Source organism: Rhea pennata, chromosome 1 (genome assembly GCF_028389875.1).
Source record: "Rhea pennata isolate bPtePen1 chromosome 1, bPtePen1.pri, whole genome shotgun sequence".
Taxonomy (NCBI): domain Eukaryota; kingdom Metazoa; phylum Chordata; class Aves; order Rheiformes; family Rheidae; genus Rhea; species Rhea pennata.
The window spans coordinates 106,207,314-106,279,402 of NC_084663.1; the positions used below are offsets into that span (position 1 = coordinate 106,207,314).

Here is a 72,089-nt window from a genome sequence, read left to right on the forward strand (position 1 = left end):
TTATAATTAAGGAACATTTGGCACAATCTGATCAGTCTGTACATTTAATATTTTCTTTATGTTCATTAAAGAAAAGCTGTTTCTTGTCCTTCATTTTAGTCCTTTTGCATTGCTCATTGGTGTTCTCTCCTGTATTTGCTTCAAAAGATGCACTGTTTACATTTTCACTCCTGAAATCCTGAGGTTTGGTCTAATTCGTCTTTAGAAACCCTTTAGAAGTAAGGCACTGTGCATTTATGCATGTTACTAAGTGTTTAGCACTGAATAAAAGTACATAGTTTAGTATCAGACTGCATGGTGAAGTGAAGTCGGCTTTAGACCAACTAAAATAATCACATACAGATTTTTGACTTGCCGAATTTGGCCTGATGTGGCTAATCTTTGCTGTTACTTTCCTATGTTCAATAGAATTCCCAAAACTCCTATTAGAGGTGCATTGAAAAACTTGTATGGTTTAAGTAAAACTGTGTATTATCAGTACATAAGTAACACATGATTATTACACACAGTACATGTCTAAAAATCAGTACACAAGAGTGCAGTGGTAATACGCGTTTTGTATGCACATCTGACAGAAAAGTGATGTATTTCTTCAAGTCTTCCCTTACAACTACATGTAGTCATTTTGTCAGTTTCCTCATGACACTCACTACTTGTATGTCCACGAAATTGTTGTTATCATTGGATAAGTACGTAAAATATCCTATCAATGACTGGTTAGAATGGAGCAAGCAGATTATTCAAGTAAAAGGTATCTTCTTCTTTTAAAAGTACCTTCACAAATTTTCTATCTAATAGTCTGTTGTATTCACTCTATTCTTCATTTTCTCCCTCTGCTCTCTGTTCGTGATCACTAACTCCTGCTGAGTGCTATTTTACTGAAGCCTCACTTTGAGAGATTACCATAAAAACCTTTCATCTTCTGCCGGTGTTGATCTTTTAAATTCATAAATCTAAGACAACTGTCATCTTCAGCAGGGCTGTCTATCTCTTTCAAGTGAACCTTACTCACTGGTTAGAGGAATGTTGATGTCAACATAGTTAATATCAGGTAAGATGCGGCATCAAGGTGCTTGATTCTAAGGAACTTGAATTGCATGCCTGTCATAAGGTTGTTTTTCTTTGTCAATAGTTTCCTAAAACAGCAGTACTCTTTCATAATATTTTGTTTATTCTGATTATATACCATATAGTCTGATGTTTTGCTTTGACTGAATTGAGACGGTAACACTTTGAAAATCACGTTTTCAGAAGCAGCTTAGAGCACATCTACAGAACATACAAAAGAACTGTAAAATAAGTTGTGGCCTAGTTCTAACAGTATGATGCATATGTACGTATGCCTATATCCTTAGATACACATAATATTTGTACTCTCAGTACACAGTAGTATGCTGCAGGACTTATTTGGGCCTAAGAAGCACAGCAACAACCTCAGCATGGTGTTGCACCTAACTCGGTGAGCCCTGCCTCTCAGCAGGGCTTCCTGCTTCCAGCCCATGACATATCTTGGCCACTGGCAATTTTAGGATCATGCTCTACTGTGTAGTTGTACAAATGCACAATCTGTGCACTATGACATGGTCATGTATTTTGGGTTTTTGGTTCCTTCATCTAAACTAATAGGCTGCTTCTGAAAGTGTGCTACGTTGTGGAAGTCATGATCGGGAGATGGGCTGCAATCACTATATCAGTAACTAAATAAGGACAGGAAAGGAAAGGCCAGCAGGGTAATCTCTCTTGCAGGCAAATACAGTACAGTGTAGGCAAAATGCAATTTTTTTTTAAGGTTGTACTAATGTAGAGAAAAGCTGTTTTACCCTCTTATTTTAAGACCACTCATTTCCAAATTGTAATCATTCCTGCACAAGGTCATGAGGACAAGTTGTATTGCGAGCATTGAGACCAGTCAGAGAGTAAACTTGCTGGAGTTATCAGAAGCTGAGGACGTACCATAATCATCCTGCCATGAATGAAAGAGCCCTTTGAAGCCAATAAGACATCTCTTTTTATTTTGGTGGTCCGTTTTATTAAGTGCTGTTTCCATCACTCTTTCTATTAAAAGTGCTCAAGATCTAAGCATTTTGAAGACTTATATTTCCAAAACTTCTGTCAAAATTTCATGTTACAAATATTATTTTGCCACACTTCAGGAAAGAAAATTGCGAAAGCTGTGAAAGTTTTCAAAGTTGAGCTTAGTACTTAAACTGCTACTGGGTGCAAATGTAGCTGGCTCAGTTCAGAAAAAGGGGAGAGGAATGATGCTCTACTTCCTTTGGAATGTTGGACAGGACATAAACAGGTTGTACATAGAATAACTGACGCTAGAAGGGACCTTTAGAGGTCACCTGGGCCAATTCAACACTCAGAGTCAGTCTAGATGGCTGACCATGACCATCCATATCCTTATATGTCCACTTTAACTTTTCAAACCTGATTTCCTTTTTAGGAGACTGGAACAGTACTCATACTTCTCAACAGGACTTCTCTCACTGCAGTTTACAACTTCTTGAGTACATACCACAACATATAGTGATCTGGGAATTGTAAGCTCTGCACTAGTTTGTCTGGTGTTCATATATTCACTGTAGGGTGTACAACAGGCTTATTGCTTACATCTCAGAAGGTTTGTTTGAGAGCAAAGAAACTGAGATGGTGACTCTGAATCCTATTATTACTTCATATCTGTATATGGATGGTGGGATTCTCTTTAAGACCTTTATACCCTTGGGTTTTTTCTTCTTATATGATTTATATGGAACACTAATCTGTGATTCCACCCTGCTTTAATGAATGTATACTGATTGCAGAAAGCTATTTCTGGCACCCAGGTGTTCATTTCCTAGCACAGGAAAAATACTGTTTTATGACAGGTAACAATCCTTTCTTTATGAACTCCCTTTAACTATGACTTTCTTATGTATATATGTTTTACATAGAAGATGTGATTAGTAGCAGTGTTGAACTCTTCTGAAACTTTGAACTGTATGGACTTCTTTAAACCTTATTAATCCTTTAAACAAGGAGCATCTCTCATATGAGGAAAGACTGAGAGAATGGGACTGTTCAGCCTGGAGAAGAGAAGGTTGAGGGGCAAAATCTTATCAATGTGTATAAGTATCTGAAGGGAGGACATAAAGAAGATGGGCCAGACTCTTCATAGTGCAGTGCAGCAATAGGACTAGAGGCAACAGACACAAACTGAAGCACAGGAAGTTCCATGTGAACATGGGAAAAAACTTCTTTACTGTGAGGCTGACAGAGCACTGGAACAGGTTACCCAGAGAGGTTGTGGAGTCTTCTTCTCTGGAGCTATTTAAAACCTGCAGGAGCACAATCCTGTCCAATGTGCTCTAGGTGACCCTGCTTGAGCAGGGGGGCTGGACTAAATGACCTCCAGAGGTCCCTTGCAATTTCCACCATTCCATAATTCTGTAAAATGTCTCATTCTTTACCTTCTCCTCTTACTCTCCAATTTTCAAAGCTGCAGTGTGGCATTATGTGTGTTAGATATCAATTCATTATATTAGTGTGGAATCAAATACAGATTATTTATACGAGAAGGTCATTCAGTCTATGAAGTTTTACTTTTGCAGTGTGAAGTTCAACATATTGAAGCAACTGTTTAAGCTATCCAATGGTGTAGTGCATTTAACTTGATACACTATTTGTCTTGTTCTTAATGAATCTTTGATCAGTTTATACCTAGTTCACAAGTTGGTTATGTTTTACTGTCCACAGGAGGAGGTAGAAGGGAAAGGAGTAAAGGCTCAATTTAAAAAGGTCAAAATAGTAAACAAATTTTAGAAGGGTCAATGTACTTCAGAATGCAAAATAATGTCAGATCATGGAAAGATTACCTTGATCTGAATTCTCTGCCTCATGTAAAGGTGTCAGTGCTTTTTATATTTTTCTGATGCTAACAAAGAAAGACAAGAACTGACTTGTGAGACTGGGCTCTGCTGTTATAGACTCCTTCCCTTTCCAGCAGAGTATTTCAGTGTGTCATAGTGTATAAATACCCTTTAGAGAGCAATAGCACACAGTTGTGCTGCTTACTATGCACAGCAGAACCAGTTAAATGATGAGTTTATTTAGTGGCTTTGATTTGGTAAGATGTATTTGGGTTTTTTTTCACTTATGCAGTGCACATGTACTGTCCCCATGAAAGGCATAGCTTTAATATCAGCAAATCAGAAATTGCTTGTAGTGTGAAGTAAAGATTTTTGCTTTTAGCTGCCATTTTGAGGCCCAATGGAACAATCTTATTAAAGGCAAATGACAGACTAAGCATTTACATTATTTGACCTTGAAAGACAAATGTGTGTGTATAAGGATGTGTGGGTTTTGTGAATGACTTGACTTGTTTACTTTTTAATAAAAAGTTTTCTCAAAGAGCTCCCAAATCTGTGCATCTAGCTAGCACCATAATCACAAGCATTGTTGAAATGTGTTTGGTTAGCAAACAAATCCCATGCTGATTATGAGGCAAGGTCAATTAAAATAAACAAATATTTTTACTTTCTAGGGAAGCTTTTGCTTCAGTAATGGAAAAAAAAAACTTGCTTTACTCTAAAGTATAAATAAATTCAGACTACTGACACTTTTCATTTGAGAGCAAGTAATTCGTGAAATCAGGTAGAAATGTGTGGGTTATGTGTAATTCTTATATTATTGCTGCTCTATAACTAGTGTTAGTAGTCCCATTAGCTTAATTACTCTTTATTTTGGATTATCTACTTATTTATAGAAGTCACCATTAGTGTAAAGCAGGCCTAAAGTAAAGAACTCAAACAAGAATTAAGCACCATAAAAGAGAAAATTGTAATTGACTCCTTTTGTATACACACACACGCACGCTTTTTGCAATGGGCACTTGACAGCTTAACCCACAGTGCTTGCTTCTGCAATGTGCTGCCCTAAGTACACTTCTTTTCTGTGCAACCCCATGGTTTAGGTTGGGATGTCATGCTTTATCTTGAGGTTCATCATGCCAAAAGAGTTCCTCTTGCAGGACTCTGTAAGGCCATTAAGAAATGTACTCAAGTTAGATAATATTGCTGAATTGTTTCCATGAAAGACATGGAACTGGGGAATCGTACCAATGATGTGATTTCAAAAAAGCAGAAGTCTCTCCATGTGGGAGAGACTGCAGGTTTAAGGCACAAATGATCATATCTTTACAATAATCTGTCTTCTTTCTGTTTCTTCCTATGCATGTATGTTTAACTATTACTATTTTTAATTGGACTGTAAGCTTGTCTGTGTGGTGACCTAACATGTTTATGTTGTATGCAGTGCAGTGGGTATCTCATCGCTGTTGGAGTATCAATAGTGGTAACATTAAGAGTTTCTTTCTGCCACTATGTCTAATAGCCAGCTTATTAACAGCACTGTTTCTATCTCCTTTTTTTTTTTTTGTAAAGGTAGAAGTAATTGATTTATTACCAAAGTATACCAGCAGATTGTAACAAGAGGGTGATAACAGTGGGAGAGTGTTTGAGGAAAGATTTCTTCTCTGGTAGTATGGGTGCAAAGAGTAGCCTTGCTCAGGGACTCATTTTGTGGCTCATCAGCTTGTAGAGTAGAGCAGGGGGTGGCCAAGTGTGTGTGCTGCTCACCTAGCAGGGGGATGGTATCTGCAACTTCTGCAGTGGAGGTGGAACAAGAATAGATAACTTTGTTAACAGTGCAAATGCGTTACTTGGAAAAAATCTTTCATCTGTGAAAAGGAAAGCAATTTTTTTGTCTTTTGTAACTTGGGAGCAGCTACTTGGCATTTGATAAGAGGAATGCATGTGCTAGTTAGTGGAAAGAAGTACAGAGAAAAAGCCAGGCCATCAGTATATAATACAGTATGTTTGTATGTTTTGCAACATGATGATACTTTTGATTCTGTGAAGAAATAGCTGCTAGTAATCCTATCAATAGGTTTTTCTTTAAGTCTAGCTTGCTGATTTATTGTATCTATCTCCTATTGTCCTGTCTGTCTTTTGTTACTCTTCCTCTGCAAAGTAGTGCTCTGTATCATAACCTAATCTAAGGAACAGAGGAGTTCATTTAAGTTTCCAGTCCTGGAAGCAGGCACCTTTGCTTTGGGTCAGTGCTTACTTGAAAATAGAAGTCCAAATAATGTTAAGAGGACAGAAGCTGCTCATGTATCTTGTGGAATATAAACTGGAACTCAGGTCCAGAAAAGCTGTAAGAATATAATATCATCTTGGACTCAGCCTTAAGAATTTCAAATGTACCCAACTGTTTGAAAAATGAAGCTCTGAGAGAGCAACCTGGCTTCCAAAATCTTGCCTTCCTCTCTGAGACTATCATAATGATCACATGCACATGATGTGAGATGTCCTGTGTATACACACTGAGACCACTATTTCAGTTCTCGTAGGGCTTACTGGCTGGTGCTGACTTTAGTTATTCTGTAGCTGATCTGGGCCTGCCTCCTGCAAAAGAATAAATAAAAGGCTGGCTACCTATAGCCACACATTTTTGTAAACATGCCAAAGAGCAGAGCCAATTATACTCTTCTGAGTTCCATGTAGCTACGCTTAAATATCTGTTGGTACCCAAGCAAGCTAGCTGACAGTCCTTAGCTAGGCCTATGTAGTCCTTGGTATTACAGTCAATTCTGTGGCTGCAGAATGATTTATCCACTGATCATACATCTTTTCTTATTGCAGACTTGCGAACTGTTGAATAAACTGGTAATCTTCTATAGGAAGGGAAAAGGAAGGGGTCACAGAATTGATCTGATAGGAATGGATATATATGTTGTCTGTGGTGTGTATGTGTTGCTATAAAATAAAATCACACATCATAAGGAAAACTGAGGAGGTTGGGGGGAATAAAACCAATCTTTAGATTTTTCTCTCCTTACAAATTAAGGTTGAATCTATACATAAAGTTTCACTGGAAACTCATGATTCTTTGAGAGCTAGTGGCCAAGATGTTGCTCTTCACTTTCCTCTCTATCATGGATCTCATACTTTCTCTTTCTGTCTTTGGTGTGTTTTCCTACATTTCTTTTTTCTCTCTTGTCCCTACAAAATAATTTTTTACTGTCTGTCTTAGCTGTATTTTAAAAGCTCTCCTGTCAGTAAATATTGCGTGCCACTCAAAATAATTAGAAAAAGTTTGTTGCCTGTAATAGATATACATCTCTTATCAACATAAATACATAATATGAAATTCTAATTAACCATATAATCTGAATAACTGCTATGAACCCTTTGTTCCAAGCCCATCCTTTCTGCTACCACTCAGTGTGTTGATGAGTTTAGATCATTGGTCGTTTTCAGAGCAAAAAAAACAGACTTGGGATGGATGCTCCAGTGCTTTATATCTTAGAGTTTCTTATAGCAAAGCTAATTGTAGTAGACAATTCTGCCCTGAAAATGCTTAACAGCTATTTTGCACAAGATCATATAGGTAGAAAAGGTAACCAAGAAACATGTCATCTGTCTTGAAACTTCATGCAGAGCTATGGCAATGTGCATATCTAGTTAATGAGGCAAAATATGTGGTTCATAGAATAATGCTCTATTTGAACATTGCATTTGTACAGGTAATGTAATGTAAAGTTTCCCTGTATTCTGCAGCTTTATCAAGATGAAAATGAAAAGTCTTTAGTGCCGTTTTCTAATAGATGTTTTTAAAGCACAAGATATGAACAGAATCATCTTGAGAAGTTCCTGTTCTAGTTCACAGATCAGTTTGATAACCAGCTGACCTCATAATTGTAACTGATGTCCATGACAAGACTTTGACAGGACACTTTACTATCTGAGGTCTCAGAATTTGACTCAAGTTTATTTTTGTAGAGTGTTTTTATGTACTGTAAAGTTTCCACAAGTGCTTTTTTCAAGATGGTCACTGAAATGAAAATTGGATGCCACAAAGTCACTTCTATTTGTGCTTCTGTAGTTACTGCTGTCATTTGATGCTGGTGGACTTCTGTACAATTAGCAGAACATTCAGTATTTTTACTGAATTTGAGGCTAAACTACAAAGGAAGAAAAGTCAATGGATAGATGCTTTTTTGAAAAGCATATTATATGAATTATACAAATCTTCTGCCAGAAATCATATACCAGTCTAATATTATTGATTGGCAGGAGTCAATTACAGCTAGTTAATAGAAAGCAATCTAACAGAGCAGAGTGGAAAGCAGTGTCACATCCCTTCAGGAGAGCAGACTTCAGCCTGTTCAGGGACTTGCTTGGAGTAATCGCGTGGGATATGATCCTGGAGGGAAGCGGGATCCAGGAGTGTCAGCTAATATTCAAAGAGTCCCTTCTGCAGTAACATGCGATGCAGGAGAACATAGTGAGGCCATTTGAGCATTCGGGGATAGGTAAGAGAGCTTAGAAGAGTTAAAAGCTCATCTGGAATTGAAACTGGCAAGGCATATGAAGGTCAAAAATAAAGGCTTCTACAAATACATAAGCAGCAAAAGGAAGGCTATGGAAAATGTAGGTCTGCTGCTTACTGGGGCAGGTAACCTGATGAGAAAAGACACAGAAAAGGCAGAGGTAGTGAATGCTGCATTCACTTCATGTCTCTCAGGAATTCCAGGTCCTGGAGACCAGAAGGGAAGTCTAGGGCAATGAAGACTCCTTGGTGGAGGATGGTCAGGTTAGGGAAATCTTAAAGGAACTGGACATATGCAAGTCCATGGGACCTGCATCCATAAGTGCTGAGGGAGCTGGCTGATGTCATTGCAGCTAACAGCACAGCAAACAGATGCAGCAGTGTCTGGGCTCTGCTTAGAAGTTTTGAGGACGTTGTTGGAAGTTTTAGTGGCTTTCTGGGGATGCTCGAGAAAGTAGAGAGTGATTACTGTTAACAGAAAAGGGGAGCTAGTCAAGGGGGCATTGACTTCACCTGGGAGAAGCTCTAACTAGGTGCAGTTGCTGCTAACAAGCTTGCTTGGTTGTACGTGGTCTGAGGGAGTTGGGGCCTTTGATCCAAGTGGCCCTTGATAAGGGTGGGTCAAGCACTCTGTGAGTCAGTGTTAGGGAGAGGCCTATATAAGAGCCAGCCCAGAGCATGTCTAATGGAGACAATGAACAGATGCAGCAGTCTGTACAGAAGGGCATAAGAAGGTACTTTTATTTTTTTCCAGCCCTAGTAGTGTACACTACATCAGCTATGGCATGCCGTGGAGCGTATTCCCCAGTAGCTGTTGGAATCGCTGCATCAGCTATGTCAGAAGCTTTCATGCAGACAGACCCTCTGGCAACAGGTGCAGCTCTACAAGTTACAGGCTGCAGGGAGTGCTTGGGGCTTCTCCATGAGGCCTGGACTGACAGTCAGCTTTCCTGTAGAAAGTGCACTGTTGACAAATTGTGTCATCACATAAAGGAGTTGCAGGAGGAAGTCAGTAGGCTGCGTCTACCTGTCTACCTCTCACTCATCTGAGAAGATGAGTGAGAGGTAGACAGAGTATTCTTGGAGAGCATACAGCTCCAGGAGTCCCAACCACCCACAACAGAGGAGTTGCTGGAGGGTTCTGTGGCGTGTGAAATGGTACATCATAACACTGCAGAAGGCTGGAAACTAGTCACTTCTTATGGGAGGAGAAAGGCTCTTACTCCTCCTGGAGACTTGCAATTGAAGAACAGGTTTAGCGCCCACTAGGCTGAGGAGGAGCTGGGCATGGCTTCAAGAGAAGCAACTGGGCTGACAGACCCTGTGCCTTGCAGGAACACCCACTTCCGTGTGGGCACTAATGATACCAAGGGCAAATTGGACACCATCAAACAGGATTTCGGAGCTCTGGGGAGAGTGGTCAAGGATCTAGGAGCCCAGGTGATTTTCCCCTCAATCCTGCCAATGAGGGGAAAGGACAGGAAGGAGGAGTAGGCAGATTTTCCAAGTTAACAACTAGCTGCGCAGCTGTTGTTGGCAACAGGGTTTTGGTTTCTGTGAACACGGGACCCTGTTTGAAGATCGACAACTAACGGGCAGATATGCAATCCACCTCACTAAGTGGGGCATGTGTGTCTTTGCCCACAGGTTGGCCAGCCTGATAAGGAGGGTTTTAAACTAGAAAAGATGAGGGCAGGGGAGTTATAGAAACAGAGTAATCTGCAAAATGTTGCTCAAGTTGGGAAGCCTCCAGCAGAGATGCAAGCAGCCAGGGAAGTGCATATGGGACATGGCTATGGAGGATCCTTTTGCACCCCTTCTAGGAAACCTGCATGCTCGATTACCTCTCTGAAATGCCTGTACAGCAATGAACGCAGTATAGGGAATAAACAGAAAGAATTAGAGATTTCTATGTGGTCACAGGGCCACAATCTCATTGCAATTACAGAGACATGATGGGACAGCTTGCATGACTGGAATGCTGTTATGGATGGCTATGTGATTTCTAGGAAAGATGGGCCAGGATGGTGAGGTGGAGTTGCTCTTTATGTGAGGGAGTAACTGGAATGTATTGAACTCTGCCTAGGGATGGATGAAGAGTGAGTCAAGAGCTTATGGGTAAGGGCAGGCTAACATGGGTGACACAGTTATGGGTGTCTACTATAGGCTACCTGGCCAAGGAGAGGAAGTCAATGAGACCTTCTACAGACAGCTGAAAGTAGCTACACGATCACAGGTCCTGGTTCTCGTGGGGATTTCAACCACCCTGATATCTGCTGGAAAAACAACACAATTAAGCACAAACAGTCCAGGAGGCTCCTGCAGAGCACTGATGATAACTTTTTGACATGGATGGTGGAGGAGCCAACAAAGAGAGGTGTGCTGCTGGACCTTGTACTAATGAACAAAGAAGGACTGGTTGGAAATGTGAAAGTTGGGGGCAGACCTGGCTGCAGTAAGCATGCAGTGATGTAGTTCAGGATCCTACATGGAGGAAGCAGGGCAATGACACAACCCCAGACTTAAGGAGAACAAATTTGGCCTCTTCAGGGACCTACTTGGAGGAATCCCATGGATTAGGGCCCTAGAAGGAAGGGGAGTCCAAGAGAGCCGATTAATACTCGAGAATTGCTTCCTCTGGGCTCGAGAGTGGTGCATCTCAGTGAGTAAGAAGTTGGGAAAAAGGGCAGGAGACCTGCATGGATGAGCAAGGAGCTCCTAGCAAAACACCAACAGGAGAAGGAAGTACACAAAACGTGGTGGAAGAACGGGCTGGCCTCTTGGGAGGAATATAGAAATGTTGTCAGAGTATGCAGGGATGCAATAAGGAAGGCCAAGGGCAACTTGGAATTAAATCTGGCAAGGGCTGTCAAGAATAACAAAAAGGTCATCTTCAAATACATCAGCAGCAAATGGAAGACTAGGGAAAATGTGGGCCCACTGTTGAATGGGGTGGGTGCTCTACTGATGAAGGGTACAGTGAAGACAGAGTTACTGAATGTCTTTTTCACTTCAGTCTTTACTGCTAAGGGTAGCCCTCAGGAATCCCAGAGCCTGGAGACAAGAGATAGTCTGGAGAAAGGAAGGTTTCCCCTTGCTTGAGGAGGATGGTGCTAGAGATCATTTAGGCAAAAATGACACCCACAAATCCATATGCCCCAATGAGATACACCCATGAGTACTGAGGGAGCTGGTGGATGTTATTGCTAGGTCGCTCTCCATTACCTTTGGGAGGTCATGGAGAACAGGAGAATGCCTGAGGACTGGAAGAAAGCTGATGTCACCCCAGTCTTCAAAAAGGACAAGAAGCAGGACCCAGGAAATTACAGACCTGTCAGCCTCACCTCCATTCCTGGAAGCAGTGGAATAGCTCATCCTGGATGAGTGGACAGTGAGGTGGATTGAGAACTGGATGAATGGCAGAGCTCAGAGGGTTGTGAGCAGTGGCACCGAGTATAATTGGAGGCCTATAGTTAGCAGTGTCCACCAGTGCTCAGTGCTGGGTTCAGTCTTGTTCAACTTGTTCATCCTTGATGAAGGGAAAGAGTGCCTCCTCAGCAAGTTTTCTGATGACACAAAACTGGGAGGAGTGGTTGATACATCAGAAGGCTGTGCTGCCATTCAGAGAGACCTGGGCAGGCTGGAGAGTTGGGCAGAGAGGAACCTCATCAAGTTCAACAAAGACAAGTGCAGGATCTCGCCCCTAGGGAGGAATAACCCCATGCACCAGTACAGGTTATTGGTTGACCTGCTGGAAAGCAGCTCTGCAGAGAAGGACATGGGAGTGCTGGTGGACAACAAGTTAACCCATGAGCCGGCAACGTGCTCTTGCAGCCAAGAAGGCCAATGTTATCCCGAAGAGTGTTGTCAGCAGGTCAAGTCAGTCCTGGCAAGGCCACATCTGGAGTTCTGGGCTCCCTGGTGTGAGAGATGTAGGGTTATTGGAGTGTGTCCAGTAGAGGGCTTCTAAGATGATTAAGGGACTGGAGCATTTCTCTTATGAGAAAAGGCTGAGAGAGATGGAACTCTTCAACCTGGAAAAGAGAAGGGTTGATATAAATTTATCAATGTTTATAAATATTTGATTGGACGATATGGAGAGAAGACAGTTCCAGGCTCTTTTCAGAAGTGTGATACCAAGATAAGAGGCAATGAGCACAAATTATAACACAGGAAGTTCCATATGAACACAAGAAAACACTGTGAAAGTGATTTAATTTTGGAACAGGTTACTCAAAGAGACTGTGGAGTCTCCATCCTTGAAACAGTCAAGACTTGACTGCATATGGTTTTGGGCAAGTTGTTGTACATGACCCTGCTTGAGCATGGGAGTTGGACTAGATATCTTCAGAGGTCACTTCCAGCCTCCAGCATTCTGTGATTATATGTGAATTTCAGGCCATAAATCTATGGTGTTCTCCTTCTGACACCTATCCAATCCCTTCAGTAACTGCATTAAAGAGCTTGTGTATTTCAAAGAGCTTATATGAAGATATCTGCAAAGGAAACAAATTTTTAACGTTGTAATTTCTAAAGACCAAGGTAGCAGTGGCATTGACTTTGTCTTACGCTTGAAAGAATGAAGGATATATGAAGAGATAAGAGTTGTTCATCTAGAGAATGCACAAATGTGAAATGTTGCAATGTAGATCAATGGCAGCATCTTTAAGGAAATTGAGGCTACAGAAGATCATTACAATTATTGTGGTATCACTTGGGGGCTTTTTACCCCCTCCCTTTTCCCCCCACTACTGTGACATAAATAAATTGTTGATCATCCAGATCCTGAAAGTGAAATAAAGTACTTTATTCCAGGAAGCATAGCATAAAGAAAAATTCTTCTCCGTCCTTTCTCCGCTTGACCATCCAAGGTGATGATAATGACAGATATCAAGTGAGATTCATTAATAAAGTCACATGGGAGCCAATGGATTAAAATAATAATAATAATCACAAACTGAAGGGTTAGTCTGGAGGAGCATTTGACATCCTGAGGCTGTAGACTACACTTCCAGAAACTGTGCTGTTTGTCCTGTGTGTTACTTCCATTTTAGAGAGAGAATGGAAAATAGTGACATGGGTTCCTGCACTGTGCTCTCTGTGGTGTTTTTGTTTTGTTTTATTTTGAAGAAGGCATACCTGAGCAGCAGAGTCTGGCCTGGCTGGGTTTTTTTTTTTTTTTTTTTTTTTTGGTGGTGGTTTTTTTTTTTTTTTTTGTTTGTTTGTTTGTTTTTTTGATCGGGTAAAGGAGAATATTGTTATCCTGAGAAAAGGATGGGTCAAGATCAGGGACTGGGAAACTCCTGAAAAAAACAGGGAGTAGAAACACTACTAAGCTTCAGAGAAGCTGAAAATGAAGAAAGGAAGAGAGCCAAAAAACGATGTAATTAGTAATCTTTAGTGACTTTTTGGATTACTACATTGAGAACAAGGCTGGAAGAAAGGACACTATGGAAGTAGACAAAGAGGAGACTTATTTAAAAGAACACAAGTAAGAGTTTATATATTGTGAAGATCTAAGGTTTTGAGCTTTTTGATTTTTATCTTTTTCAACATTCAGCTTTCTAATGTGTGTTCAAATAAAACTGAACACTAACTTCATATTATTCCTATTTTGGATGGAGTTCATCTCAAGGAAAAGGTAGACAGCACTATTTCACAGCTCTGGCATGCTTGGGCCCCCATCACTGATAGGGATGATACATGAATCCTTTACAAACATTCTTATTTCAGAATAAACATAACTAGCAGACAAAATATCTGCTGTAGATGAGAATATTTTAAGTTGCAATGGTTTCAGTCTGTTGATGAATTCATAGTTAGAACACAGAGCTTTCTGTCTTTATGTAGGAAAAGGCTGATACCTGGAGAGACAAGGAGAAAATGCAGATATAGGACACAGATTTTAATTTTCTTATTAAATAAGAGCAAAAGTCACACTTTCTCCTGTTGAGGGAGGGACATGCCAGTAGTTCTCATTTCAACACAACAACAATGTCATCAAATCGGATAAAATTATCAAAATCCCAACACTTTCCTATAAATATGCTCAGCCAGCTCCCATCCTTTGCCAAAAGCCCCAAACTTCATCCTCTTTAAATATCCAAAGCTCCCCTGCGTATTGCAGCACCTGCTATGGTGCCTTTGTTGTTCTAGCCCATCTTCACTCTGCACCCTGAAAATGCACATGAAACGTTCCTCCTTTCTTCCCAAGTTAAAGCAGTCATCTTTGCTGTGCATATTTAGTGCATAATCTGAATCAAAATATTTTTGTATCTTAATCTCTTTTATTAATTTGGGCATAACTTGAGCAGCTTTATGTTGTTGTAACTTTTTTCCAGTTTATTTCTGAAACGAACCTGGAAGTTGTCAAAACACAAAATTTTCACGTGCAGCTTCTCATCTTCTTTTTATTTACTGGTTAATGGTTCTTTCTGCCAAAATTCTGAATTAGTCCTATTGCTATCACTAAAGCTGTTGCTTGTCATTGGAGCTGCTGGTGTACTTCAGCTAAAACTAGAAATCAGTTGTCTTCTCTCCCTCAGCAAAATAAATTTGCTTACAAAATTAAGTATACTAAATATTTTATATAGTTCACAGTAATTATTTTTGTTATTGTTAGAAACCTTCAAGAAAACTTTAGTTAGGTTGTTTTCTGAGGGTGTTATTTCTCAGATCTTTTGGCAAGTGTAAGATTATAGTGGTGCAAAGGGGCCACTGATTGTGTCATGCAGTCTAGAAATACAAAATAAGTGTCTAATCTTGTCCCAATGAGATTTTAAGTTAGATTAGTGAGGTATGGTAGAGGTATGTTATGTAAGAGCAAAGTGAACAATAAATTTCAGTTTCTGACTGTATCTAATTCTTTTGGGGTTTTTTTTTTTTTATGTAGTTTCATGTTAGGAAGGTATAGATTAATTGAAAGATGGAGGGAGTGCATGTTAGAAGAGAGAATGCTAGTGACATCAGGTTTACTTTCTACAGTCAGATTTACTTTCCCAAGGACTTTCATAATGTTTGTATTCTAGAGATGCATGAAACAACATATGCGGTACATTTCTGGAAAACATATTTCCTACAAAAAATAGAAAAAGTATCACTTCAGTCTAAGAGCCACATGATTTACAATTCAGGCCAAGTATCAAGGACTAAAATAGGACTTCCTTGTTTCTCCACTTAGAACAAAATAGGCATTTTTTTAAAAAATGTTGTCCATTGATATTCAATTTGAGATTGCAAGCCCTACTTTGTCTCCTATATTTTCAGTTAAAACTTGCTGTTTCAGCCTGATATAGCAACTAGTTTTCTCTCTAACTGCTGCCAACCTTACTTCTTGCTAAGTCTTGCTCTGCAGCATCTGTTAAAACCAGTGTCAGTTCCAGTTCACTAGATCTACTCTCTGAGTGAAAAGGGGTTGAATCCACAGGAATAAAAATGAACTCCTCCTTCACAGAGAGCAAAACACTTCAAAGTGATGTTTTGATGATGGAGGGGGAAGCAGACTTTGGGGCAGTCTTAGCCCCTATCATGTGGGGTTTGGAACATGAAAACCAGGAACGTGAAACCTCAAGCTACATGTCAGAGACTGTTCAGAAGTGAAATGTTCTCAAAGGCTTATTTTGCTTATCAGGAGGTAGATTTTTTTTTTCCTCCTGCACTTTCTCTGTGTTTTTTTTCCCCCCACCTTCCCTCTGAAGGCAGAATACTTACATTTAAAATTATGATTCTTCTAGCTCAGAATTATACTCTATCAAATACTTATGTTAAATCTCATGCACAGTGTACATATTGCAAGTACTGTGAAAGTTAGTTTAGAATTATTCAGATGGCTTTCAAATTGGGGCTGCCAGGTTCTGGGTGCCTATATATTCTGAAAGAGGATGCCCAAGTTAAATATCAGTAGTGCACAGTCCAGCTACAGACCTAAATCACAAAGCTAGTGCACTAGTAAATTTTCAAACTTGGTATCTGAAACTTCCCCTGCAAAATTCAGGCAAATGTTTTCTATGTGTACAAACTAATTGTTTGTATTTACAAAATAGGTTATTATTTGTGTAGTTGTCTATTTTTTGCATGTCTATTTGGCATTGTTTATGCCAAATTTTACAGACATGTTCTGTAAGATCAGCTCCAGGCTGATCTGTATTTTCAAAATTCAGAATCTGTGTTTACTGCAAGGCTCCAACTAATGTTTTAAAAAGGTCCATAATAAGGAACACATTCTGCTTAAGAAATCTAAAATTATGGCCTAAAAACATAAGATGAATTACACATGAGAAGATACAAAAATGTAAGGATGTTCAAAATCTGATAGGCTTGTGGAATATATTGTCAACAGGAAAGAGATATTGTCTGAAATGCTGTTCTTTCTCACCAAGCGCAAATACACCCAACCATTTTATGAGGGTTTGTGTTCATTAGCTAGAAGTGTAGCATTCATTACTTTCTAAGCATATTAACAATGCAGATGTAGGAAGCAGGTTTATGTCTGAACATGACCCAGATGAATGAATGGACTCCAATAAAAGAAACAGCATGTGAAACCTACAGGCAAACAAATGTTCGTGTAAGAGTAAAGGTTGCATCAGTTCAGCAGCCACATAGGCAGAAAAGTAAGTCCATTTTCCGGAGCTGCTCAGGATTTTCAGTTTTGCTTGTGTCTGTTAGATGCTTGAATTCTTTCTAAGCACAGAGATTCTTAGATTGGGTAGTACACAGTTTGCACAAACTGTGCCCATCCCTAGTTCCTGCTTGGATTGGAGACAAAATGTTTTAGTAGTTTGGTTTGTTTTCTTAAAATCTTTTGCTGAAGACCATTATTCTTCTAACACTATGTAAAAGTATGAAAATAGTTACTAGGTGATTGCTGCTAGCAATATAGGCATGTCAATATGACTAGACTGGCTCTTCACCAGTCTATATCCTTGTGGAAATACACAAGTGTGTACAAAACGACTTGTTCCACGTTCCCACCTTCTGGAGGAATTTATCACTGTCCTGAAGATTGCTCTTCAATTTCCTAACCTTGAAAAGGTAATATTATTGGGCAGTTCCTTTTTCTTTTCTTATACCTCAACCTCGATTTGAAAACATGGTATGAAAATACAGCGCATAAAGGGAAGCTGAGGAAAACATGGTGTGGGGGAGCATTTCAATTAATTGACTGTGTTTCACTCTCCGTAAGATATTTAGATTGCAAAATAAGACTGACTATGCCCACAGAGCTGCAGGCACAAGATAAACACAAATGTCAGTCCCTTTAAGAACAGTCTTTCTCTGGAACATAGTTTGTAACTTAGTTTGTAACTTAAATGATCTTTATAGATATGCATTTATTTGTGTAATGCATATGGATAGATAACTTTACAGACAAGAAAATGGTTGTGTCTTATAAAGATAATAACACCAGAGACATGAATCTGGTGAATTAACTCCTTCCTTCTCTTTGTAAAATCTTATGCAAACCAACTCATCTCTCCATAAGTCTTTCTTTCCATCTGTGAAGTTGTATTCGCACTCATTTTTAAGCAATTTTAATCTGTGCTTAAGAGTTGCTATCTGGAAGCAATGTTATTAATTAAATCAGTGCAAGTTTTTTCTGGGCATAATGGCAGCCATATAGGCATAACTGGCTTATCAGGTATTTTTGGCTACATGGAAAACAGACAAAATAGTTTCTTTGAGTTTTGGCAGTTACTTCATAGCATCAGCAAAACTGTGGAAAGCTCAGGCTTTCCAAGGAGTAATCCAGATGGGAATGTAAATAAAGCAAATGACCACTGAGTGTATTTTCCTTCATCCTCTACTTTAACATATGAGACAAATTACTCTCCCTTGCAAATCATACTATTATGAAGGAGGAAGTAGAAGGATTTGCCCCCCCCAGCCCCCCCCCCCCCACAACTGCTGCTAGAAGCATTTCCAAAGATACTGTAAGACAAATAAGAGCACACACAAGAGGGTGTCTATAATCATGAATATTAAAGTAAGTGCTAATAATACTATTATGGCAATTAAAGTCCAGAAATCACATTTTTCTAAGAGGAATCAGACTGGATGACTATTGAATGACCTGTAGAAGAGTAGTAGCATTAATAATTTAAATATCCCAAAGTACTTTATTATTGTAAATGGTTTGCTGATATTGCTGTTTTCAAGCTTTAAAATAGCTTTTCAGTGTGTAACACTTCCTTTTTTAATGTCTATCTCTACTGACACTGTCTCATCACACTGCTTGCTCAAATCCATGTGCTTCTTGAAAGTAATTTTAAATGCCAGTAATGAAGCACCGGAGAGGTCCCCTGTCTTAGCACACACGCATGTATTTTTCAAGCCTGAAATCTTTTGTGTTTTCAAACTTAGTATTTATTTATCAAGGAGAATGACTTCCTGTATCTAATATTAGGTTCTTTCTCCTTATCTTTGTAAAATCTTTGGGTTCCTTCTTGAAGAAATTGATGCTGTTTTCTATGCATTATCGTACCTTAGACAAGAGATGTGAATCAGAGAAGCTTTTATTCTCATTATACTATAGAGAAAAGGACGATGAAATAACAAATCCCTTAGTGAAGCAGACTGGAAGATTTTCATCTCATCTTGAGATGTGTCAGAGTGCCCTGTAATTGGCAAACAGCTGGACTGTAAGGATCCTTTGGTGTAATTTGATCTTGAATACTTAAGGGTATTCGTAAGGGATGGTGAGTTCTGAGGGTATCGGTCCTGAGATCTGTAGGATGGAGCCATGTCCCACAGAAGCAATACCGATATTAAAACTAATGGCAAGAACATTTTCTGAGGTTTAGTATCCTTGTAAAATAGGTTTGTTTGTTTTTTCATTTAATTTAAGTGAAAATTGAGTCAAAAACGGTATTATGCTCTGTTGCATGAAAAGGACTTTTTCCCCCCTTTACCAGATGTAGCTGCTAACAAAAGTATCATCAGTAATATTTGTTATCTTGAGATGGAGTACTGTGCAATGGCAATAGCCCATAATCAGCTATAGATGAGTAAATTAGAGCAGATTAGGATTCAAAATAGGAAATATTCTCAAAAGCCAGTACACTAATTAGTGGAATGCAATAGATTGGCTCTGTAGAAATGTGGGGTTTTCCACACTTCAGAAAAGGGCTCAGTGTTTTTCAGGTCATGCACTTAACACTTCTTAACACTGCTGAAAAAGGCTCTTGGAATTTCCTCTAGTATCAGTCTTATTCTGAAAGGTGGTTCTTCTATTGGTTTCTGTTAGTTTTACTAGCATGTTTTACTTAAGGAAGTTGGATAATATGGGAACATATATTTTGATTCAAATTCCTAGTTAAAAAAAAAGAGCGAGAACATTGCTCAACAGGATATTGCAAAGATTGTGTGATGCTACAATGTTTTATAGTACAGACCATGGCAAGACTTCTGTAAGTAGCAAGTGAGAGAGGTACTAGAGAGAAAAACAACATACAATTACAGAGAAAGGTTGTTATATAAAATAATTTGCTTTAGCTATGCTTTCTCTTCTTTTTTATTTACTTTTGCAAATAGTTTATCGCCCACAGCTGAATGCTTGTATGGAGAAATGCTATTTGATCTCTCTTCCCTCTGCCCCCCACCCCCCCAAAAAAAAAAGAGTTTGCAAAGAAGATGTTTCCTAAATACTTCACTATGATTACACTTTTTTAACTTCTACCAACATAAATTTATTTTTTAAAAGGTTATCTGCATCTTATATCACACTCCCACTTAAATATGTATATATTGCATGCAGTGCAGTAGTATCTGAGGGCCACCATGATGGAGAGGGGTTCCATTGTAGTAGATGAAGTGGTCATTATTAGAGTTTAAGCAGTAATGGGATGTTTACCCACATATGGAGATTTCATCAATTCAGTCCATGCAGGGAGAAAGGCTCCTTGGAGGAGTGTGAGTGCAAATTGTAGTCCTCTTAGAGGAAGGGCTTGGGGGGTTTGTGGGGTTTTGGTGTTTAGAGATTTTGTTTTTTCTGGGAGCACACAGCTCCCGAGGAGGAAGTGCCAGCTGGATATACTGGAAGCAGAATTTATACTAGTGCTGGTAATCACATGAGAGAATAGTGATTGCAGTTAAGAAAATCTTACTGCAATTCTGCAAAGACCTCCCAATACATCATGGGAAAAATGAGCTCAAGTGGTCTGGGAAACCATTTAACAAACAAAACTGGAAAAGCTAAGGCCTGACTATGTCCTCAGCCACCCACTGTAACCTCTAAGCCTGCTTTTCATCTTCGTATTTATCTTTCCTCTATACATTAGCCATACTTGCAAGTATCTCTGTTCTTACATGAAATTAGCATCTGTAAAATAAATATACATTATAGCAATAATTATGAATTGAGTGTGCCCTGCAATATATTCTCTAAAGCTCATGACTATAGGCTGACTTAATGCTTTGGTTCAAATCTACTCAAGTTTCTCAATAATCTTCAAATGCAGACTCATCCAAATGCACATTTTGTAGTTTGGGGGGAGGTTGGCAGAGCCATAAGTGACAGTGGCAAGACACAGAACTAAGAAAGGCAATCAGCTATCTCTCTGTATAAAGATGAGGGGAGGCCTTTGTCCATAAATGCAATGTGCATCTAGGCTCCAAAATACCTCTCAGCTAGAGCTTTTTGACAAGGACAGGTGTTGCTGAGGTGGAATGTGACAGTAGTTCCTGTGAACCACCTATATATGCAGATAGACCACATCCAATGACTTCATACAGTATAAGGTCCAATTTAGCTTTTTTTGGTAATTAATCAGATAAATGGCCACTGACTTTAAAAGTTATTTGCTTGAGTAAGGAAGGCATTAGTATTTCATTCAGAATTTATTCATATTTTATGGAGCACTTAAGAATCCTTGAGAAGGAATTGTATTATGCACATATAATATTGGTTATATATAAGACTGCTTGATTCAACAGTGAACAAATAAAAAAGGCAATTTTATCCCTTATTGCCTTTCTTTTTCCATTTTCACTTTGTTGTCTGGAATAAAATTAATAATAATACTATTTCTAGCATGTCTGAATGTCTGTTGAAATAATAAACCAAGCTTCCAAGACACAAGCGTGATTTCAAAATTACAGAAACATTAATGAGCTTCATTTTTCTCAGCTTTGTCTTGTTTCTCACTTTGATAGCATATCAAACCATTCTTAATAAATCAGATATCCAAGCTAAATTGTATACTGCATGTAGAACAGTTTATACCACACAGGCACGTAAATGAGTTTGGCAACTACTTTGAAATGTAAAGAGATTCATAAATGAAATATTCACCCAAAAAAGTCTGAAGTTCAAAACACACCCAATTAGAATTCAGAAAGCAGATGGGCTTTTAAATGCAATCTTAAACTTGGAAGGAGAATCTGTCAGGAGATAATTGATTCCTCCAAACAGAAACAATCATTGAAAACGTTCTGCTGCCAGAGGATCCCAGGGGCTCTAGAAACAGTAATAATACTATGCTTTTCCTTATAATATTTCTGATAGACTTCTACAAGCTTTTGTGCTGAGCGGATATGTCCTCTCCTGTTATGCTATACTATGACCCCACTTCTGTCCCATTTCTCTCCTGGACAATGAGGGCAGCCCTGCTCTCAATTTTCCTTCCTCTGCAGTGGGGTCTGGGGTGATTCATGGGGCTGCAACTGGACCAATGGATGAGTGTGATGGGGGACCTCGTACTTTGCAGGGCTGGGAAGGATCAGCAGTGGAGGTGACCAAAACCTGGCCCTTATTCAACTTTCTCCTGCTTCTCAACTTCCTTCTTTGCTTTTCCTCTAAATCTTCCTGCCTTGTGGTGCAAGTGGCCTAGCCCAAGCCTGGGCTGCCTACTTCCCCCCCCACACATCTTTATCAGAGCAGCAAAAATCAATTTTGCTTGTACAATTGAGAAGCCCTGTGTTGCTCTGCATGCCATCAATCACTTTGAGGTGTGAATAAGCATTGCTGTCTTTATTCTATATATAAAATTCTTATGAAAGTAATTCCAAATAAATTAATACATCTGGACTTCATGTCTTTTCCTCAGGCTTGGGCACATACTGGACAGAACTCTGGCTGCTTTAGGGTTATAATTCTTATTTTCCTGTTATTTCTAAGACTGTAATGATGGGAACAGCTATTTCCAACATGTTCAAGTTAGAGATGTAATAGAAAGGTCACATGGTTAAAAGACTGTTGTTGCTATGCTTACCCAAAGGGACAAAATTAATCAAGCTCCCCCAAAACAGAGTTTCTGATATGTGTTTTTTGATTTTTAGTTTTCTATTTTTCTTTCTCTCTACCTGTGCAAAGGATATGCTTAGACAAACTTAGAAGGAGTCTATTGCATAATTATTCTGGCCCATATGTAAATAAGTCAGATGTTATCTCTTGCTGATGCTCAGCAATTTCACTGCTTTTTATTTTGGTTCTGCCCTCTTTTTTATAATTTTTTTTTCATTTAAAGTACTTTTTAATAAAAGTATGTTTGCCCTGTAAAAGGGGATGATTTATTGTAGGAATGTGTGTGTGCACATATCTAATCTCTATTCTTCTCAGTAAGCTGTTTTTGGTTAATTTATTTAGTTTATTTAATTTATTTAGAGTTCTGCTGAAGGTTTTGTACAATCATATGATTTTATCTAGTTGCACAAGAGCATTGTTCTCCTTTGAAAAGGCATGCAGCCTGTATTTATTTTTTCCTTAACGTTTCCTGCAAGGAAAAATGAGATAGGAATATTTTTAATCTAATTTTTTTCTGAATGGGTAGCAATACAAACAATTCACTCCTATCCAGGAGTGATAGGAAGGATTACCATGGTATGATAGCAAAGGGTGAAAAAATTTCTCAGAATGACACAATAGTCAAAGTGGAAGTTGCTGCTATTTTAAAACAAGTTAATCCACGAGCAGGAGAACTAAAGAAACCTTTTATTTTGTGGATTCTTGTCCTGTGTGATTTCTCTGACAACAGTAATCTCAGCCTCCACCTGCATCTCCTGTGCCATTGTCTTTCTAATCCCTGACTTCTGCATCCCCAAATCTTCCGAATATCTCATGCTCCCTCCTGTGTTTTCTAACTACAGATTGGACAAGAAACAGCGTGCATTGCAGATGGCACTGAACTGTACATTTGCTGAGTGGCAGCTGATAGACCTAACAAAGCAGACTGATACTACAGCCTTCTGTCCTAATTTCTATGTCTACCTTACTGACTGCCAGAGATCTCCACTGTCCTGCCTATTTAGCTGATATTGACAGATAGTCTATCCCTCCCATAGCAAAGTTATGCCACTTTACACATTTCACTGATTACTTAAAGAGTGAAACATAGGCTATGTAAATAGTTTTGTTTTTAATTGTCAGATATTCTAATTCAGTTGTTTTGATAGTCTTTCACTATACAGTCCCATGATCCATAAAAACTCAAGTTTCCCTGACTTGTCACCCCCAGTCCTGCCAGTCTTTCTTGGGAGAACAAGTCCTTGAAGCCATCTTTGTCTTTGCTTTCAGTTAGACTCATTATGAGCATAAATGAACACACTTGTAGATTCATAGGGACTTTTAATTAACTCTTACTTAATGGAGAAATCAAATATTATGGTGATTTAGATACATAGGCCTTGGTCTTGGTCCCATAGAAATTTGGTTGTGGCATTTCAGTAGTAAGGAACTAAACTCTTAAGTGCTAATAGAATGGGACGGTAGGGAGAGAGAGTTGCCAAAAGTGAGAGAGGTAATCAGTAGAACTGCTGCTAATTTGAGCCCCAGAGACCCTCATGCTTTGAGATACAGTAAAGATGAAAAGCCTATTCCTCTCCTTCTTCTAGAGCATCGTCACAGTTAACTTCCTGTATGTTGTCTCTCTCCTCAGTTCATCATACTGTCCTTTTGCTCTTAGCAGTTTTTCTGAGCAGCCTTATTATTGGGTTAATTTGAATATTGATAATTAGACTGTTTCTGTATTCCTTTTCCCCAACAAGAAAGAGAAATATTGCTTCCAGCTCAACTGATTCAGTGAATAGATTCTGGATGATGTATAATGTCTTCTTTAAGAGATAAAGTGCTAAAGTAATAGTTATAAATAGATGGATAAAATCATATTGGTGAATCTCAGAAGCAATGCAATTGACAAGCAATTTAAGCTAGTGTGAAAGGATGCAGAAATAACAAGATTTGCATGAAAAATATTGAGATCATGAGAACATCAAATTTAAATGAAAAACTCATGAGCCTCATGATTAAATCATGAGAGCTGACATTACTGTTATAACATTCAATATCCTTAGCTTTTGAAAATAGTTTCATAATGAGGGTGGAGTGTATCTATCTTTACAGAAAATAAACATTGTTTGTATGTAGCTAGCTCATTATTATGAGAATCAGGAATACAAGACTCTCAAATCTTAATACAGGTCAGAAGATCTCAGATGCCTCCAGCATCTGTCTCAACCATAGTTGAGCCTCTGTTGTCAGGAAGATAACCCCAAGCAAAGACAGAAACTGACCCTGTTTTCAAATCAGTCGGACAGTCAATCAGTCAATCAGTGATTAAACAATACCACAAGAAATGTAGAAAGAATTTCAAACAGGTAGTGGCCTATCTATTTATTCCATCTTATCAGTGACAATCATTTATCTTAGGACAGAATAAAGAGTCACCCATATCAGCAGCAGTGGCAGCAGGTCTAAAGAAAGGTCATCGCAAAGAGACTCTCTTGCATCCATCAGGCTTTACTCTTGTATGACTTAAAACCACCATGCCATCTTTCTCTCGTTTTCTGTTTTTATTGTGCTTTATGATGCACTTTGTGGTCAAAAAAAAAAAAAGATTTATTTCTTATCAAAGAAAGAATATAGAGTTTCCACCTCTGTCTGTGCTTTCATAGTATACTAGATCAGTGTAAATCTGGGTTGTACTTCCATTGATTCTACATCTATTGCATGAATAAGAAGGTTGTTGCAATCGAAGGTGCTTCAGGAACACGCATTTTTTTGCCCTCAACTGAAGGGAAAAAAAAAACAACCTTTGGCCCAGAAAATCATTCTTTTTGTTTTAGGTGCTCACTATGATTTTGTTTCACACTTTATATTTTGAATAGTTTAAACTCATAAGATGCCATAGGGCATTTTGGGGTTTTTTAGTGTTTTTTGTTGCAGGTGGTATGTGTATGTGATTTTTGTTTTGTTTTTTAAGATATCCTCATAACAACGAAAGGCAGCATTTGTATAGGGGACTTATTTTTTAAGTTGGAAAAAAAAGAGAATAATCTAGTTAGATTCCTACTGTCTGGAAGTTGCACTCTCCTGAACAAGAAATATACCATTGGGAAAGATCCATTGACTGCTCCCCTAAAGAAGCAATTGAACCTTTCTACATTTTAACTTTACAAGTTATGCATTTAGAAGAGCTTCACACAAACTTATTTCTGATTAAAAGCAGTTATTTGGATGGGACCCTTGTTGCTGTGCTATCATCCCTGGCAGAGGATGTCATTTTGCTCTGTCTGTTTTACCTTGGCAGTGTCTCTGAGTTGACGTTCTGTTGCAATCAGACTTTATCACTCATCATGCAGTCACAGCAGCATTTCACATAGCATCTTGTGGCTGACACCTGATCATGTTGTAAGCATTTCTTCATGCAACATCCCATAGCTGGCACTCTGTCACGGGAGAGCTTTTGCCTTGCAAAAGCAAAAATGCCATTAGCTATCCCAAAGGCTGCAGAATTTGGACCCACTTACTCTAGGTATTGTGCAGCATCTTCATGTTGTAAAACACTCACGCATCCCTGTTACAGGTTTATTAAAAAAAATAGCCATGGTTCCCTCCTAAGAAATATGATTATATTCTAGATACCCATTTTATCTTTCTGAATTTTTATTGTAGAACTAAATTAATGTCAGTACTGTGTTTGGTGTCAGCAGGCCTTGTTTGTTTGTTTGTTTAATGTAGGCTTAAAATGTTTTGACAATGATGTGTCCAGCATTACAAGGATTATGCTAATAAAGCTGCAGCAGAGTAACAGTAAAATAAAATGTGTACAAGGAAAACTGTGTACTGATGAGCAATTTTATACTGTCCAACATGCCTCTCTCAATTAGCAGTAAAATTGAGATTATTTTACCTGGAAAAGGAATCTCTTTACAAACTGTACATTTTACTAGTCTTGCCATTATTATGAAGTTACATGTGATGAAAATATCACAGTCAGAGTAGATAATGTGAAACCTGGAAATTTCTTCTTGACAGAGATCTTTTCCTCCTGTTGGCCACAAGGAAGGTGAAAGAAACAAATTAGTCCTGTTTTCTGCCCTCTGCTTCCTTCACCCATAGCTAGGGCACGTATCTAACCAAACTACCCCTTCTTCAAGACACTATCCTTCTCCTGCCACCTGCCACCGCAGCTCGGACAGGAGGATGTTTCATTGATCATAGGAGCAAAGGAGGGTCCACCTCTAGCAGACCCTCACTTGCCAAAAAGAAAGTCTGTCAAAAGATCTCTGACTGTTTGATCAGCTCAGCTCAGACTATGTGAAGTAACAGCATTTATTTTCTGGGTAATCTGCCAAGTCCACAAGGTATTAGGAGTCTGGAATGACTGAGCTCTGAAAAAGCTAAGAAATTTCCCAGCTGGTTTTAAATATCTTAGGAGGAGTTAATATTTAATGTAACTTAACCAGAGGACTAAGTTCTTCCACACAGTCAGAGTATCAAGAGTGCCTTCCCACAGCCCAGGAAGAGCCACAGAGGCAGCAAGCTGGATGTCCAGGATGTCAGGTGCCCACAGTGCACAAGGAAGGAGTTATCCATTTATGGAGAGCTCAGACTAGAGAGGAAAACTACCTAGCAGCTCTCTTATTCCTGAAATATGTTGTAAACATACCACAGAATAAAGTGTGTGCTTGTTTCCTATAGGAAATTCTGATGTTTGCTGAGGAAGAGCTAAAGCAGAAACTAATCTTTAGTCAAAAACTCAATTGTTGGTCAAAAATAGGCTTCAGCTGAAGCTTTCAGCATGAGTTACTCGTTACAGGTAGGTAAACAATTGTACTCTGTAAAACAAACTCAGTTAAAAAAACCTATTGGGTACTTTGCCAAATTTTCATGTATTCAGAGCTATAGTAATGATTTTCTAGTTTGTTCATTATGTAAAAGAACATTGTTCTTGTTTCTGTTCTCTTCTTTATAATTTAAAATGCATATTCTTTACACAAGTGCTTGGAGGCTAGGCCTTTCTTAAATATGGAACTAGAGTGAGACAGAAGTATAACAGCCTTAAGGTAAAGACTGGTTTATCTTCAGTCTTTTGGTGCCTTACAGAACTGAGTATATTTAACAAATTATAATTTTAGGGAAAATCCTGTTTTGGAGAAGAGAAACTTACCTCTGAATTTTGACCATGTTAAGTTAAAAAATGCAAGAGAAAAAGACTTGTAGAAAATTTAGATTATCTTGGTTTAGGGGTTTTCTTTAAAGCAAACTATTTTTGAAAAGGTGTGGGGGAGATTAGTTTTTTTGTTTGTTTTTTCTTACTGATTTTACACAACATTTCTCATATTAAAATGACCTCTAAAGAAAAGCCTATAATTTTCATAGTTACTTAATCCTTTGTTCTTTCTTAAGCACAGGTCAAACTCATAATTACTCTTCATTTTGTCAGGAAAGAGGTGTCTTTTATAAAACTTCTCACTATAAGCAAATTTTCTCCTCATCTTCTCCCTTGAATCTTCAGTTCAGGGAACAAACTGAAAAATATTGTCTGGTTCTTTTTATACCACTCTCATTGCTATACTATCTGATTGTTGTACTTCACATATTAAGCAATATAACTAAATATCTGTCACATGCTGTTTGTTCTCTTATCATCTCCTCAGAGAAAGAAGTACGGGCAGTGAAGTGTTTTGTTGTGATAGGGATTTAGGTTTTTGAATTAAATATGTTGTTATGTATTTATGTTAGTATGCAAGATCATAAAAATGTACTTTGCACTTCAAGTGGAAAGTAGTCTGTACTTCATACAGTAGTCTGTTCTCATCTCAGATGGTCTAAAAACAATTCTCTCTTGAAGATAGGTCAGGTTTGCTCATCCTGCAGAGAAACAGGGCCCAACTGCCTGCCATGGTTTACCTCCTGGAACTGGAAGTAGTTTTGCCATCTATTAAGCTATTAAAGGGTCAAAGTCTTTATATTTATCTTCATTTGAGTTATCTCTCATGTGGAGAGTGGAAGAGAGATTTTAGTATATGAATTAATTGGTTTTTTTTTCTTTTTCTTCCCTTTCTCCCTCCTACCCCAGCCCCCATAAGTGGGATCAAGGTTACTAGCTAGAAGAAAATTGTAGTTAATGAGGATGTTGCTATAGGAGACTTGGATTTCAGTGAGGAATCCTAACTTATTCCTAAATTACAGGATAAACTGAGTAATTATGACACGCCTAACATCCATCATATGAGCATATGTCTTGCTATAGACTGTTCAATGCTCTATCTTCCACCTGCCAATACATCATCTTTGTCTGCTGAGATTCAATTTTAGTTATCTACTGACCACCTGTAAACGGACTCTTCCACCTTCTCTACCATCCGTGTGTCCTTGTGAGAGGAAAGATCATGTATGAGGGACAATATACCAGCCCCTTGCATATTGTGAATATTATATAGCCTCTGACCATTTTGCATCGTGATTGTCTGCAGCTGTCAAAAAAACAATGGCAAATTAGGATTATTCCTGAACTTTTCAATGACAAAGAGCAATTCTGTGAGGGGTTTAGTGGCAGAGATTCAGTTTATCGTTCAATATGCTTCACCTGTGTTCTGTTAGAAGGACTCAAACCATGTTATTGTATTAATCTCAATATTTTCTGTTTTTTGCCCAGTACAGCAATATTGTAATTGGGAGGCTTGAGTGTTGAGACTCCAGAAGTATCAAAAAATGACTGGATGTCTTCCAAAACTGTGACTAGTACAAATACTGAGCTGAAAAGGTTGTACTTCCAGGGCTCAGTAAAATTACTTTCCTTTAAGTTTGTTGCTTGGAATATACCAGCTTAATTCTGTAAAGCATATTAGGCAAGATTCACCAAAATATGCTGAGCTGAATATCTTGATTGCTTATGCAGATACTAGAAAGAAGTAGGCTGTGGATAGTCTGTTTTGTTTTAGATGCCTTTCCTAGGCATGTGAATTCCTTTCCTAAGGATAAACAGTTCCTATGAACTTTGTCTATATAGAAAGATTTTGTTGATCTTTGGTTTTTTTGTTTGTTTGGTTGGTTGGTTTGGTTGGTTTTTTTTAGTTTGTTTGTTCTTAGCGTATTTTGCTTGTGGCATAGGTTGTCATTACACTTGTACTAGTCATCGTATGACATGTTGCCACTTGGTTTCAATTTCTACCATTCAGACAATTTCAGCCAAAGCGTAGCAGGAAAAAGAAAAAACTGCAAACCAACTGTCCAAACTCCTATCTATGCCCTTTAAAAAGAAAAATACTTTCTCTAGCAACAATTTTTCTGTCTTTTAAAGCTTTATGGCAAATTGAGCTGCAATCAGAATGGACCTAAACCTTGGGAACTCAATTTTATTGCAATATTTTTCTTGCTGCATTGGTAGACATTTTGATGCTTTACATTAATCTATTTTCCTAATCTTGGTTCACAGGAGAAATGCACCATTTCTTTAAATTGAAAGTCAAGGATGTATCTTTCCACTGCTCCATGAAAATGAGGTGCCATACGGTGATTCAAATGGTGAATACAAAATTATATAAATGCAATAACTGCAAATGAAACAACTACTGTAAGATAGGCAGAAATTTAAGAATCAGGAAAAATTGTCATTTAATAGAATATAGGAATTCTAAAGAGTAGATATTTGCATGGACATAAATATATTTTTCCTTTCAAAATGACAAGCACATAGTGATACAGCTTGTGTCACAAGTACAGCTTTAAGAAAATGGCAAAAACAGGTATCATGTAAATGTAATACACATTTCATTTTAGGTATATATTTGTGATGTCATACTGTCAAGAAACATATAGTGAGCATTTAATTTTGCAGTGGGTTATCATGGACATTTCACTGTCACAACATCTTATTGTCCCTATTATGACAAGTAACAATGTGTAGTTGAAAGAGAAAATCTGGTTTGTGTTAAAAGTGACCTTGACATTTTCCTAACTCAGTCATGAACCTCTCTGAGCAGCTGCAATGGTGTCAGGTTTGGTGATGAAGACAGACATTAGAGAAACTAGGACAGAAAGGGTAAATAATCTCTCCAAAAAGAATATCTTGAAACATTTAATAGAAACTTACATTCTCAGTCTAATTAGAAATAGATTTTTAAGGATAGTTCATGCTCCAATATGTACACGTAAGTGGGAGGTGGATGCCTATGACAGCTATTTGGAGTTAATCTTAAGTCATATGCTTGTTAGAGTTGATGGAAGTTTTGGCAATGATTTCGACAGAGCTGGCATTTTACCCTGTCTGCCTCCAGTGTCCTCTTCTGGTTACACATGACAGTCAAAAGGAGCCCAAAAGAATTATAATTAAAAGTTAGAAATGAAATTAATTCAAAACACTTGTAGATAATACTGCATGATAAAGTAACATAAACAAAATGTTTTACGAGCTTTTTTTTTTTTAACAATTCAAGAGCTTTAAATTAAATAGAAACATAGTAATAAAACAATCAGCTATTCAAAATTTGACTTCTGAAATACTGTTTTTTCTAAAAATGGAAAATAGGATGTTGGTACCAAAATTCCATTTAGACAGGAAGAAATATTATCTCCAGCTATGCTTACAGTGAAGAAAGTACACTATCCTAGTCACGCTTTTCTAAGCTCATTTAAAAAAAAAAAAAAAAAAAGATGAAAAAAGAAGATTTAGAATGGGCTTCCAAGTATCACTCATAGAGAAGTTCAAAGTTTACTTTTTGGAATTCTTGGATATTTATCGTATGAACAAGTAGAAAAGAAACTAACCAAAGTAAAAATTTTAAGACAGAGAGACAGAGAGCCAAATACTTGACAGTTATCACAGCAGTAAATGGTGCTGCTAATATCTTAAAAGGGATTTCCTGATAGAAGTAGAAATACAATTCCAAATTTATTCTGCAACATGTGTGTAACATGAATACTCACCAAAATCTAAAATGGTAGCCTTAAGTCTTTTTCAGATTAAATAGTTACAGCTATCTTTCAATTTGGTTGTTTTTTAAATTATTCTGATAATATGGACAACTATAAATAACTGAAAAGAATAGGATGCAAATATCTGGACCTCTAGCTCTCAGGGAAAGGAAACTCCTACTGCCTAATTAGCTCATGAAAATATAAGTTTGTAAAGAAACTTTCCAAAATAAATAAAACTATATATCACAGCTAGAGAAATTAAAATTGTGTACATTTATTAGAGATCTAACTATTTAGAGTGTGTGTGCTAAAAGAATACTCTGTCCTATGCAAACAGCCTTCATGCAGTCCATGTGACCATTCTGCTGTTGTAGCTTTGCGACTCAAAAAATGTAGGAAGTGCAAGGTATATCGTCCATGAGACCTATTGACATAAATAGAAGTGAGAAGCTTCAAACTTAAGTACAGTTTGAAAAGAATTTCTCTGTGACTGTTGAAAAATAGATGCTAAATGATATCCTAGGGAGCTCAATCTGGTTCTTGGTATGATTTGCTGGTTGGCAGGAGGAATTATTTTCATGTTTAAAAAAACATCTCAGAAATCAATAATAATATATCAAACGTATTGACGCTTGAGTGATAGGTTATCACTCATTAAGCTGACCTGGAGTGACTATTGCAGGTCAGTTAAGCAGGAAATATTTTGGAGGGGAAGAAAAGGTACTGAACTGCAGTGATAATACAGAAAAATAAAAGAAAAGAAATATGTAAAAAAAAAAAAAATCTCATAGGTAAATCATGAAGCATATTACCTTGAAGAATATTTTGTAGTTCTTTCCTTTAAACTTCATATTTTTGTTTTGCTTGGTTACTACCTGGAGTTAATTCAAGTAGTTGTGTGTGGTAACTCTATGCAGAAATTTTGTCCTTTGAAGGCTTCTCGGGGAAGGTACCATGTCTTCCTCTTGCTGCGGGTGTTTAAATCCACTACAGAGGATATTCCCCAAATGCCTTTTGCTCTTTACTGAGATGGAAGAGAGGTAAATTGGGAAGCTGATGAATCAGTCAGTGCAAACTAGAGTGGGAAGAAATAAATATCAACAGCTGCTCTTTGCCTCCTTCTTTTTTAGCACATTCCTGTCAGGGAAAGACATCCCTACGCCAGGTTGGTATGTACACAAAGTGTGTGCAGCAGTATCCACAGCCTAGAGAGGGTGATGCAGATTGCCAATAAAATGAATTATCAGGCCAGTGCATTGAGAAGGTGCTAGTGCAAACATATTCTTCCAGTCACTGGGTCTGCCTGCACATCTGCACTGCGCAGCCACAGTGTAACTGCATTGTGCAGCATGTGGGCAGTCACTCTCATTGCTCCCATCGGAATACAGATCTGCTCCCAGGTTGGCAATGTCTATGTTGTGTCAGAGTGGTAAATCTGCAATCATTCAATTTGTTGCAAGTGAAACATGAGTCCCAGAACATGTTTGATAGTGAGACTGTCCAAGCTCTCTGGATGGATGGCATCACATGATGCAATGAGATGTGCTTCTGCCTTCACAGCCTTCAGTATAAAGAATATTCAAAATAATGTTGTATAAATTCATAACGAACATAGCTAGAACAATCAACACCTCCATCCCCCCAAATCCACTGGGGTAAAATCTCCATGAGGAAAAGAACCATGAGTGACAAACAGCAATGATGTATGTGATGTGTTTCATTATGTATGATAGGACATGAAGACTGCAGCGTCTCTAAGGTGAACAGCTCTCCCTACAGTAATATTAACATTGCCAAGGTAGTAGAAATCCTGTAGCCAATGTGGTGCTGTTCTTTTTTGCTACATACACTTTGGAGAGTGGAGAAAATGAGAGAGAAATAAAATGATTCTCCTGGAATGATCAGCAGCTAGTGGAAGCAACATCTGATGGTGTGCATGTCACTGGCCCTTGTGCAATTTCTTCAGACTTTTCTAGAGATCTTGTTATCTCTCTGATACGGGGTTTGACTAAATTAATAAGGCTGAATAAATCCTCATAGGTTATGTAACAGTCAAATTATTTCAAATCTACAGTAATATTATAAAGACTGTTGTTTGATTTGCCAGAACTCTCTGAAGCAGCATTAGTAACACTTGAGATTTTTCAAATCTAAAAATACTTTTCAGTTTTTTTTCTTTGTAACCTCACCAGTCACAGCAAGTGACTGCATGAAGAGCCCTCATGATCATTTGAGGGATTGACTAGTTTTAGTTCCCTTTGTTCAGAAGCTTTGAAGTAATCTGAATGTACTCTAAGGGTTCTAAAAATCAGGAAGCAAAATTGCCTCCAGTTTTAATCTAATTTTTTAAATCTTTTTAATCTAATTGATTGTTGAGGACAGTAATAAAGCAATGGGGAGGAAGATGTTAAACCTGTGATTTTTTAAATATATGTGGTTGGAAATACCATTGATACATGGTTCTGGATTTATTTATCAAGGTGAGATGATTCCTATCACAGTTTATTGTGTGTATAGTAAAGATGTGCTGTAGCTCATTGTTTCATGTAGATTTCTATGAAAGATAGTTAGTATTGATATTATAAATGTTCTTTGATGAGTCCACATTTCAGTATCCATGAAACAAACTTGGGACATGAGGGCGCATGGTAGCATTTACACTCTAAATTCTAATGCTACAAGATGGAATACATGTCAGTATGTTTGGAGTGTTGCAAGGTGGATAACTTCTAGCCTGCAGTGAGGTGCTATGCTGCTGTGGGCTACATGTTCAGAGATCAGGATCAGATTAGTTAGACCTCCTGGGATTTCACCAGAGGTCTCACAAAGTCTCTCTCAAAAGCCAAACACAGGCTTCTTAGTCTTTTCTGTTATCTACAAAACGTGATAATATTAACCAATCTTTTTCATGGTTGTATAGCACTTTGAAATCATTGCTTTGAATGAAAGTTCCTGCATATTTACAAAATACTGATTTGTTCCCAGAAAGTGGGCTATGGGGCACCTTAGTGAAAATTTAATGATCGCCAGAGAAGTATCAGAATAAGGAAAAGTATATCTGGTTTGAGGACACTAACTGCTATTTTAATCAGACTAATGACCTATAGAGAACATCAGTTAGGTTCTTTTTCTACTTGCTTTGCAACAAATATTTTTTGGTGACATATGTTAAGTTTTTCTGGGATTTTTGTTGTTGTAGTTCTAAAAATTAGAAGAGAATATTTAGTAGTAGAAGTTGCTATCAAACTATCATCACTAAGCTCTTTCAGAAACAATTTATGATCTATTTTATAGATCTTACCATGTTCATGAGTCTAAGCTTCATTCTTGATACAGTTGATCAAGCGAAGCATTGTAAAGGGAGTAAGAAGGCAGAAGAAGGAGTCATTTTTAGAAGAACGGATTCTTTAAGAAAGTGAGAAAATGAGGAGAAAGAAACAGAATGATATTACACTAGCATTAGTAGACCCAACTGATCAATAACCTTGTTATTAGGGAAGACTAAAGCTTCCCACTTCTGGAGATTTTTTGTGCAAACATCATTTTAAGGAGAGTAAGGGTAAAAGATGAAGCTTGAGTTTTATGTGAAGGACACAGTGGTGAATTCAGTGGCTGGAGCAAGATTTAAAGCAGTTCATTCCTCAGAAAACACTCGTGGCTGGCAGCATTAATTGCTGCTTAATAAGGGGAGGAAGAGGGAGTCCTTCTGCTTTTCAGTTTAGAAAAGGCTTTCTACTACGTGGTATTATTTGTGTCTGTACAGATACGATTCTCTCAGCTGAAGTTCTTATTTTATTTAAAAACTGAAATTACTACAAGTAGATGAAGCAATATTTCGAGTGAATAATACCTGTTAGGGTGTGTATGGGAAAATGTGGAAGAATGTCAACAAGATAGGCAGTGGAAGCTAGCCAGACCATTCCATGGGAAAAGGAGCATCAACAGGGCTTGTTGATTCACAGACATGTGGCTGAACCTGTTCCAGTGTGGTGCTACACCTGGACTTTGAATTGAGACTAGTGATGAGCTCAATATGCTTGCTGCGTATGTATACAACACATCAAAACCTCATATAGTACCTCCTCCAGCATTCCTCCCCATGGACCAACGCTCAGTGGTGCCAGGGACTTTCCCACTCCATTATCACCTGAGTTAAGAAATCACATGGGAGCCCTCACTCAGACACAGAGGTAATAAACACTCAGTACTGACCATAGCGTGCCTTGTGTCTGTGTATCTGTCCCTGCTGGGATTCCAGATGTTGCCCCCACCTTACCCTTACAGAGCATCTTAGGTAGGAACCATTCAAAAATCTCTACAAATGCCATGCTTTCTGTTGAAAAGAACTAGTAGGACTTGCTGGCCCATCAGGCAAAGCACTGGCTAATATCAGGTGTGGTCTCTTTTGAAGTCTGCAAAAATAAAAAAGGGCGGAGAAGAAATTGGAGAGAAAATGTGTTGCAGTTGTTTAACAGCCACTGGTAAATTATGCCTTTTATCTGTAAACTCTCTAAATCTCCTTTCAGCATCTCACAAAGAACAATAATTATTTATTGATCTAAATGTTAACAATGTATCACTTGTTCTTCAATAAGGTCTAATATGTAATTCAAGGGCAATAACTGCTTTGGATAGACAACAGATTTGATGAGTGTGCAGCTTTTTTTCCTTTTTCTATAATATGAACATATAGTCTAAGCATCTTATATTATTACCTTGATATAGTCTGTATGTATGTATATCTATGTGGGAAAGTATCCTTTTTTTACTTCCTAAGAGCCTTTTTTCTTAACAATGTTTAATACTTCCTCGTAAATACTGCTCAAAAGCATAGCAAAATACAGAATTCTGTTTCAAATCATTCTTTTTACTTTCCCATAATATCTGTGCAAGTGCTTTGCCAGCCATTCAGATATTATATGCAAATATAAAAAGTAAGATGGTGTGAGCTAAAATATGCTGTAGTATGAATACTAATGGATAAATTTCCTATACACTACCAACATTTTGTGTCAACTAGATGACATTTTATCATTTACAGAGACACAAAATATGTCTCTTTAGATAGCAACCAGTCAAAATTAAAAGAGAAGTCAACTGTAAGAGATGTTTGTTTATTTTCTTATTTAGTGTTTTTTAAAAAAAGTTTATTTTGTTTCACTTCAACAAAGAAGGGATAAGTTTAGAACGAAAGTAATTACTGCCTAGCAGAACAGCAGGCAGATAAGCATCATGATGATGTTGGATAATGACACTGGCAGCAGCAGGCCATAACACAGTTATAACATAAAGCTATCTTTCGTGCAGAATGAGTACACAAAAGTTTCCAAGCGTAGGGCTTCATCCAGCTTGGTAGATTTGGACAACTGATAAACCCTTGGATATCTCAGTGACAATTAGTTACTTATCTTTCAAACCGGGAAATGGAAGTTGAAAGTTAAGTGACAACATACAGCCAACATACCTGTCCTCTGGGACAGGTCTCAGGTCCAAGCTAGGCAGAAATGACAGAAAATCATTGAGAACAGAAGACATTAAAAGGCCAGAAATAAATAGTGATCATGCTCTGTCTGACTATTTTATCAGTTGATTTTTTTCTTTCCTTTTGGGAATAAAACTACATTTTCCCTTCTCTGAAGCTGTTTGTGTTGCATTAAGGATTTACCTACCATCTAAATATATCATCTTACTTAGATAAGATTTATACTGAAGAAGGGTCATGTTATTAGAGGAAACTTTGATTCCAGCAAACTTTTAATGGACATAATGGTGCTAATGTAAGAAATAGGACAGATAGGGGAACATGTGATTGCATGACTTGGACACACTACTGTGATTGCTGGAAATGCTTTCTTATGCTTCCTGTAAGTGAAATTCTGACTTTGAATGAGTCAAAGGTAAAACTCTCCTTGACTTCACTGGGATCTGAGGACATTATCCTATAAAATTTCTAACCTACTAAGCTGAGAATAGTACTATTTATGCAATAAAGATTGTAATTTGTAAATATACTGATAGGATTTTTTTTTGAGGGGCAGATGGGGAGAATATATCTTTCAGCTCTTTCACACACACATTCCTCAGGGTTTTGAACTTTCTGGGGAAATTCAGTGATAAAATATTTCCTCTATCTTCATCCAACATACGTGTACCTAGTCTCTCTGAAGTCAGCTGCGGAAATACAGGATTTTCCTAGAACCCACAATAAATTTAAAACCTACGCATTGAAAAACTGTAGAATATTGCTATGAATGTGCTTCTTTTTCTAGTCCTGCAAAATGCTTTGCTGAACTCATTAAGGTAGAGAGCATCTTTCAAAGGTATTGGAGGGAGTGCCTAAATGTAACCATATTCCCTCTGAATTCCGCTCAATTCCCTCTTCCAGGTACCACCAAGGAGTTAGTCTCTAGCCTTATTCCATTTAACCTGTCATACCAACAGTGCAAGAGGCAACATGATGTGATCCAAGGGCCTTGTCAACCAGTCTCTTCAAGGAACAGAGAACAGATCCTTGTCTTTCCTTGTCTCTGATGTATTCGCGCTAGGGAAGTCATAACTCAGACTTTAGCATTGTTCAGATATTACCCTCTTACTTTAACTGTCACTATAGACAAACTGAGTTACTGTCTGTTATTTAAGAGATTCTTATCAGAAAAGTTCAGTCCATTTTTGCAGGCAAAACTTTTTTCCAAAGAGTGTTCTCACAATCATATTAGATATCCAAATGTTCAGGGATCTCTAGATAGAGGCAGAAGCTGCATATATGGAAGTGGAACAGATTTATTTTTTTATTACTATTATTTCTTGTAATCTTAATGCTCCTTGTACTTTCTCTGTTAAACATGCTTTCCTTCCTGAAGATGAAAATTGCTTTCAACTACTATCCTGTCTCAGTTCGGATGATTATTCTGTCCATTGCATTGTAGTACTTTGAAAAGAGTTCTAACAAGAAACTTTTTTCTGTGTTTATTCATTAAGCTTCAAGGCTTTGGAAATTCTTGAACTGAAAAAAATAAACAAACAAACAATAAACACATAGGAAACTGCTTCCCTGAATGCAGTGGAAAACTTATATGCAACTGGAAAACTTATATGCAACTCTGCATTCCACAGCATATAAACCTTTCTTCTATGTGAATAATTTTCTAATCTGTGGCAGCTGGAATAATTCATTATGATTGATTTGTAAGGCAATTAATGGGAAAATCATGACAATGATATGTAAAGAGTAACAGAGTAAAAGACAAAAAAGCACACATAGTGATACATAATTTTCTGAGAAACACAGGCAGAGTGTTTCTCAAAAAACTATTTGAAGTATTTTACCTTAGTTTTATTCATTATTTTGTCCCCTTGAAATACATGCTGCAGTATTTCAAATCCTCTCCCGGAAGTATATAGTGATATATGGATTATGTCATTAAATGTGATGTGCAACTCAGTGATTTAAATGGTGAATTCTTTTCTTTAGGTAGAAGCTTGTAATTTGAATGCACCTACAGATTAGGGTGATCCTGGAGACTTTCACGTTCAGATACCTCGTTACTGTTTGTTTCTATTTCAGTTGCTCACACAGGAACTTTATTTTTCCTTTTTTTTTTTTTTTTTTTTGAGCAAAATATTACTAAAGCTGCAAATTCATATACATTCAATGATAATTCTGACTCATCTATTTTTTTTTATCTTGGAGTCAGAGAAAAATAGTGAATTTTTTTCAAGGGCAAAAATTTCTGCAGTTCTTCAAATTTGCAGTTCTTGCAAATTTGCTGTAGTTCTTCACCTCCTTCCAGCTTGTCATGGGATTGAATGTTGAATTACAATCCGTTGATGGTTTGGGACTATTAAGAAATGCAGAAATGCAGTGCTAAAACTCAGTATAGGCCAAAATCTTTAAGTGCCCAGGACTGAAACATCCTCAGGGTAAATGTCTTATAGATATTCAAAATGGAGTTTGCAAATGCTTAGTATTTTTTCACATCTGTGTTTCTATATATTGCACATGTTGCTTGTACATTATCTCTGAGTATATTTTGTGTTTCTTCACAGACATCAATATTGTGTATCTGCTTATTTTTATTACATACCAGATGCCAACAAATGTTGCTGAGTCTGCTTTTGCACCTGAAGTCAACATGTGATCATGTGGTTCCCCTAATGCACTTACTCTGTGCGTGAGGTCTCCACTGAAATTTGTTTTGGTTTATCCCAGAATACACTTAGATATCCCAAGGTTTAAAGTGATTGTCCCTAGTGAATGGGCAGAAATGCTTTTAAAATGGCTATACATACTCTTTGATTTGCTTCTTATGTGAATACAAAAAGGGAACTCGAGTTACATAACTCTGTACGTTAACTGACAAGCATGAAGGAAGAAAAGATGTTCATCTTCGAGACAACATCTAACATGGGATATAGCTATAATCAATTGAAAGAGGGTCCTACCATGCAAAATAACTAATAACCACAACTATAGCTGTTGCTGTCAGCTCTGTTTATAATGCACATGGAATTGTATGAAAGCTTAGTTTATGGAGGTGCATATTTTATAAACACTGCGTATTTTCTAAAACCTAGGCGTACTTCTAGGATGAAATTTGCAAAGCAAAAAAGTGTGTCAGGCACATGTTCTGCAATTCCTGTGGCACATGCATAGCATTATGGCAGAAGTCTAGAAGCTGAGTGAAGAATTTTCTCTCATTGTTTTCGAGTACTACTAACAACTTCATATTGCTGTTGTCATTCTGCAAGGTTATTCCAAAATATAAAATATTTTTTTCTCTGACTTCATTTACTGTGACAGGGTTTCTCAGACTCAGTTCACCATTCTTGCACGGGTATTACTGAACAAATTAATTTCACAGTTTATTGCAGATAAGCAGATTAGAGAAAAATTTCAGACAAAAAGAAATGCAAAGTTCGTGGACTTGAGAAGGAATAATCTGATACCTTAGTACAGAGAGGGAACTGACTTACAGAAAAGGACCTGGGGGCAGTAAGTTGAACATGAGCCAGCAGTTAACCTTTTTAGCAGTGAAGGCAAACAGCCTCCAGGGCTGCATTGGGCAGAGCATTGCCAGCAGGTCAAGGAAGATGATCCTTCCCCTCTGCTCAGCCCTGATGAGGCAACAGCTGGATTGCTGGGTCCAGTTCTGGGCTCCCCTGTACAAGAGACACAAGGACCTATTGGAGTGAATCAAGAGAAGAGTCATGAAGGTGATGAAGGGACTGGAGCATCTCTCATATGAGGAAAAGCTCTCTGCTTTAAGCAAAGGAGTTGGACTAGACAATCTCCAAATGATTTTCCTTCTAAGCCCAACTTTTCTGTGATTTCTCATCTATTGATTGCTTCAGAATATAGGATAAGAAGGGATGAGGGCGGAGAAAAGAATCCCATGAAGGCTAGGAACTACTGTGGGAGCTTATCTTCCCATGCATTCCATAAAATTACATCCTAATTTATTTAAAACAGAAATTCTGAATATTGTCATTTCCAACTTTTGCCCTGGATTTGCCATAGTTTGATCCACCAAAATGAATATTCTTCAGCCCACAGTAGATTAGATTTTGGCTGTTTCCATGCAGTGAGCCTGGCACTTGCGTTCTGCAGTCTTCTGGCAAATACCACAAGTCATATGGCAAGTGCAAATGTCTAGGTCTTTTGCAGAACTCTGGTGGGTATTTCTGCTGCTCAGCTCACTGTAACTGGATAAGTTGAGTTGCTTGTGTTCAGCACCTGTGTGCATCTGTTTTTAGCTAAACTCTTTCCTAAAACAGATGATACAGCCGAGCCCCAAAAAAATCACTCCAGGATACTTTAGTCAAAGACTGAAGGTGGAGGTATCACTATCTTTATGAAAACTTGGCTGTTAGTTCTTCCATTTTATTGATGTGACGACTTGCTAGTTGTTATTATAGAGTTGACATATTTAGTTCTCTGCATCAGTTAGGGTAAACAATCGTTCTTATAGCACCAGGTTCTTATTTTTTTTTTCAGCCAAACTTGTTGCTTAGCTGGGTTTAATAAATAGTAGTCAGCACCAAACACACTGATCTTCAGCTTTTCAAATATCAATGATAACAGCGCAGTTTCCAGAAATGAAATAGATGGTCTTTATTGATCAGAAAATCAAGAAACTGAACTGTATCCAGCCATATAGCTTCACCAATGTAAACCTGCAAAAAGGAAAAACATGAACAGCTGTGCAACCGGAGCTGTCTGCTTACAGTCTGAGATACATCTTAGTGTTCTTAAATAGCAGAATTAAAAATAAGTTCTTTCTTTAAAGACATTTTGTAGCTATGAACAGAAAGTAAGGAATGAATATTATGGGTGAATTTAGCCAAAGGCAAAAGTAGGAATAATTTCTATTTACCTGTATTCATTCATACAGGAAAGAGTCTAAGGTTTTTAAGAGTACCTTATTGTAAGGTAGGATATAGATTATAAAATTTCCATGAAAACTAGAAAACTAGCTATATTATTTTCTAATTGCTAGTGATTCTGTTTAAGGAAAGGTATACAACTCCAAGAAGGAGGAAAAAAAATAAAACTATTTTTACAAAGATGAAATTACATTCCTAGTTGTTCAGCACTGCTATCACTTAAATCTGTGTTTTATTGTAGGGGCAACTGTGGAGAATCTGGTTCACATACTAAAAATATTTATTGTTGCATCATCTTTTCAATAGAATTCACTGCTTAAATGTTTTACAAATTCAAATAGTATATTTATAGAGAAATAGTAAAATGAGTTAGGAGCATAAAGAATAGATTGAGTTTACATTTGAGTTATAACAGTAAAATGGACAAGAAAGTAGTAAAATAGCTGGCCTTATTTTCAGTAAATGTTTAAGATAAGTAGAAAAAACTTTTTTTTTTTTTTTTTTTTTTTGTATGAGGAATGCACAACAGGCAGGTGCTTGCTATAGTAAAAGATGGTTTATATCACTCTTTCCTCTCTCTCTAATATATCTTTTCCTTGGTAATGAAGAAGGAATTGCTGTAAATAGCAGAGAGGCGCAGAACACTGAAGAGGTTAAGTTACAAAATCATGAGTTTAAATTCAACCAAATAATAATACTAATCTAGATTAATTTACCCAATATTGTTTAATATTTTCTCAATTCTGATTTACTAGATCTTCATTCAACAATTTTAAAATTGTGTTACTACTCTAGATTTTAATGCCAGCTATATTTAATGGCACGTTAACTTGCAGTATGTTGTTTAAACAAACACAGGCTATCCATATATACTTTATAGTTTTTCAGACAGTGTGGTTCATACTAAAAAAAGGAAACTAAACTGGCATGAAATTTTGCTATGCATTTACTGTGAAGTTTTTTTTTTCATTAAGTTTCGTCTGTTTAAAATGGGCCATACTCATTCTACTTGCTGCCAACATGTCTGATTTTCAATGTTTATCTGTGGGCTATGGCAAATGATCAGAATTTACTTCTATTTGTGCATGTGTGTTTATAAAACATATATATACAAAAATAATATGTGTGTATATATACACATAGCACTATAAAATCAGAACACAAACAAAATTTAATGAATTCAGCAAGTAATGTTTTTCTTGCGACCTACGCAGAGTCCCATGAACTTCCTTGGAATTCTGTTTAGAATTCAGCTCTGCAGATCAAATTTCTGGACTGGGATCTTTAATAAGATGTACAGTTACTTATGACGTTACATAAAAACAATAAGAGAAAAATAATCCAAATCTGCAGTTTCAGTCTCTGTTTAAGTATGTGACAACTTCAGATTTTCATTTTGCATTTGAAGCTTCATTAATATTTTTCAATTTTTGGTCATATATGCTTCTTCTTTCTCCTTCTTTCTACCAGTGGCCACATTTGTGAGCTAACCACATTAGCAGCACTCATTATTTGCTTATTCAAGTATATCAAGATATTCAATTTAAGATTTTTGTATTAAGGAGATGGAAGATGCCTCCCAGTACTCCAGGTGATGCTTAAAAGATTTCAGAATTTTACAGTTCACTAGTTAAGATATCATTCTGAGGTTAAGCTAATGACTTTTAATACCTTGTTAGCTATCTGACAGTGCAGAAATGTGTTCAACATTAAAAAAAAGGAAAACTAATGCAATCATATAAAACATTACTGAATACTGAAAGCTTTGAGCAGTATTGCAGAGCTACAATGTAAGTTTGAATGTAAAGTATTATGAAAAGATTGATCCATTTATGATCCATTATTCCCATAATCTTCTTTCACTCTAAGTATTTTTATTTTTTTCTTAATTTTTATATTATAGATAGTTTAAAATCTATGTTTGCCTTCCCAGCAATGAGTTCTTGTCCTTAGCAAGGAGGACAAGAGCAAAATCAGATATGCAGAGGCAGAAAAAAAGAAGCTCAAAGAATTAAGGTATAGATTAAAAATAACCAGCTTCTCTGTGATCAGAACATCAAGAATGAATGATCCAGCATTTCATGTCTTAAAAGATCCACCTGTGATGAGTTATGTTAGTCTGATTCTACTCTTTTTTCCTCTGGTCAGGCTTGCAGATGAACCTAAGAACCCAAACTTTTAAGGCTGCATCACGTTACATGTAACTATCATACAAAAACATAAAAAGAATACTAGTTTCTGTCCTGAAGATCTTCCAGTCTAACTCAAAATCTAATTCCAGATCTAACCAGAAAGACAACAGATACAGCAGAAGACTAAGGAAGACAAGGTCAGAGTGAAATAATTTTGAAAAATATTTTAGTCAGTGGTGAGAGCATATAAACTACCTTAGACTTGTGAGGTTTTCATAGGTCTTATGCGCAAGAGAGCTTAAAGCAGCTGAGAATTGCTACCTCATGAGCAGCTGAATCTTGATTCTGAGCAAAACAGAAGTAGGAATTCTGAATACAGGGATGTGCATAAAGAATGATGCTGCAGCTTTCCTCATCATTATTTAAATAACCATTTTTACCATCTTACCTTCAGTACTGATAGTGCTGCTGATAGCAGGTATATAATGCTGGTAATAGATACAAAATAAGCCATAAACTATGTTTTATTCTCAGGATGGAATTTGTGGAGAGATAACTGAGGGACATGGTGCCAGAAATGTATAAGCCTGAACAGTTATTTTGGCAGCAAAATTTGAATAAATAGCAATGAATACATATGGTATTTAGGTCAGAGGGATAGCAACTGCAGTATCTGAGACATGACAGGCTGAAGGCTTAGATGAAAACCTGTTTCTCCTCTCATTCCAGACAGCTCAACTTCTTTAAGTACCTTCGTACTTGAAGAATCTTCAAGGTCCAGATGATGATGTGTGGGATTAAATGGAGGGATAACTCAAAAATGATTACAAGCTGTGTAACCAAGAAAGTGGGAGTACAGTTCGGGTTGTCCTGAAACTGAGAATAGATGGCAGGAATGATATTTTGGGAAAAAACACAGAGACATCTGTTTTAATTCTACTGAGATTGGATGAGAGTTGGGCAGCAACAAGGAAACATTAGAAAATAAGGCCAAGATAAGTACAGAGAAAAGAAAGAATTTGTAGTCATCTGGACTTCCCTTTAGGAAATATCATTATGTTAATAGCACACAAAGTGTCTATCTGCTTCATAGTCACAAGTTTTTCCTGAATGTCCTTGGTTGCCATGGAGATGAGAGTCTAAGGACTGAAAAATAGTTTGTTTAAATGTAAAATTCTACTCTGGAAAACTAAATATGGTTCTAACCTTCAGTATGGAGACTTTTTAGTTCAGATCAAGAGCTTGCTTTGTTCTCAGACAGAGCTTGGCAATACCAGGAAAAGGTTATTCAACAGCAATTACAAATCCTGTAAATAGATTCTCGTTCCTTACTACTTCCTAGAGAGAAATCATGGGAAATGGAAGTCGAGGTGGTGAGCCTCATCATCTTTTCTCGAACTGAAATGCACTGACGCATGCAGCAGTGCAAACTAAATAGGATAAAACACTGTTCAGCCTAATGATTAAAGTAAAATGCTCCCTCACCCTTGCATGGCAGGGCAATGTGGATCTATTCCCTAGCTCATAATGTGGCTATGCAAGGATGGAACAAATAGAGCACTAATAAGTAATTACGAAAGACAGGCACAAAATTTGTTTGATTAACACAGAGTAGGAAAGCCTGTTTCTGAAGCCATGAGTCTGAGTCCTCTGCTGTTTTCTACAGTATATCTGGAGAGCTTATTACTCTAAAAGCAGAGTGCAGTTATTTCAGGAAATTTCAAAATGAAAAAAAGCTAGTGTTGCATTCGCTATTACTCTTATGTTTCCTTCATCTTCTCAATATATTATTGAAAACTGAAGACTAGCCTATGATATGTAATATCAAAAGAAAAATTTCCATATGATGAATGATAGCAAGACTAGGTCAATAGCAGAAGTGATTTAAAGCATTTGTTAAGATCTGCTATATTATAGCACTCGAAAGTTTACAAGGCAAGAACAAATTAAAGCTAATAAATTACTGAGCCAGATTCATCTTCCATTTATAGCTCTACTCAGAAAAAAATCTACTACTTTCTGGGAATTCTAGACTTAAGGATTCCTACCATTATGTCAATTGTCTCTACATTGTATGTCTTCTTCTGAACGTATATTTTCATGTTTGGATGATAGCTGATTAATATTTAAGGTGCGCTTAGAGTTCTTTACAACTAAGCAAAATCAGTCTGACAATTAGTTTTGAAATCAAATAAAATGTAAATAATTAAAATTCAGAAAAATAACACAACAGCTGCTGATGACCCTTGAATCACATAACCTTAATACTTGTATAACTAGACATAGTTTTTCATTGTTTTCAAAGTTAGTTACCATTGAATTGAACAAAAGGATTTGACATTAAATGATTTGTTGCAAATATTGATAGCAATAGTGAATGGATGCTAGCAAAACAGACTGCTTTTAGAATAGTATTACTGTCACATAGAGATAAAAACACATTTGGAAGGAAGGAAAGAGAAAAGAAAAATAATGAGTGTGAAATAAAAGCAAATTTAAAAGCTACAGCTACATCCTCAAATAAAGTAATGAGTGAGAGGTGGGATGGATAAAATTTTATTGATGAAAGATTATTATCAAGAAGTGAATCTTCATGTAACACAAGCTCCCTATCATATGCATTTCTTTTATTCTACAGTCTGTTTACTGTAGCACTGCATTCTTGTAGGCAAGTTTTCATTTCCTGGAACGACCAAGATTTCTAGTCAGAAATCAGGTATACAACTGCAGTAATGGGGCACAAGCCATGACCCCTTCTATGGTCCCAGTGCGCAGACCTCCGCAGGCCATTGGTATCTGAGCTGTGGAGTAGGAGTGGCTTTCGCTGCTCTCTAAGTCCAGGGGATCTCCCTGTGGAGTGCTAATTTCCTAGGAGTCAGACCTGCCAGTTTAGTTCATCTTTGTGCTTTCATTTTGTGAATTCAGAAGTGACTGTCATTGTAAAACTACTTTATCAAAGACTTTATCTATAGTTAATGCATATTAGACCTTAAATAGAAAATATTTATAAGGAATAAGTGGTGTTAAATTGAGAAGTATGGTTTCCAGTCACTTCTATTTTTTATTAATATTTAGAAAATTTCTTCTCTAATCAGTTTTAGCAGATCATTCTGCTTGGGGCTGCTGTTTCATAGTACTCCATTCCTGGCCTTGTCATTTAAGTTCCCACATTTAATTTATACATAAAAAATTCAACAGGTTTAATGTTCCATTTTTTCATTCTTTTAATTAAAATGGAAGCACATCCCTTTGTGTATCTTTCAGATTCTGAAGATCTGAGCCATTTAAGATGGTGTTAAATAAATCTTTTTGTAAAACTTTATTTTTCTGCACTGTTCTTTAAGATAAATTGGACAAGAGAGATTAAAAAAAAATTCTCGAGTTGGGCATTGCATCTGTTAAAAGTGTAATGATCAATAATAAATAAACTTTTCTTTACAGAGGCATCTCTGGGAGGGGCTTTTTTGTTTTTCTTTATTTACTTTTCAAAAGTAGCATTCCTCTAAACTAGTCAGGCCCACAGATTTTAGTGGATTTTCATCTCAGACCTGCAAATTTACTTGCATATTTTATGTCATAGATATGCCATGATGACACACTGCAGAGTTTAAAAGGTCTGTGCATCCCACAGTTGTTGCCGATTGCTACTGAGTCATATGAAACCCTCCCTTTCCGAAGATTGTGTCTTCCTCAGTGTCTTCTGCCGCCAAGTGTGAGTCCTTGAATCGAGTGCAGCAGAAGTGGGGGAAAGAGTTATATTAACTTTCTGGCAGCTCAGGTCAGAATTTTTGAGACCAGGGAATCTGTTTGCCTGCAGAATACTCAGCAAGCCTTGTCATGGAAGCTGGTTACAGTTTTCTAATATATTTCCATTCAAAGCTTTAACAAATCAAGCCTAAAAGACAGCAACTACTTTCCCTTCAAAGAAGCACTAAAATGATCAACTTCAGTCAGATAATCTAGCACCGAATCAAAACCCCTCAGGGAAATATTTACATTTTGCCAGTTTACTCAAAGGAATGGCTCTAGGGATCTGAAGATAGCCTCTGTAATTTTTTTTTTTTTTTTTAACTGAAGAGAACACTGATGCTAGAGCTGAAGCTAGTGATTTAATCATAGAATTGCTAGAGGCTGCTGTACCTTATCTCCTCAGAAATCAATATCTATGCTCTCAGTTATATTAGAGAAATGTTTACTTCTTCACTTGACCAAGATATTAATTTGTATATGCTGTATTGTCTGATTTTTTTTAAGTTGATGATCTGCAAGGAGAGTAGGCTATTTATTTTGAAAATCTTTCAAGCAGTAGATTTTTTCTGCTATTATTGACTGATTATTTTGTACATTTATATATTGCCATTCACATGCATTAAGATGCTCTGCAGAGAACTTGAAATGCTCTGTATGTAGGAAGCAATGCCCTTTGCTAAAACATAGCTATCAGCAGGGCAGCATGTAGTAGCAACCTTTGCATTGCTGCTGCTACTGATTTCAGCTCGAGGTGAATAGGAGAATTCAACTGGTCCATCAGGGGAATTTAAGTAGATGAAATGCAGTTTCCCACATTGGAATATGATTAGGATACCCAGGTTAAACTCTAGTCTGCAGAAAGCGCTGTGGAATTTTTAATGACCATGAGTCAGATAATGTTTTATTTCTCGTCCCGAGGATGAAACCTTTATTAGCAGAGTGCTTACTGCCACTTCCTGCAACATTAGTTCAAAATGGACCTGCTGGCACATCTGCTGCCTGCTCAGAGAAGGGAAAGGCGGAGGCATGGCAGAAGTGACATGATCTGCTTGCTGTCTCAGGGAAGTTGGTGGCAGGACATGGAGCTAAGTGGGGCAGTAGAGGCTGCTAGTGTGCTACTTCTTTAATGACTGCATGTATTTCCTTGTGGAAGCACACTACAGCATCCAGCTCTCCCCAGAGGTCTCCTGTCCACAGACTGACCTAGCTCTGCTTCATTTGCCTAACGAGAACTGATGAGATCATGGCTTGAGGTGGTTGGCTACAAAAAACACTTAAACATGTCAGTGCATGTGATTCTCCTACTATATAAATTAACAGTGGGGGATTAGCTGGTATTACATTGGAAATTATTAACATTTGAGGTAGTTTCCTTGAATTAGAAGTCTTGATAGAATTACAATTACTTTCTCTCTCTTCTGTCAGCTTTATTGCTATCTTTTGTGTACCTTGTAATGAGAGGATTTGTAAACCAAGGGTGATTTTGCAAAAGCAAAATCTTATGTGGAGTCATATTCTTTTTCAGATGTGTAAGCCTCTATGGGTGAGAGAGAGGAAGGAAATGGAAAGCAGAAGGAAGAAGGATAAACAGACAATCATTGACTTTATGAGTGTGCCAGCATATGCTGAAGCATAGAGCAGGGTAAGTGGAGAGCTGTAAAGGTCATGGCTGTGGGAACTGACATGCATGGGCAATTTTCAAAATTGCACAGGAGTACAGGTATTTTGTTTCCTAAACACTCCGTGCAGCATGATAAAGGTAGAATAACAAGAGAAGGTACTATTTTTTTCTAGTTTGGAATCTATGTGGTTCTGGGTGCATGCTGACAGTTAGAAATGTTAGCGCTATTGTAATGTGTTGAGGAAAAGTAGTTTTTTTTTTTTCTTGACTACATCTAAAAGATTAGAAAGTTACAATTCACCTCATTCCCTGTGTGAATGGCTCCTAGGTAGCTTTATAATATCAAAGTAAAGGGTTACTGCTAGAAGTTTTAATATAATGTGTGTGCCTATATTTGAAACATCCAGTATGCGAAATGGTACCAGATTTGGTGCAGCCACATACTGCAGAAAGAATCTCTGTAAACAGAGACAAATAGAAGGAGATGAAAGCAGAAAAAAAGGAGGCTGACAAATGAAGTACACTATCAGGACTGTGGGTTTAGGGCAGAAACCTCGGAGACAGCTGTGAAGACATGCTAGTTGGTGGGGCCTGATGAGGAGCTACAGAAAGACAAAGGGGAAGAGAGAAAATAGTGACTAACTTGCTCTGCAGAAAACATGGGTGGCCTATCCAGGGAATAACTCCTGGGCCTCTCAGCTCCAGTTCGGGGGAGAAGAATGATGGAAAGGAGGCAATCTGGTAATTTGCAAGTTCAGTGTGAGCGAAAGGAATGGAGCACTGTTCTCAGGACTTTTGTCCCTGAAACAGTAAAGTGAAATGTAGGGTATGGAAAAATCCTACCTGTTGTATGGAGGTAGATGTGTCATAGCCTGGTTTTCCCCAGACTGGAGGTTGTTTTAAAGTAATGATGTCAGAAGACAGAAGATAATCATGTGTAAGCTGTAAGAAGGAGATATGTCATTAAGTGATTATATATTTTAGTTTTGTAAGAATAGCCTTTTTTCTGTATTTCAGTAGTTTCTTACATGAATTCAGAAACAATTGAGATTTCATTTTCATCAGTCCTAGGGTTTTCTTTTTTTCCTTTTTTTTCGTTCTTCTTTTTTTTTTTTTTTTTTTTTACTTCAAAGGTTTCTTTTCAATGTTTCTTTTTAATGCTATTCCTATTAGAAACTGATTTATGCATGCCTTGAACAGTTCATCTTCAGACTTAGTTTAAAACTCTTGATCCTTACTCGAGTACAGTACCTATGCACTCAAGTGAGTCCATCTTTGGAACTAATCTTTTTTTTCCTGGATAAATTTTCCAGTACTGGAGTATTCCAAAATATTTCAAGTTATCTTTGTCTTGCTATGCCTTGGTCTTCCTCTTGATTCAGTTTTATTTACTTTATTCAGTAATATTAAAGATATTACTGAAAATTGTATAAATGGCATAACATCTTTTAGTCATTCCCCTGGCATAGCCATCTCTGAGTCATTCCAGAGAAAATTGTCCTTGGTCTAAATATGAAAAATTGTCAGTGGACCCATTCCCAACAGGGCTCTTTGCAACCTCAGGTCAGCTCTTTCTACCTTATTTCTGGTGGACAGTGACATTCCATTTGATCTTCACCTTTTTCACTAACAGCATTTATGTTACTTGTAATTTCCATTCCATTAGCTCCTTCAGATAGTGAAGCATAAAAGCTTCCATCAGATACTCATTCACGGGTGCCCAATATATATTTCACATATATATGTTACATCTAGTGACATATCCAGTGCTTTTGGTGTCTTCAGAGTTCTTTTAATTAAGGTAAAGTTTATCTGCTGGTAATTTCTACAGTTTTAGAGTTCTTCTATAGCATAAACTGAGCTTTCTTGTAAATTTGGAAATATTCTAATTCCAAACATTGGAAAGAATAAAACTGACACAGAGTTCTGCAAGTCTTACACTGTCTGTTGGTTTTGGTTACTATATTGCAGGAATAGATCTCCATTTCTTACAAAGAGACTCTGGAATAATATTTTGTTTACATTTAACTTTCACATGTTCATTAGAAATATACATGGTTATGAGTTCTGTATCTTCTTCGGATTGAATGGTTCCTTTAGTATCTAAAAGATGCATTAACACTATTAGTTACAAAAAGGAAGCATTCAGGATAAATGAATTTTTGGGCACGGTGTTTTTGGCAGTAGAAATCATGAATAGGCATGACAAACAAGCAAAATATGTCAGTCTGATAAGGCATGAAACACATGAAACCTTGCTCAAGGGCTGTATTTCCTTTAGTAGATGAAGAAGAAAAAGCAACCATGATATAAAAATACAGGATTAACATTTATGGAATACAGCACAGGTATGACAAAGGGGAATTTGTAAATTCTGGAGTTCTGGAGACTCAAATGTATGAAGACTGTGGGGAAAAAATCTGATTACAATTCTCTGTCATATATTCAAAGTGTTCTACGAACTAATGTTTGCAAATCATTAATAATCTGGTGTCTTAAATACGATATCTGTTTTGATTTTCCTCATTCATTAACAATTCAACTTTGACACTAACAAAAATATAGTAATTCAGTCCTGAAAACACTTAAAGTTAATAATTCCATTTGGTGTCATTATTCAATATATATTGATTTTCCTTTTTTACTTTATCTATATAAGGAATGTAAAGATTTGATGTTAATTAATGCAATCTACACTAAATATATTTAAAAAATGTAGTCCACAAAGTTCCTATTATCAGATATCCTCTGATGTGTTTTATGGTACCATTACAAAAAAAAAATAAAATAAAAAAAATAAAAAGGAGTTCTTTAAAAGATAATAGTTTAGAGAGACTTTTTAAGATCTGCAATGCTAATTCCACTGTAAACTCCAACAATTCAGAACTTTGGAGGCAGAAAAGGGAGGAATTATGTTTGTAATAAATCCAGAGCAGAAAATAAATGTCAGATACACATCACATTTCAAAGGAAGAAACTCCTGTGAACAAGCCAGTATTTACATTACATAATCAGAATGGAGTTAACAACTACATTGTATGCACAGGTCTTGGCAGATAAATGCTTTTAAATTTGGAGAAAAGGAAATATTCTCCCTTATTTTAATCACAAATGAACTTGTAAACTAGATTCACTTCTTATTTACAGAAATGTTCCTTCAATATTTCTTATTTATTATAAAACCTATTTTTCTTAGAAATTAATTCTGACGTTTCAATATTGTAAATAAAAAAAAGCTTTAAAATATTAGATGAACCAAAATAAGTATCATACTGTAGACACACCTCTACATGATTAGAGGTAATAAACAGGGACTGATGAATGGAATAAATAATTCATCAACTAGATCAATATCACCTGCTATATATAAAAAGAAGAACATGTGAAGAGAGAACAAATATTTTCAGGCAATATTCTTTTCTTCCTTTTTTTTTAACTTGCCCATAATACTCTTCCAGAGAGTATACATTGCTTTATGTCAAAAACAGCCTGTAGTCAGATACCTTCACCTTGATCAATGAGCAGAAAGTTTAAAAGAACCATTTTCTAACTTATCTTCAAGCCTAGAAAAGAGAAATTCCCCAGAGCATGATACAGCATATTCCCTCAACCTCATGAAGAGAGAAAGATATTTCAATGTCCAGGGGACCTCACCTGAAATAATTGGATAATGTGGATAAAAATAAAAGAACCAAGCTGAGGGAAACCAGTGCCCAGGAGAGGACGTGTGTGCATCTGGGTGGATATGAAGAGAAATCAACATTTTTTCATTTGAGTTTTTACTTTTTTGTTCTTTTTTTTTTATTATTATTTGAAATCATTTTCTGGTGAAAAAGCTGTTTTAATCCACAAAGTTTTACAATGCTACTCACTTTTCTTCAATGACTAGGTCACTTTTCTTCAATGGCTAAGTCACTCTTTCTCATCTTTTGATAGGCCTCTGGTCCTTATGTTTCTCTTCAGCCGAAATCGTTCTGCTGGCCAGTCCTTATTTATGGTGGAGTTTCAGAAAGAGAAGGAAGCCTGTAAGAATTAATGAGATAGCCAAAGACCAAGCAACACAGAGGCAGCAAGGTTAAGAAATTGCTCAGTTCCATCCATCATTGCTCATGGTGTGAATGCAGATGTCTACTGCTTTAGGGTATTCAGAACTTCTTAGTGTAGCTCTTCGGTCAACTACCAAGCTATATTTGAGGAACAAGTGGCTGATTTTTTTTTTTTTTTTTTTTTTTTTTTTTTTTTTTTGTTTTATTGCAGTCTGTGATGCCAGCTAAGTGAAGATTTCATTTTTTTTACCTCCTTTCTGGATAGCGTGAAGATGTACCTTGATTCTCTTGCCACAAGAATGGAGAGCTTTTCACTACATATTCAAGTGAGTGATTGCTGCTCCACTGACAGAGAGATGAACTCAGAAGGCCTTGTGTTACAAACATTTAAGCTGACTTCTTCCCAGAAGAGGTTTAGACTGAAGTAGCAACATTTTTTTGCTTTTTTATCTCTTTCCTTGAAAGGGGCAGAAATTCAGTCATCTCTCACATTGTTCAGAAATTGTCTTGCCTCCAGGAAAAAATTAGAAAATCATAATCAGAAATAACCTCATAAAGCACCTCAATAAAGAAAAAATGGTGTCTGATTCCTGGATACTGTAATTGTATACATTTAGTTTTATGCATATAACATGCGTAACAGGTACATATATATATTGTAGAGAGTATATACAGAGAAAGAATAATCTATATGTATATAGATAAGCTGTACTATATTGTATATATCTATGCTACACTATATTGTATATATCTGCAAAGTTATAATATGTATTTTTAAGAAGTTATATGCTACGCTATTAACATTTTATTTGTCATAGTACTTGTCTCTACTTATGCCAAAGGGAAACTCAAAATGTACTAAGCAACACTTAGACACCAACAACGGGTCAAATTTCTATCCCGACAATCACACATTTTAGACAAAGCTGTGTATTCAAACTGATTTATGCCCAACACTAGGGAAATTCTCCACTCATTAATATCAATGGCAAAATTCCCACTTCCATGGGGTCAGGATTTTATTCTGTTGACCAGAGTACCATGCTTGAATAGAAATGACTGAACAGTAAGCAACAGGGACAACACTGTGGGCTTCAACTTATCCGGTCTTTTGGCTTAAAAATGCATGAGCTTCTCCTGATGAATGTTGCATCTTTTGTCTAGAGACCTGTACAAATATGTTCCATGTTCATTCTTGCTGTTGTTCTCTTGAAATTCTGTACAAGTGTCTTTTTTTTTTTTTCTTTTTTCTATTGACCTTTATATAACCTTATATTTTACTTTGAAGTGTTCAGGCTGAATTTTTCCATTCTAGAAGGAGCTGGATGCACCTGAGATAGCTGCATCAAAACATGAAGTGGTACATGCTTTCTGCCTGGTGAGACTAAGGCAGGAGCTGTAGCATAGTTTTCAGTCTACTCTCCTCATGTAAGGCAAGCATAAATTTACAGCATGTCATCTTCAGGCTGAGAGTTTTGGAAGCAAGGAAAAGTGGAGATTTCAGCCTTTCTGAGCATAAAGCTGGAGGAAAAAGGTCATGTTGTTTTTCTCATGTTAAAAGATTTAAGCAAGTTAGCAACCTCAGTGCTTTGAAACAAGACATCTACCTTTGCTAGAGAGGAGAATATTTGGAAGTTTTGTATCTGACACACAGCTCTTGTTCACTCTATGGAAAATCCAGCTAAACTGCATGTGAAAAACCACCTGCACACAAATTCATCACAATTTAATTTTATGGTTAATAATAACAAATTAGTTTAAGATTCTATTTCTAGATTTCCAGGTCATACTATTGTGAAGAGTTGTCTCCTCGCCTATCGTGAAGACTTGTCTCCTTGTCTTTTTTCTGTTCAACTGCAGCTCTAGGTAGATGGGTGTCTAACCAGTGCAGGGCACTAAATGATGAGAGGGAGAAAATTGTCCTTCCAGTGCTCTAAATACCTCCTCTAACCTTATATGAGTTCCTACCCCTCCACGGAGAGATGCTGGCCGGTCTGAATGCAGAAAGGATAACAGATGGACCTGAAGTGGAGACAGAGAACAAGGTTTTGGGGAAGGAGAATTGAAGGGAAGTTAGAGGGATATGGACAACAGAGAAAGGCAAAGCCTATGGGGATGAGGAAGACTATAGCTCTACAGGGAGGAAGACTTTTACTACCAATAGAGGGAGGAAATTTGGGGAATACCAGAAGCAGTTAAGGAGTCAGAGAAAGTAGAAGCTGATTTTGACTTGTACTGCAGGTGGTAAATGAATCTGATACGACATAAGGAAAGGATGATGAGAGACGTGTGTTTGGCTGAGCAAAATATCTATGCTCAGGAGCCATTTGACAAGTTGTTATGTCCTTTTCCCACTTTCTCTCACTATGCAAATTGTTGTAGTTTGCTTCCCCCTATTTGAAGTTTAAAAAGTGGATATTCTAGGAAGAAACCACTTTTTGAAGGGAAAGTTCCATGTAGAAACGATTATGTATTCCAGTGTCACTTATGTGGAAAATCTGGATTATGTATTGTGAAAAGGTTTGTATCTGCAGGCCTCACATTTGAAAGCAATTGAATGGTGCCAAGGAGAACGCACTTCTGTTCCTTCTTCTCTTGCATAGTCCTTATATGACACTAATCAGAACAGGATTTAGACAGTGCATAGTAAATATCCTTAGGCATATCCTTAGGAGAAACAAGTCAATTATTGACTAGCTGTTATGAAAAGTAAAGTGTCTATTGTATGCTCTGAATGGCACAAGTATTGTTGGGAAGAGGAAATCACAGGATTAAAGACAGCACACACATAGCACACAGGCTTAAAGTTTCCAGAACAACTATAAATTGTGTTTTTTCCAATTTTTGGCTTGATTTTAGAACATTAATATCCTCTCAACAGGGCATTTTTGTTTACGTAGTGTGTTGATTCTTAAGTGCATCTTTCTATGTTCATATCTATGTTCTTATGTCAGCTAACTCTCCAGATCTTTGAAGAAAACTCTCTTGGCAAAGAGACCTGAGATTATTGTCTAGTATGGAGCTGTTATTCCTAGCTGTATAGTAGACAAAAAAAAAAAAAAAAAAAAAAAAAAGAAAGAAAGAAAGAAAGAAAGAAAGAAAGAAAGAAAGAAACAAGAAAAAGAAAAAGGAAAATTACTGATCTGACTGAATAAGAAATTAATATTTTGCCACTGGTCATTTCACTGGTTGCTCTATTTCTGTTTAAATAATCTCTCTAAGATTTTTATTTGCTTTATAGCTAGACCTGTGACACTGCATTTATGGGATAAAATAGAGAAACAATAGTTGCATAAATGTTGTTGTGGATCAAGGACGGCTATATTTACTAAATTAAAGGTGGCCAGAGGATATCTGACTCTCTCCTAAAGTCACAAAAAGTAGAAGGGAGATACTGAAAAATGTTTAGTTATATATGTTGAAATATTATGTTAGAGAAAATTACCCAAAGACATTATTTACCGTAGCAATCCAGTTTTATTCTCAGAAAAAGGAATGTAAATTTAATCAGAATGTTTATGTATTAATTGATTAAATATATTAAGAATCTGATTGTTTTTCTTGAATTAGGATGAAGAGGAGACAAGTGACCTGCTTGAAATACAGAAACTTTTTCTGGGCATGCAGGGACAGAATTAGAAAAGCCAAAATTCATTTGGAGTGAGCAAAAGCTTTAAACAACAAGAAGAATGGCTTCTACACAGGGAGCAAAATGAAGACTAAGAAAAATATAGGCCTGCCCCTGAATGAAGTAGGCACTTTGTCACTACAAAGGATGTGGAAAAAGCTCTCTGCCTTCTTCAGCTCAGTCTTCAAAGCGACAGAGCTTTGAGACCTTTTATGTCCTATGTCCAGTAGCAGAGTCTCTGGGAGTAAATTCCTACTCACAGCAGAGGAAGACAGATTGAAGAACAACCTAAGCATACTGGATAAGCACCAGTCTGTGGAATTGGATGTATCCAAGGGTGCTGAGGGACCTGACTCAAGTCTTGCAGGACTGCTTTCTGTCGTCTTGGAAAGGTTGCTCCTGATGACTAGAGAACGGCAAATCTTCATCTGTATCTTCAATAAAGTCAAGAAAAAGGATTTGTGGAACTACAGGCCAATCTATCCTTGGCCCCAAAGAAGTCTGTGGAACAAATCCTACTGATCTGCAATTTCCAGGGATATGAAAAACAAAAACGTTACTGTGAAGAGCTGATATAGATTTACTAAGTGCAATTCATGTCCGACCAATCTGATTGCCTTCAATGATGAGATGACTTTCTTGATGGGTGGGAAGAGACTAGAGAATGCTGTTTACTTTGACTTTAACATAGCTATGGACATGGTCTCTCACAGCATTCCTGCTGCCAAACTGCTAAAAAAATAGATAAGATAGGTAGAAAATTGCCTAGGCTGTGGGGCTCAAAAGGTTATGATCGGTGGTGTAAGGTCCAGCTGCCAGGTGATGAGTAGTGGCATATCTTACCAGAGGCCAATCTTGTCTAATGTCTTTATTAATGTGCTGAATAATGATATATCCTTAGAAAATTTTGAATGACATCATATTAGGCGGAGACCAGTCAATATACGTTGCAGGGTAGAACTGCCATTCATATAGACTTCAACAGCCTGGAGAAACAGACTGTCAGAAATGCGAAGTTCAGTAGTAGCAAGTGCAAAGTGCTGCACCTGAGAGATCCTATGCACCAGTCCAGACTGTAGCTAACTGAACGGAAATAAGCTTTACAGAGAAAAGACCTGCAGGTAAAAGTGGACAACAAGCTGAACATGAATCAGCGGTGTGTCCTTCCTGTGATGAAAGCCAACAGCATCTGGGCTATGCTAGCAAGAGTGTAGCCAGCAGTCGAGGGAAGCAATTATTCCTCTCTATTCAGCACTCGTGAGACTACATCTAGAGTGCTCTGTCCAGTGGCTCCCCATGGCAAGAATGAATATTGACCAACTCTAGAAAGTCCAGTAAAAGATGACTAGGGGCTGAACCACATGATATATGAAGAGAGGCTGTGGGGACTGGTTTGTTCAGACTGAAGAAGCTAAGACTAAGTGGAGATCTGAATGTTGTATTTTTGACCTTAATCCTGCTTTAAGAAGAAGGCTGGACCCAGCTGATACCCGAAGGCCTTTCCAACCTGAAATAGTCTATGATGCTATGAAGAGATTGTGGAATAGATTCTAAGACTCAGGATTATAATGTTAGAAAATGTCTGTTAGATGGTCAAGTCTATCTCCCAAGATGCAAACAGGCTTACGTTTTGATACATGCAAAGAGGATGTACTAAAATTTTTTGTTGTTGTTTTTCTTGTGAATGTAGGCCAGGAGTTACCACAGTTATTGTCTTCTGTGATACATTGTAGTCAGTTTTCTGACCTTTGAAAGACAGATTGTGGTAAGGCAGCCTACCACACATATACCTCAGCTTTATTTTTAGCATAGCTCAAGGTGGAGATCTTCCTACTTTATGTCCCACCGATAAAATAGAATCTGGGCCTTTGGAAGGGCTTAGGTTGGACGTGACAGTAAGTCATTTACTGATTGAAAAGTGGATGTGCTTATGCAGTGACTTCTATCCTAGAACCTTCTTAAATCAAATGTTTTCAAATACAGTATTAAATATTTTCAAATACTTTGTTTTAAGTAAGCCTTACTTAAAGGCCTTACAAGGCCTTACTGAAGACATTTTGGAGCAGTTATTGATCTATGTAATAGTTAACCAATATGTAGTTGTACAGCTTTAGATCAGATGTAACCTACTTGTTGCATCTAACTAAAACCATTCTGTTTCTGAATATTGCATGCAGAGTAATCTTTTGACTGGCTTAATTCTGGACTTCTTTATTTCATTCATATAATTAATATGGAAAGCAATGTTGTTGTCAGGTAAAAGGTCAGAGTTTTATAGTCAGTTTGGACTGTCAATAGAACTATGACAATTCTATGGAAGGAAGACCTCAGTCATTTCAAAGAACTTAGAATACATCTGTGAGTTTGCTGATAATTGTGTTTCAGGCTGTAACATACTCCCTGAGCATCACTGAGATTCTGGCTTGCTTCCCAATACCCTACTGCATGCCAGAGAGCTCTCATGGTTATCGCAGTAACCAAAAGGCATTTCTTCCTCTTCTAACTCTTGTGATACCAGTTCTCAAACCAGTGCACATAGCTTAAATGTCAGCCCACAAAGTATCTGTGGATACTGTAGAGATTGTTCTGGAAGGATGAGCGTGGCTTCGGGAGCCCTACTCCCCTAGTACAGATTCACCCCATACTGGTTTAATGAATGATTTGTGATTTGGTATCTTATTTCCCTTTCTATCATCTTTACCTCAAGCCAGATTATGGTGAAATGAGATGCCAATAGAAAGCAATGCCTTTTCCTTCATATCTTTGGAAAGACACAGACAAAAGAAAAACTTGTCTGGCTTCCTTACACTGAGGCTAGATTGGACTGAATGGGAAAGTTCTGTCTTTCTCTCGCTGAGTTGACTTGCTATGCATTTTCCTGGCAGATATTTTTTCAAATGTCTTTGCATTTTATGGTTAAGGCTACATTCATCAGAAGGAACTTCTTCCTATCAGAGTTTTCTAGGTTTTACAGCCAATCTTATTTTTAGAATCCTCTAAAAGGTCTATGAAGACATCTTTTCTCAGAACTTATTTAAGAGAAAATCTTGCCACACTTCTGAAGTAAAATCAGTATTATGTACTTCCATGGATATGCGAATGTCCCTCTGATGGACCAAATGTGATTGCCTGCACTTATCTGGTTAATCAAATTCTTGACACCCTGAAGATTGAAACTCATTAATAATAGTATGCACTTTTCAGCATGCACCTCTTTTTATGTAAGTATTTATATTAACAAACATACATATTATAAGTGTCCACTTGGGATAAACCCATGTAGCTTTTTGTAGCATGGTCTTAAGTGAGAACAAACAGGAAGTTTACAGACAGTTTTGCAATAATGAAGTATTTACGGTGATTCACCCCTCAGCATCACTCTTAAAAGTATGTCATAAGACATGAATATTGATGCGCATTTGCAAAGTAAGTTAATTTCAAATCCATTAATAAAAGCTTCTTATTTATGCCAATATTATGATATTATAGGTCAATATTGTACAAAATCATTACCTGTCTACATTGACTTGTATGACAAAATGAAGTCTGAGATAAGTATACCCTTTTTAATTTCCTTGTGTCTGAACAACTTTTCAGAGAATTCATTATGCAATGCAAACATCTGTCTGTGTTCATTTTTTTGCTGGCAGCATGGTCATGAGCCAGAGGAATATGCAAATAACTCCTTTTAGTTTGTTTTTCACATATGTAGTCTTGATAATATAGAATTTATGTTCCATGTTTCTTTGAAAATATCAGCTTTGACTGAAGAAAACTTTATTGTTTGTTCAGAGATATTAGATGGGCATTGAAAGGAGAATATTAATTTTCTAGCATTTTGTTAGGAAGCTCAGGATCTATCCTTTTGGATGGATATGGGACACTGCATGGCTCAGGATACCAGTAAAGCCAGACCAAGCCTTCCCCTGCATCAAATTCAGATCAGGTGGTTATTGATAATCATCACTATTTGACAACTTTTCTATATATTCATGTGAAAGTGATGATTCCAGTCCAGTCTGTTAAGGACATTTGTCCACTTCATAGAACCATCACCAGTATTGGTTTAGATTTCAAAGACTAAACATAAATAGAAAACAACCATTAAGAAAAAGACTTGAGAGTTTATCAGAGCTGTGCAAACAAGCGTTCTCTGCCCTCAGGTCTTCTGGGAACTATTTGGAATCCTTAATTGATTCACAGGCCTTGGCAGGTCCTGAACGTTGAGCAAACTAAACTCCATTTACTTAGCCATTTTCTTTGAGGGAGTCCATGATATTTCCTCAGAAATTCAAAAATGTTACATTCAATCATTGATGCCATATATTGAGCTGGTAAACTTGCCCCTTCCAAGAGCAATAAATTGTCTATCTATTACTTAAACATTTTATGAACCTCATGAAAAACTTTTTTAAACCTGCATTTCCACTACTTTAAATTAAAGATGACTATCGAGTTACATCTTCAGCATGAAAAAATGATGAGTTCTCTGCTTCAGGGAAAATGGGACATCAGACAAGTCACCAATACCACATCTTTTAGTGTTTGTCTTTCATTCTTTTATTCTCTGTATAAAACCATAGATATGATGATAGTGTATGTTTGGGTGTATAAATAACTAGTTTAAACATCTTTCACCTAGTTATGTTAAAAATGGATATGAAATTCAGGAATATTGAGCTGGTTACCTTCAGTTCCATACCTCGAGAATTATCTTGTTTATAGTAGTTGAAAATAAAATAAAACAAAAATTTGCACCTTTATTTTCTAGCAATCATAATGTGTGGAAATGATATCTATTTGAAAACATAATTTGTTTTGCAAATTCCTTTTGTGAATACTTTTTTATTGTTATCTCAATTTTGATTTATTTAGTTTTTTTTTTTTTTTTCTTATTTTTACTTTGGCATTCTATTTCCAAGTGAGATTAAATCCATTATAACATAAAAAGATTATATTCAAAAGTCATTGCATGTAGGAGCTACAGGCCAATGATTATTCAGCATTTAATTCAACGCAGTGCAGGTGGTGGTTTCCTTAGTAGGCTGTATCTTCTTAAGTCATTTTCCCTGCAGCTGTAAGCTGATGTTACTCTATAAAGCTTGTAGAGTATGTTAGAATTTTATCTGAAGACACATTAGATCAGAATAGTGTATTCTGAGTATGCCTTCTAGATTTCATATCGCATAATCAAAAGCTGTGACAGGAACTAAATATGAAAGCTACATAGTATCTCCTAGTATCTTCTTAGGATGAGGGAAAATGGCAAATTCAAAAATATATATTGAGGTTTTGGGATACTAAGTATGTGCCTGGTAAAATTCAATTTTTAGACATTTTATTTTCTTTACCCTTCACCTCTTTTTCCCCCATATCCATGTTGCCATGCACAAAAACATGCTCAGTTGCGTCAGGATGTCTGTTTGTAGGGCTATTCTTTCCACCTAACCAAGGAACGGATCTAAGCTAATAAAGGCAGTCAAAGAATGCTCTTTTTTTTTTTTTTTTTTTTTTTTTTTTTCATTTTTAAGAGGGAAACGCAGTTAGAGTTAGGCTAGCAAATGATTGTGCTAGCACAGTTGAAAGCAAAGTGCACCACAAAACAGGGAAAGGAATAGTTTAAGCTGCTATTGCCACTAAACACTTTGCACTTGAAATAATGTTTTAGAGGAGTTCCAATAAACATTTAAGTACTGCTGTATGTTTTTAACAAGATACTAACACTTGCCCACTGCTGATTCCAACAAGTGAAAAAGGAAAAGGCAAGTGGGCTTACTTCTCAGAAAAATTTCAAACTAAGTGGAAAAATTGGGTTGATAACAGTTGTGTCTCTTTACTTAGAAATCAACAACACGATATTTTAGAGATGTTGTTTCTATGCTTCTATATATGAGTCAAGAAATTTGACTCATAACCTGACAGAAAACAAAAACTAAAGGGTGTGAGAAACTGGCAGACTAGAAGGATCAGATCTAACAAGAAACTAACAAGGCTGTTACCTTGATAGTTTTTTTGGCAGGCAATAAAGGTGACCCCTGATTTTAAGCAGCCAAGGGGGTGCACAACCTGAACTAGGGTCAAAATCACAGGAGGAAATAGCAGACATGCTCTGCCCTAGAGTCTAACACATAAAATTGAATAAGTTGTCAGTTCTATGTAACTATTTACTCTAGGGTAGAAATTAATAGTTACCTTAGCAACACTAGTATCACCCAAGACATAGCCACGCTCCCTCTGATTTGCAGAGATGCATTTACTTTGACAATGTATTAAGTAACCTTTCTGAATGTTTTACTATGTTTTTATGAGGAATAAGATGTACTACAGCCAAGAAAAATGTTTTCTCCAGATTTCAAACTGCTACACACCACTAAAACCCTTACTTGGCATAAATTCAAAATACCTCATCTCCAACGAAGAAACATTGATTTATTACAGTGAAAGGACCAGCTCATCATTTTAAGCAGTGACTTGGTTTAATATCAGTCCCTTTTTTTACTCGTCAGATATGAGAGAGTTTGATTTGTTTCCTATAGTACTTGAAATACCATGGTCATGAAAATGAGAACTGCTAATGATCTTTGGTGTTACTAGATCTATTGGGCCAATTGAAATGTGTTTTTACTACTAAATTCAATGTTGTCTTAGATCCCTTCTACAATAGGATACTACAAAGAGTTAAGGACAAAACAGAAAAATTGATACTATAAGCACATCTGTGATTTTTTTTATCAGATGAGCTCTGATTTGGCCCTATGATACTGAATATTTCACATTACATGCTAGTTGAATTGTTGAATGCACTAGAATTCCCAATAGTCTGGACTTCCTTGTAAATGTACTACAGCCATCTTCAGAAGATAGATGACAGTATATTGGATTCTATTTTAAAGACTCCAAGCAAGGATGAGTTTACCATCTTCCATACTAAACTGCTATTAAGTCAAAAACCGGAAACTACATATTATTTTGATGCTGAATTTGTTGAATTTTAATCTGTATCAGCTTATGTATTGTGGGTGAATTCTGATACTGCAGATATTTAGGTTACTTTCGGTTAGGTACAGGCACTCTGCATACATTGGTAAAGATCATTCTTCTCTTTAGAAAAATAAATGGATCAAACTTAACGGTATCCTTTTCTCACTCTCAATCATTGTGGGGACTCTTCCTGGAACTCACTCCAGTAAAATGGAGCACAGACACAGAAGGGGACATAGTAGCCTTCTACTATCTGCAGGCTAGTTCCTCAGGCATAAAAAGATTCTTCTAATTTCATTTCTTGTCCTAGAATACAGTTAACTGGTTGTGAAGGGGCTGAGTTTTGATTTTTGTTTCATTTCTCCAGCTATATATTCTTTTTCTCCTGGAAACCCTGTCCTGGCAAGTGTTGAGTTGCTGTTCTTTGGTCAGGATTTCCAGGCATGTGTTAGCCCTGTTCTAAATGGAGGATTTCAGCCATATGGCAAACACACCATAAGGTACATGCAGAATGCCATAACAGCTACCGCTGTGTTCAGAAATCTGAAGCACTCACAGTGTGTGCATGCTGCGGATGTATAATAGATGAAGAGCAGCCTCAGTGCTTGCTGAAAAGATACAGATTGTGCATATATATGATGAGGATATAAGCCACATTTGTAAATAGTGCTATATTGTGAAGTTACCGAAAAGTACTAGACTTTACCGAAATGTGCATACATTAGGTAATTCCCAAGTAGTATGTATGTGCTGCAGTTGTCCAAGAAATTCCAGATCATCATAACATTCCCAGTTTGTATAACCAAGGACCAATTAATCCGTTTAGTTGCATCATTATACTCCTGTTGAGCTCCTGCTGAGGTTGTGATCCAACAGACATTCTTCGATTGATGCAATCTAGAGCAAATACTACTGCCCTGTAGCTAAAATCTTCATTCTTATTCTTATTCTTAACAAATCCATTTCGCTGTATTTTACCTTATTAATGCTCATTATTGCCTTGATAGCATTCTGACCAATTGGTCCAGACCTTTCTGTAGCATAAAATTGTTTTCCATGGTATTTACTATTCTGTAACCCTTGTGCTACCTGCAGACTTCACTCTCAGTCATCTAGACTGCTGATAAAATTGCTGAACGATTTTGAATGACAAACTAATCCTTACTGGACTTTGATAATAACATCTTTATTTAGACACCTGCCAGAGATCCAACATTTATTCCATCTAATGTGCCCTCTTAATTTTTCTAAAAAAATTTTGCCAAGGTGGAGGAAAAAAGAAGTTAAATACTTTTAAGAAATGCTGCTATAATCTGTTTATGGCATTGCATTACAAACTACATCTGTAATCACACCCAGAAAGAGACAGTAGAATTGTATCTTTCCATTTAATAAAACCTTAATAAAATTGATTAATATCAATTATATGAGAATTACTTGAATTAATCAAATATAATTGATTATTACATCAATTATATTTTTCTCTTCAATTTTTGTTCTTGTTGATAGTTTAAAATCTCTAATCAACCATTTTAAATTTTATCTAGGGTTTAAATCTAGACTGTTTTTGTATAGTAATCCTGATAATCTCTTTAGCTGATTCACACACCTAATTTTCTAATATCTGCAATTTTTCAACCGCTTAAACCTTCCTCTATTTTCAGAACTTTGATTCCATTTGAAATTCTATATCTGCAGGGAACTCTTCAGTTATTTCTTTTAAGATACTCAGTCCAGTCAGGTTGAAATATGTAATTGTTTTTAAAAGGTTACATACTCTGCTACTGCATAATCTTCTGTTATGTTAACAATTATTAACTTCTTTTATATCCATATATGAAACTGGCTATTCTTTCCATAACTATATGGGAGATGTGAAAACCTTTTATTATTTTCTACCAAATATGACTACAATTGTCGAGCGAACAATTATATAACAGTATTTTTGATTTTGCAATCTCTGGTTAATAATGGCCTGATTCCTCATCTAATGTTCATTTCTGTTCCGAACATATTAAATAAATATGTTTTTATTTCTTTCCTCCTGATTACATTTTTTTCCAAGCAGTAATCTTGGTTTTTGTTTTCTTCTAAAATTAATATTTTAAAATTACCTTGATGTTATAATAGGAACAATATGAAATATATTTTTGAAAATTTGATTAATTTGTGGTCAACATAATTTTATCAAATATTAAGACTGATTAAATATTTCATAGCTACATTTTCAATAGCAATGTGAGGCTTTAGGTAACTGGAATTTGAATGGAATTAATCTGTCCTTTTTTTTTCATTTCCAGTTTTGGTGCATTTTTTGGTATGGAAAAATAGCTTCTAACTCAAAATTAGATTTTTTTTTCTTAGTGGTTTCCATTTGATTATTATTTTTCCTCAAAGACTTTTCAGTTTATTTTGCATGTGCTGCCATTCTTTGAGATAAAAACACTGTTTGTTTAGCTTTTAGTTTTTCTTCATATTTCCATTCATTGAGAATAATTTGAAATCATTGTGAGTTTGCCTAACTGAATACTAAGAGAGATCTCTAGTGTTCTATGGAACTTCTGTTTTTTTTTTTTTTTTTCAGATATTCAAGAGATTACTGATGATATACCATAAGCCAGGAGAAACAGAGGAAACAGATAAATAGCTATTCCCTTGTTTTGATAAATATTTGGAAGATATATACTTAATTAAGTATAGCTGCTGGGGAGTTGGCTCCTGAAGTTTGAGATCTGGTTTGTATTCTTCTCACCAGATGCTATTTGAAGTGTTTGTGACATGCATGGAGAGAATTCATTCCTGGGTTTCTTGTTGTATTACTGAAATGCACATGAGTAAGAATTCTGCAATTCGTGTTTGTGCCTCTCCTTTAACTCACAGCTTTTCCTCTTCTGAATAAGTAAAATGATGCTCTTCACCTCCAATTTCCAGTTCAAATCCATCATAGATAACCATTTACCAAATATTATTCTTATAACAGTTTTCTGCTGCTGTCAGAGATTCATTTCATAAATAAGCATTAAGCCTCTTACACTACGAGATGACACAATGCTAGTGCAGGACTGAGTATATCATGCCTTGTAGTAGGTATTAATAAAGGCCACCTATTTATTTATATTTCAGTAAATTTAGCATGCAGATGTCTAAAGAGACACAGAAAGAATAGAATCCTCCTTTTTCCAAAACAAGAAACTGAGACATGAATTTCATTCCACTTGTAAAAACAGTCTTCAGGGATCATAATTGCACACAGCTCACACAAGCCACAGTCTGAGGTCTTGCCTGAACCGCTGAGAATTCCTGCAAAACAATATGTATCCAAAAACTGGATGGTTTCATCCTGAAGTTTCTGTTGCTAGACTTTCTAAAAATTCTGTCTCTTCTGACAAGCTATACTACCAAGTGGCTACCATGCATTAGAGATGTCAGCAGTTTATATTGAACTGCAAGGAATGACTTCCTAGAAACCGAATGTGCTTGCAAGCAAACTTTTTTTTTGGGGGGGGGGAGGGGGGAGAAGGGGAGGGCTCACTTTAAATGATAAATGAAACATCTTTTTAATTGCCATGAGAGTTGCAGAAGTGCCTCCAGGATGGATGATAATGTGAATCATAGTGTATCTGACCCTGTGATGTTGTAAGGGCAAAATACAAGTACATAGAATAAGGAAGATTATGGGTAAAATTAAAATAGAACTCTAGAAAAATAAGAGATTAGAGATTTGTTTTTTTAGTTGTAAATACACGGATAACAGTAACATTTCCGTTAAACATTTAAAATAAAGGTTGAAATTATCTCCTTAGGCTCAGAGGGAGAAAAGCAAACAGTTTTTACATACATTTTTGGACTCTATGGGTTTCTCCACTAACTGCTTAGAATTGCTTCTCTTTCCTGATAGGAGGAACTAATCTTTATGTACAGGAGCAGTGCCTGAAGAAATCATTAGGGCAATGAATATTTCAGAAGGAGCATGGGGAGCACTTCAGGGAGAAGGGCATATCAGCAGAAAACCTGTTCTAAGGAAGTTTATGGCATTTTAAATCATTTCCTGCCTTTTTTTTTTTTTTTTTTTTTTTTTTTTTTTGCATGTGGAAGATCATTATATTGGCAACATACACACATCACAGTTTTGATAGGAAGCTAGATTTTTCTCTGCTAAAGGAGAAGGTCACTGACAGCTGTGCAAGCAATGTATTATATCTCTTATCATATTTGCACAGTAGTGCTTGGACTCATCTTTTGTTTTTTCCTATGAGGGTGATGAAAGCATAAATATTAAGGACAAAAAGCCAGACCTCTGCATCTGGGATGCAGAGGGTGAGAACGTGTTTCTGAACACAGTGGGAAATGGAAACTGATATCTTACTGATACCAACTGATTGACCTCTTTTCAGTGCCTTGCTTCTGCAAAACACTGCTCCTTCTCTAACTCATTTTCTGCAGAAGTGAAATGAGCTGCTTTCACAGGGACAAATGTATGCAATGTCACTGTAGAAGGCAGGGGCTCATGGCTCCTACTGCTTATTCCTATTGTCCTTGGGAACAATGTCCAAGTAGGGACTCCAGTTTGTAGACCTATTGTTAGGACACCTTTTGCTTCACTCTATAAGCCTTAGCACCCCACTCAGCACCCCACTTTTGCTTTGCTCTATAAGCCTCAGCACCCCAACTTAGCTACCAGTTGTAGCTAAATTGTCCTTTGGAGGTTGTCCTGTGAGTGAGCTATCCCACACTGCTCATTGCCTGGGTCCATTTCAACATGTCTGCAACTTCAGGAAGCTCCTGGATCACCCCTACTTATACAGTCAGGCAAACTAAGAGAAAGAGGGCTAAACTAATTTTTCCCTCCTAGTCTTTTCCAGTCAGTGGGAAAAGAGAAGGGAGAAGGAGAGGGAGAAAGTCACAGTTCTCTTTTCCAAGGGCTGTCTACTCTGTCACACCATCAAAAGCAGGTTTCGCTTCGGCTCTATTTGCCCTGGGTGCTGCGGCTGTTCTGGAGGACAATGTCTCATCAACAGATGTTGATGTCTGTCTTCCAGATCTGATGTGACCAACAATGGAACTGAAGAGAAAACATATTTGACGCTCTGTGTCAAAATATACTGTGGCCAGGTTTTCCTTTCCTATGATTTGAGTGATATTTCCCAGTTAGGCTCTCAGTCCAGTTGAGATTAGGTTTTTATAGTCCATTCAGTAACCCTCCTATGCCCTTTAGCAGCTTGTTTGTGTAAGCCACCTGGCTTTCTGTTGTCCAACAACAATTGGGGTAGTGGCAGTCCCATACCTGGCTGAACAGAGCTGGTTAGAGGAGGAAGGAAACAACAAAGTTAGTCCTAGACCTGTTGGAATCCTTTGGAGGGTTCTGGATAAGCTATAGGGAATCAAGTCTAGTGCAAAGTTGTCTCTACCTTTAGGCTTTTGAGGCAAAATTCAAATATGGACCCCTTTCCTTTCTTCACACCCAAACAGCCTAGCAAGGGTGCATAACTGCGTAGGCAGTATGGACAACAAATAGAAGAAATTATCCTTGCACTTCCAGGACAGTCCTGATACAGAGGTGTGAGGGTGAGACTTGCCAATGGGAACTCTATTGGCACTTGGGAGTTACTGCCTTTTACAAAGGTCAGGATTTTACCAATCATGCACCCCTAGGGAAGACAACAGCTCCCAGTTTCTGCTGAGTTAGAAACCTCTGCTTCACGTATGGATAAAATACTTATCACATCTCAAGGCAGCTAGTGTCACAGATCAAGAGCTCCACTGTAGAAGGAACATTACAGGGGAGGGAGCAAGGAGCTGTCTTAAGATGAAATCTAACTAAAAAAGTTTTTAAAACAAATTTAAAAAATGAATAGGAAAAAATTGCCAGGGCCAGATGTCATTCACCCATGAATATGAAACTGTTGAACTGCTAAGTGTGGTTTGCAATATATTCTTTGCATCAACTTCGATACCTGAGCACAGAAAAGTGGCAGATATGACACAAACTTTAAAAGGAGATCCAGAGCAATCTTCAGTAATACAAACAAGTAAATCAGACTTTCACAAGAATAAAATTGGTAGAAGCTATGAAATAAAGAGAATTAATTAGCAGATTTGTGAATAAATATGTTACAGTAAAGGAAAGTCAGTGGGATTTTTGTAAAGGGAAGCCATTTCTCCCTCAATGTGATGTAACACACATTTACATAAAGGGCTCCAGTCAATGTCATTTAATTAATTATGTAGAAAGTCCTGAAAGATAGGAAATTACCATTAGAAGCTGTCTTTATTGGTTGATAACTGATTAAGAAGTTAGGTTTTATTATTGATGAGGCCACTAATCATCTGCTTGAGACTTAGGGTGTTTAATGCGGGAATATATTCCAAAGCTGGAGAAAGGGATGAATTATTAAGTTAAAGATGATAATATAAAACTGACTATAAAAATTCACTCTGAACTGAGCAATTAAATAATAAAATGGCGGGAATCTCAATACATACTAAGAAGTAGATGCTCCCAATTTTGTATGTATTTTTATGCATACATACATAAATACACATACAACACTGGTTTACCATAAATAAACTATTATACAGGAGAGAGCTATGAAACACTGTGAAACTCTTAGTTCTCTGGAAACTCAAAAAAAACCCCAAGCAATGTCACTTTATATATTTCTAGTACACCCAGATTTTGAATATTGTGTGACATCCTACTCACACCATCTCAGGAAGGGGGTGTTAAAGCACAAAACAGTATGTTGAAAACAGTAATGGTGATATGGCTTCCACATGAGAAGAGATTAAATAAACTAAGACTCTATCATGAAAAACAGCTGTGTGAGGTGGAGATATGTCTGAGAACTAAAAATATATGACTTATACAGAAAAGGTCGTATGGGGAACAATCCCTAGTTATTATGCAAGAAGTAAAGGACATCCGGTGTATTTACTGCAAAATAAGACTAAAGCAAGTGAAAAACTTTTTTTTTTTTTTTTTTTTTTTTTTTTTTTTTTTTTTTATGCATAACTTGTGGAGAACTTATCCATAGAGTTCTATGGATGCTTGGATACAAATGAGTTCAAAAATGAAAGATGCACTGACCAGTCTTAAAATACTGATGGTTTGTGTTTACCTGTTGGCTTAGAAAATATGTATGCCATAGTTTGCTAAATCTGAGTAAATGTGTCAGAGAAAGGATCATTTTAAAGCTATCTTACCTAGACATTTTTTTCTAATTTATCAGTTTACCATCACTCGCTTGATGGAGAAATTTACATTTTCCACTTTAACTAGTTCTTATTTAATTTCTATTTCTACTGTTTCAGAGAGTAAAAAATCATTCTTTTCCCACTGAAACACCTCTTGGATTAATCTCAGATTTAGTGAAAAGTTGGGGAAGAAGTCAAAGTAAAATTTGAAATATTTTTTTGAAATTAATAAGAACATTCCAATTTTCCATTTTTAATGTTTTCTAACTACATTGTCTTCAAATAATTGTCTAAACGTTTAAAACCAAATGATCAGATTAACTGAAATACTGCTTTCAGATTGAACAATATTTCATCCTGAAAACAGAAAAGACGAGTGCTTGAAAAAGACTTGTACTCCGAGTTTTTACGGGATGTTAGATCAGCAGACGTGCTAATAATAGATATTAGGACCTACATGGTCACACAGGCTGAATTTATCATATCTACACGGAGTTTCTCCAGACTAATAGTTAGGAATGAATGTTAAGGTGTGGGAAAGCACGTTTTATTTTTTCTTTTAGCTGTAACCATCTCTATGAGAAAAGGAAAGGTTGTCTGGAAACATTCTGCCATAGCATATATATAACCTTAATGATATATAATATTAGTACTATACATCCATTATATATCATATATTCATTATATTATATTATATTATATATAATATTTTAAATTTTGTTTTACTTAAGGTGTATGTGTATATAAATCTTGGAAGGAAAAGTGGGAACAGAAAGGGTGAAGGTTCCAAACTAATACAGAAAAGGACAAGAGCTCCCTTCTTTGAGAAAGGATAAAA

General features: G+C 36.8%; 1 long non-coding RNA gene across 1 annotated transcript; it reads right to left on the minus strand.

Moving 5' to 3' along the window:
* Positions 1 to 41,612: 41,612 nt before the first annotated feature.
* LOC134152375 (uncharacterized) lies at positions 41,613 to 53,574 on the minus strand. The gene is made up of 3 exons (XR_009960995.1): positions 53,275 to 53,574; positions 50,246 to 50,344; positions 41,613 to 41,689 (listed from the first exon to the last, which is right to left on the minus strand). It is a non-coding gene; the product is annotated as an uncharacterized LOC134152375 (long non-coding RNA).
* Positions 53,575 to 72,089: the final 18,515 nt, after the last annotated feature.